Below are 72089 nucleotides of genomic sequence, written 5' to 3' on the forward strand. Positions count from 1 at the left end.
CCTCCATACAAGTCACTGTGAATGAGCTGTTACTATAGAAACGAGCGTGGTAATATAAACCTGTGATTTGCCTTTCAGCCGACACTACAATCAGATTTCAACAGCTCTGTGGTGTAAGGTTAAGTTATTGATGCCAGTGCCTTACCCAGTGGCAATTTGGGTCCTGCTCCTGGCAACATTCACGAGTTTAATTTAGCACGCAGGTTATGCAGGCAGTCGAGAGTTCAGCAGAAGCAGCGATCCTCAAGTAGATTTGTTTTTTTACCACTAGATTATGTTCCACCCCAAGGAAATCTAACAATCAGATCTGCAATCCTCTTCCAGGATTTACTTCAGACCCTAATCCATTGCTGCACCGCTGAGTATTTTCGCGAGCTGAGAGAAGGAGTGACATAAAAGACTGCAGCTTGTAGAGCACTCCATGACCAGGAACGTCATAATGACCAGAAAGTTGCTCATCTTTTCTTTATCATCAGAATTGATTCATCCAGATGTCTGGTGTGCTTCTGTTTTACATCTTTAACAATAACCAACTGCTGCTAAGGAGAATTCCTGAAAAACAAATGGGATGAGATTTCCAGACATATGCCTGTTATGTCCATGGATCTCCAAAGTATCCGTGAAGCATAGCCACAGGGTCCGTGACTGTTTTTATTTTCGTTACAGTGTTGAATTTTTTCTATTTTTAAATTTATTTTTGCTGTCAGTGGAAAGTTAAAAAATAAAAACTCAAATACAGAGCCAATACATAGCCAAAACATTATTGTAGAATTAATGAATCTGTACTGAGGTGGTGCTTTGAATTGTTTTATACAGTTTAAGGGGTCCCTGGCTGCAAAAGGGTTGACAATCCATGTGTTTAGCAATGTTACCAAAGGACATCTGTAGTAATTATGATCAAATCACATAGCATAAGTGATCTCTGTGTAAATCGCAGGGATGGGCGTGTCTTCATGTCTTCATGCATGGTCATAACTCCATACATACTATGTACAAATCACTTTAAAGTAAACTGATTGTTTTGACGTTTAGTAAATGCACTTGTAGGGCTTGTGGCTGTGCAAGTTGCATGGCTCATTAGTAGGTCACATGGCCATAACATTTATGTAGGCTGTACCTGTGCTAGGAACTGAAGTCAGCTTAGCTAATACCCCCGGAAGTGTTGCTTCTCTGACACGTCGCTTTAAACGTTGACTATATACACTATACACCTGACCATCACACTCATATGTGGTTCTTCCAAAAACTGTTGCCACAAAGTTGAAAGCACACAATTGTATAGAATGTCTTTGTGTGCTGTAGCATTACATTTTCCCTTCACTGGAACTAAGAGGCCCAAACCTGTTCCAGCATGACAATGCCCCTGTGCACAAAGCGAGCTCCATGAAGACATGGTGTGTGAAGGTTGGAGTGGAAGAACTCGAGTGTCCTGCACAGAGCCCTGACCTCAACCCCACTGAACACCTTTGGGATGAACTGGAACACCGACTGAACCCCAGACCTCCTCGACATCCCAACATCAGCGCCTGACCTCACTAATGCTCTTGTAGCTGAATGAACACAAATCCCCACAGCCACGCTCCAACATCTAGTGGAAAGCCTTCCCAGAAGAGTGGAACTTATTATAACAGCAAAGAGGGAATAAATCTGGAATGGGATGTTCAACAAGCACATTTGGCTGCGATGGTCAGGGGTGCACAAACTTTTGGCCATATAGGGCATTTAAAATTTTCTGAATTTTGAACGGTTTCATTTTGATTTTGGCAGCAGACGATAGAAAAGAGTGAATGCTTCCTGGAGTGTCTTTAGACTGAAGAAAAAGTGCAAAACATCTTTTCCAACAGAAATCTTTACTAACATGTCTGTCTGTAATAAATGAGTGACATTACGGATTCAGCCAGGACTAATACTCCAGGAATAATTACACTTATCTAATCTGAATACAGCTTTCCACCCCAACACACACACACTAACACACACACACACACACACGTACAAGTTAATAGTCTAATTAACATACCATCACCTAACATGACATCTGTATTTGTGTGAATTCAGACCTCAGAGTGTTTGCTAGTGCTAGAGTTCTGTATGATCTGTCAGTCAAGTACCGTTTTGTGTGTGTGTGTGTGTGTGTGTGTGTGTGTGTGTGTGTGTCTTTGTTTACGTGTCAGTGTGCAATAGGACTTCATGACCTAAATGCATACGTACATCAATTTCCATTTATTTATGCAATTCCATTTATCCCTTTTGATCCTCTTCACGGGTATGTTCCTCATCACAACCTGCTCATTTAGGAGTGTGTGTGTGTATGTGTGTGTGGGTGTGTGTGTATACATATCTACACTCATGTTTGTTTTCCTTGATCATGCATCCCAGCATCATTTGCAAGTTAAAGGGCATCTACCCGAGAGAGAGAGAGAGAGAGAGAGAGAGAGAGAGAGAGAGAGAGATTTCTGTTCTTTGAATGAACGATGGCACGTGCACTTGCATTAATTCTTTAGAATACATTTCCTGTTATTTTGCATAATACATGAAATGATCTGTTAGTACAACACACTGCAAGTAATGCATGTGTATTGAAGAGCGTTTTTAATTTATTTCTTGTCCCAGATTTTCAGCAGATGGGTGATGGATGATTCTGAAATGAATGATTCACATTGCCTGATTCTTTTCTGTGTATTGATTGACTCAAATGTTGTTCTCTTTTTCCATATGCAAGCTAATAGAAATGCAGTTTTCCTGCTATGCTTTCCATCTGTTGTTTAGGCTGTGTGTATACTAATGTCTGACTCTTAACATTTCCAATATATCCACAGAATCAAAACGCTTGATTGACTCAAATCAGTAATTAATCATTAGTTTTGAGTGAATGAACTGAATGAATCCAACATTTTTTCTTCCTTTTTCCACACTTACTATGTTTTCCATCTGTTTTTTAGGCTGTGTGTATCTAAACTTTTGCCTTCTAGCATTTTCAGTGAATGAAAATAATGACACATGGATATTAACCATTCACTTTTAAAGATTTGTTTCAATGAACTGTGTGACTCGAAGGTACTTTTTTTCTTCTTCTTCTTTTATCCATAAGCTAAAAAAGTGCAAGTTTTCCACTATGCTTTCCATCTTTGTATATCTAAACTTTTGACTCCTAAAATTTCCAAAGAATCAAAAGAATTATAAAGTTTGATTCACTCAAATGGTTAGTTCAAAAGAGTCAAATCATTAAAGTGAATCATAATGCCCATCTCTACAACAGATTGTAGCCGTATTTATTTGTGACTTCGTAGAGTGGTAATTAATTCATATTAATTCACATTAAGTGACTTTTTTCAGTGTATTGAGTGAATCAAAAGTTTGTTTTCATCTACATACAAACAGAAGTGCAGATTTTCTGCTAGGCTTTCCATCTGCTCTTTAGGCTGAGTATATTTAAACACATGACTCTGAACATTTCCAGTGAATAAAAAGAATTTCAAATTTTGATTTATTCAAATGGGTAATGTCAATTAATCATTTCTTCTTTAAGTGACTCTTTCCAATGAATGAATCAAATTTGTTTTTTTTTTTTAAATGTAATTTCATTTAATTTCCAATAAATCAAAATAAAGTTTTATTCACTCAGATTGGTCGTTTAAAAGAAACAAATCACTAAATTGAGTCCTAATGCCAAGCATCTTTTTCCTTTCATACAGAACAGAAGTGTATATTTCCCCCTATGCTTGAAAAGAATCAATCACTAAAGTGAGTCTTAACGCCAATCCTGACTGCAGATTATGGATATATTTCTTTGCAGAGTAGCAGACTGCTAATTGGTGATTTGTAAATGAATCATTCACTTTGAGTGATTCATCATTTATTTGGAACGACTTATCATTCATTTCTAACAAATCAAAACAATCAGAAAGTTTGAATCACTCAAATGGGTAGCTCAAATGAATCAAATATCTGAAGTGAGTCTTAAAGCCCATCATTACAGCAGACTGTAGCTATATTTCTTTATTGGTAACTGGTGATCTGTAAATGAATCATTCATTTAGAGTGATTCATCAGTTGTTTTGAGCGCCTCCTAGCATTTCCGACAAAAATTAAAAAAATAATAAATAATAAAAAGTTCGATTCACTCAAAAGAATCAAATCCTTTAAAGTGAAGAGGCTGGATATCATCACAACCTCTGAATTCCATTTATCTATGCTAAGAAATTTGCAAGTGTTTGTGGGTAAACAAACATCACACGCAGAACACGAGCGATGACAGATGACATGCTGAAGCTGAATCGTAGATTAATGAGGTTCATTTATGTTTCAGATGATGCTCATTGAGGACGAATAAACACGTACCGTGATAATGTTGAAAATATTAGCAGCTGTCATAATATGAAAATGTAAATTTGACTGTAATTGACGTGAAAAAAGATTTCTTATAAAACTTTCTAAAACTTTATAGTATATACATCAGCCATCACCTACATGGGAAACATTTGGCCTCCTTTTACAGAGATGGTCCTTTGTGTCCTGCTGTTGTTCCTTGATTAGGATTTGCATATCTTCCTGATGAAAGTGTGAATGTGTGGTTGGATGTGTCAATGTTTCTCGGTGACACTTGGGGCAATTTATCAGCCTTACATCAAGGATGTGAAATTCCTCAAAGTAAATAAATAAAAATGACTAAAGATATAAGAGAAGATGAGTGGGAGGCATTACAGCCGACTGTGAAATATACATTGCAAAATATTTTTCCATTAAACAATTATAGATAAAACATAAACATAATTAAGCAATTAAATAAAGTTCCCGTTAGTAAAGTACGCGTAATACAGAAATGCAGTAAAAAAATAATAATAATAAAAAAAACTTACACTGGATCTGGAGATTCTGTCTACAAGCCAGTCACTAAGGGCTAGCTACATTTTTAATAAGATTTTTGGAATAAAAACAACTCTCCTGTCAATCAGTGCTCTAGGTCTCGTCTGTAGGTCTCATACACACACACACACACACACACACACACACACACATGTACACTTACAAATGAAAGCATTATCCAGGCCCACAGATGACGGGCAATGTGAAGAGACTGGAACTGACTCCAGATAAACCCACGTACCAAACCCACACACACACACACACACACACACACACACACACACACACACAAACACAAACACACACACACACAGACACACACTTCAAAACTGACCAGTGGATACATGCCACATATGGCCATCAAATAAGAAGATGTGAGAACAGACATCTTTTGTGATCTCAGAAAATCCAATTTTCTTTCTTTTTTTTTCAGCCTACTTTGCGAAGAGGAAGGTTCCGGAGCTGCCCTGTTTTCTCTAGATCAAGCAGATCTCTGGCTCTGAGATGCACAAACTCGGTTAAGACGCAGCAGATGATGCAGTTTAAAGATGCAGCCGCTGTTTCTGTTCCATGGGACGCCTAATAAGATCGTCTGACCCATCTGCTGGAAGCCTGGAAATCTGTCTGAGCGGACTTCTGTCACAGATTTAGCACCAAAAGAGCAGACGCGGCTCGTATCTGCTGCAATTTCAGAAATTACAATTGTTCAAAGTGCAAAGATGGAGGCGAATCTGTTGGATTCTTCCACCAGGAAAAAGTTTTGTTAGCGGAATTAGAGTTAGTGGAATAAAATGATTCTTATTCACCATTCTTGTCCACCATGTTGAAAACATGCAGTGTAAAGTTACAGCTTTACCTCTGACTGTTACAAAGCGCTGACACTGGAGACTCCTTCCACAAATGTTAAATAAACATCTCCTTACAGAAAACTTCATCATATCAACGTTTACACACGTTTTTTTAATCCGTTTATGTGGTTTACGTGAATGAGCTGTTACTATAGAAACGCATTGATATTTAATAAATCTGTGATTAGTAGCTGCACTACTGTCAGAGCTGCTGTTATAGAAAATTAATCAACATCTTCTGACCAATCAGAATCAAGATCTCAACAGCGCTGTGGTGAGACACAAATTATGTGGATGCTCCACATAATCTAAAGATAAAAATAAACAGATTTTTTTTTTTGTAAAAAGACACTGAAGGAGTCTCCAGTGTCAGTGTTTCTTAACACTCAGAGGCGAAGCTGAAACTGTTTTCAGAAATCTTCAGGACAGAGCAGTTTATGCTTTGTGGTTTCTCTGTCACATGACAGGGTACAATGTTTTCTCTTATTCACTTCAAGAGAGAAAAAGAAGAGAGGCTTTTAAGGGAACGACTGTTGGATGATGTTCCACAACATTAAATGTAACTATAAATGGATAAAAATTATGATGTGTCCTTCTGTGATAAGTAATAACTTGAAATTGTTGGCAAAGTGCCGTTGTATAAAAGGAACAATACACGTCAGGACGCGCTGTTACTGGAAAAGAATCAACTTCGGGGTTCAATCCTAACAGAACTGTTTTAATCTGTGATACACTGAAGTTCCAACAACATTCGAGAAATAAATAGTTTTTAAGAACAGACTCCAAAGACTCAGAATTAATGACCGGATATGTATACTTGATAAACTGGGAACTGAAGAAGATAAACTGGACAATATAGAAGATTATGTACTTAATAGATAGATAGATAGATAGATAGATAAATAATATCTCTATGATTTCATCCTTAGAAAGTCCTAACTGCGTGTGCAGTCGCGTAGCGGGTGGCAAGTATCTCATCTCCCCAAGGGAAAAAGATCCATCTCTCTATATTAAGGCACTATTAAGGGCACAGCTAAATTCTAAGTTGTAATATTGGAGCTTTCAGATGCAACCTGTCCCATTCTGATGAGTGAAAAAGCCTTAATGTCCTGCTGAGAGACCAGAGCCAGCAGCAGTTTAGATCCAGTTTGGCAGAGTGCAAAGCGGAACATTACTTTCTTTTTTTTTTTTTTTTCTTTTTCTTTTTTTTTTCCCCCGCCCGGAAACCAAGTGCACCAATTTATATTCTTGAATTTCTTCAAGCTTATTTATAGGCCTTACATTCACCCTTTGAAATGGGTTCAAATGCAAACTGTAGATCTTCCCTGGCGTGAACGTAAGTCTGCTAAAATCAGTATATCTCCCTGAGATCTTTGGAGAGCGTCCTGCTGGGAGTAGCACATGGTTAGCATTCGCTATACATTATTGATAATATTCAGCTTGCACATTCCCGACTCTTTTCTTTTTGAAGAAATGAAATCTGTCCAATCTGTAACTCCACAGCACCAAATCATTTATCCTGCATGAAAAACAAATGGAATCGGCTTCCGAGCGTTATACACTGCAGTTACGTTTATGTAATAATAATACTGAATATATTAGAATTCATAATCTAGAGCTTATCATGAGAGTTAAAATGAATAGAATTTATCTCATGGTCATATCAACCTCTTTCCCATCCCTCCATCCAGCTTCTTCTATCAGCCTGCTTCCATTCCCTTCATCCATCCTTCAGCCTGCTCATTATCACTCTTCCAATCTCCGTATTCCTTCTTTCGGCCTGTTCCTCATTGCTTCATCTAACCTTCTCTGCTGACTTGCTCTATCCATCCATCTATCTTTTCCATCAGCTTTCTGTCTACCTCTTTACCCAACCTCCTCTCTCGGTTTACTCCATATCTCTCCATCCAGTTTCCATCCAATCTTCTCTATCAGCCTGTTTCCAATCCCTCCATCCTTCCTTCTTGATCAGCACACTACCTATCCTTCCATCACTTCTCCTCCACTCAGCATTCTCATTATTTCTCCAACACTCTCATTATTTCTCTGTCCAATCAGATCCATCAGCCTTCTCCCTATCCCTCCATCCTTCCTCCTTCTGCGTACTCATTATCTCTCCATCCAAGAAAATCACTCTGTCCCTCCGTCTTTCCTTCTTTATGGACCTTCTCCATGTCTCGTTATCCAACAATAAATAGCAACTTGCCTCCATCCCACTATCAGCCTCCATCCTATCATCTGCATTAACCTGCTCCCTCTCCCTCCATCCTTCCTCCTCTCTCATCTGCATCAACCTGCTCCCTCTCCCTCCATCCTTCCTCCTCTCTCATCTGCATCAACCTGCCCCTTCTCCCTCCATCCTTCCTCCTCTCTCATCTGCATCAACCTGCCCCCTTCTCCCTCCATCCTTCCTCCTCTATCAGCTTTGTCCCTATCCCCCATCCTTTCTTCTCCATCAGCTTGTTCTTTATCCATCCATCCATCCATCCATCCAATCATTTCCTTCAGCCTTCTCCATACCTCCTGATCCAGTCTCCACTTCTTCTTCTTCTTCTTCTTTATTGATTGTATAATAATCTTCTGTATTGTATTTGTGTAATAATCCAATTCAGAAGATCCCAATTCTCAATATTCAAATCAGCATTTGGTCCCAAATCTTGAAATATTCACGAAAAAAACCTGAAACTATCCAGCGCCTCGAGCCTCCTCGCGGAACTGAGAGTGTTAAATGGAGTTTGTGAGTGCCAATGGCTCTCCACAACTTGATTTGAGAAAATCTCTTTTGTTGGAGGAGGTTCATGTTTACACTCCACCGGCATATTAAGATGTGTTCTGGCAGGAAGTCTTTGAAATTTCTGTTTCTGGAGGGGGGACGCCCTCGACGTACCCATCAATCCCTGCGTTTTGGCATGTGGGGTGTCAGCACTAGGGGCAGCTGAGCCACTTCACGCCACTAACACTTAGTGTTTAGTGCTTATTTATGAGGTTGAGGTGTCGTATTATAGTGTATAGTTTAGGCTCATACACCCTTATTCACACAACCAAATGATGCCCGAGGGTGAGTTAAATAAACACTTTAAAAGTGCAACATCATTTAGAATTTAATTGATTTTTTTTTTCCTGGAGGAACCTGGACATTCGTTAAGCGCTGGAACACTTTCACTGACTAAAATGGAGATTATGGAGAAAAAAAATCATACACTTTTGTGACAATTATATGAAATAAACAATGTAAAATAATAAGGTTTTCTTTTCACCTTCATAAAAGCAGGATGAAAAATAAATAAAATGTACATAAAATCAATCCAACGAAGTACAGCATTGAATCAGTGATTAACCAATAACTGTATCACTCCTTTATCTAATGGAACGGAAAAACAAATGAGCATGTATTATGTGAGGAATAAAACACTCTGTGTTGTGCTGTGATAGGAAAATAATCAACGTCAAGATGGTGTGGTGAAGCAGAGTTACTGTTACCACCCTAAAGTTGATGATTTTCCTATGACAGCACATCCTGAAGTGTTTTATTCCTCTTACACCACAGCTATTTCCAACGATTACAATTTTCATTTATTAAGGAACGACACATCATACTTTTTATCCAGTTATAGTTACATTTAATACTGTGGTTCCTGTTATCACTTAGCTATAAACAGTTGTTTCTTCACCAGCCTTACTTTTCCTCTCTCTTGAAGTTAATAAGACAAAAAAAAGCAGCTTGTCATGTTAGCGAGAAAGCACAAACTCCTCTGACACTGGAGACTCCTTCCATAGATGCTACATAAACATGTCGATAGTGTACTGTAGTAGTACTAGAATGAGCGCATGATTGACAGAGCTGCTGTTATAGGAAATGAATTAACACCTTCTGACCAATCAGAGTGCAGACTTCAGGGCTCTATAAAGCAGTGCTCAAAAACAGACCGAATATAGGAGCAATGTGTGTACATTATGTTTAGCATGAAAAAATGGCATTATGAAACACAAACTTAATTCAAAATTAAACAAATAAAGCACTGCTGTTTATCCCGGTCCCGATCCGACAACATTCCGATCATCCATAATAACACAGAGGTGAAATTTCAGTCAGATAACTCGAGATATCTTCTGACTTGCAGCTTTGCTTCTGAAAGTAGCAGGAACAGCGCTGGAACAAGCTCGTATCAGCTGCAGGAGATGAGTTTAAAGTGAACAGCGCGTAATGATGATGTATGATGATTATTCTCTGAAATAAAAGTGGAGTCTTAAAACTTTGTAATCGTCAGAGTTGTCGTTTAGTTCCAAGTCATGCTAGGAGCGCTGGATTTATACTGAAATCTCAGCTCTGGTTTGGAAGAGAGAGAGAGAGAGAGAGAGAGAGAGAGAGAGAGAGAGAGAGAGAAACCAACCATCGTGTTTATGTTTGGAACAGAAAGGTTAATGCAGCAGGATCTTAATGATGATCTTAATATCATGACCTGAGCATTCTATTAAAAAACGATAATAATAATAATAATAATAATAATAATAATAATAATTTCTCCTCTGCCCCAGAGGACAGATCGATGGTGCAGATGTCAGTGCACTGTACCTGCGATAAAAGGAAATGTAAGCGAGTACAAATGAGCAGGATGATTGGGATTCAGCTCCAGTCTGAAGAGCTGCACCATGATGAGTGGAAAAGCAGAGCTGATTTCTGACAGCAGGAGGCGCAGGAGGCACGTGGAGGGAGAGAGAGAGAGAGAGAGAGAGAGAGAGAGAGAGAGAGAGAGAGAGAGAGAGGGGAACACAAAACCATAGGCAGGGAGGGGGAAACGAAGAAGGAAAAAAAAACCTTTGAATTTAAGGAACTAATAATAATAATAATAATAATAATAATAATAATAATAATAATAATAATAACTGCAAAAGGATAATAACTCCATGTTGTATTAAGGTTTTAAATAATTTCCTACATAAAATAAAAGAAATCAAATAAAATAAAAGTCAGCTTCAGAGGTCAAGAAGAAGAAGAAGCATTGCAAGAGACTTAAGTGGATAATAATAACATTTTTTTTATTAAAAAAAGATAAAGAATCAAGGGTCAGGTAGATGAAAATAAGAATGAAATATCCATTTTATTTATTTATTTATTTATTTATTTATTTAATTATTTGAACCTTTAAGTATTTTTAGAAAGAAACTGAATCCTTGGATTGATGCATAGATCATCTTTTGTTATTTCTTTCTCTTTTTTTTTTATCATATATATGTATACATTCATATTTATATTTGTATATATTTGTATTTTTTATTTATTTAAGAGACATGGATTTCTAGTAAAGTCTGTGACGTAGGCACTGAATAAAAATAAATGAAAATAAAATGATTAAAGGTGTAAAAAAAAAAAAAAAAAAAAAGTGATAGGTGTTTAGGGTTTTCTCTCTCCAGTTGATCAGCGGCTCTGAGCATCGCGGTGGGCGGGGCTTGACACTTTCTCGCCGCTTGTGGGCGGGGCTTTGACTGGAGTGGCGTCGCGCGCGTCTAACGGCAGCTCGCGCTCCATTCGCGTCGAGAGTTCTGATTGGCTCTTGAGAGCGGGAGCGCGGACAAAACCCCGGACAACCGAGCGCTCGAGCTTCAGTAGCGCCGCGAGCTCTGAGTCAACGGAGAACAGAGCAGCGGCCAAAATAAGCGGACTAACATCTTCATCATCATCTTCATCATCATCTTCATCATCAGATAGAAAGCCCTGGATTTCTTTCTTTCACTCTGTGGATTATGATTTTTTTTATTCTTATCTCAACCTAATTCTTTTTTTTTTTTTTTTTTTTTTGAACTGTTTGTCATCATAGGAATGTGCGCTCGTGCAAGATCAAAACATCCCCGTCGAGTGTGAAGCCAAAGCTCAGTCATCTGTTCAGTATTTTTATTTATTTTCTTCTTCTTGTTTGTGATGTGAGACGTTTGCACCGGAACAACGGACAACATGATTTTCAGGCTCTGAAGGAAAAAAAAAAAAAAAAAAAAAAAAAAAAACCAGAACAGGGACATCACTCCGGTTTGTTCCGTGATGATGACTGCTGCTGTGTTGCGCGCGACTCTGCGGGGGTAATTTTTTTTATCCCCCATCCCCCCGCCCCCTACAACTTCTCCATATTTTTATTTTCTACATTTATATTTGTATATATATATATTTTTTATTTATCCCTGAGGATAGATTAAGTAGACATGGAGATGCTCTTGCTTTGGCTCGCGCTGTGTCTGGCGCACAGGGTCGCCTCACAGATTCGTTACTCGGTACCGGAGGAAACGGAACGTGGCACGTTCGTGGGCAACATCGCCGAGGACCTGGGGCTGGACCTGACCAAACTGGCCTCCCGCCGCTTCCAGACGGCACCGGGCTCACGCGGGAGCCCGTACCTGGACGTGAACGTGGAGAGCGGCGCGCTGCTGGTGCGAGAGCGCATCGACCGGGAGCGCGTGTGTAAGCAGAGCGCGTCCTGCGTGCTGCACCTGGAGGTGTTCTTGGAGGATCCGCTTGAGCTCTTCCGAGTGGAAGTCGAGGTGACGGACGTGAACGACAACGCACCCAGCTTCCCGGAGAGCGACGTCACGGTGGAGATCAGCGAGAGCGCCACGCCCGGGACGCGTTTCCCGCTGGAAGCAGCCTTCGACCCGGACGTGGGCAGCAACGGGCTGAGGACGTACGAGATCACGGCAAACGGTCACTTCGCGCTGGACGTGCAGACGCAAACGGACGGAAACAAGTTCGCAGAGCTGGTGCTGGAAAAGCCTCTGGACAGAGAGCAGCAGGCGGTGCACCGCTACGTGCTCACGGCGGTGGACGGAGGGCAACCGGCGCGCACAGGCACAGCGCTCTTGGTGGTGCGCGTTCTCGACTCCAACGACAACGTGCCAACGTTTGACCGGGCCGTGTACTCGGCGAGCCTGGCCGAGAACGCGCCCCAGGGCACGCTGGTGATCCAGCTCAACGCCACCGACTCGGACGAGGGCTCAAACGGCGAGGTGGTTTACTCATTCGGCAGTCACGTGTCGAGCCGCGCGCGCGAGCTGTTTGACGTGGACGCGCGCACGGGCCGCATCGAAGTGCGCGGCGAGGTGGACTTTGAGGAAAGCAGCCTCTATCAGCTCTACGTGCAGGCCAAGGACATGGGGCCGAACGCCGTGCCCGCGCACTGCAAGGTGCTGGTGAAAGTCACCGATGTCAACGATAACGCGCCGGAGATCGCCTTCAGCACCGTGACGGAGTCTGTGAGCGAGAGCGCGGCACCGGGCACCGTGATCGCGCTGCTCAGCGTCACCGACAAGGACTCTGGAGATAACGGGCGAACGCGCGTAGAAATCCTCGGCGACGTGCCGTTCAGGCTCAAATCAGAGTTTGGGAACTACTACACTGTGGTCACGGATGGCCCGCTGGACCGCGAGGTCGCCGAGGCGTACACGGTGACGGTGACGGCGCGGGATGGGGGCGCGCCGCCGCTCTCCTCGAGCAAGTCCGTGGAGGTGCGTGTCTCGGACGAGAACGACAATGCGCCCACGTTCTCGCAGCCCGTTTACGACGTGCACGTCACGGAGAACAACGTGCCCGGGGCTTACATTTACGCAGTGAGCGCACGGGATCCAGACGCCGGCGATAATTCGAGGGTGACCTATTCCGTCTTGGATCGCGACATCCAGGGCATGTCCGTGCTCACGTACGTGTCCGTGAACCCAGAAAACGGCTACCTGTACGCGCTGCGCTCATTCGACTACGAGCAGCTCAAGGAGTTCAGCTTCACCGTGGAGGCGCGGGACGCAGGAAGCCCCGAGCTGCACTCAAACGCCACCGTGCACGTGGTCGTAGTGGATCAAAATGACAACGCACCGACTGTGATCGCGCCTCTGGGCAAAAACGGGACAGCCAGAGAGCCTTTGCCGCGCTCAGCCGAACCGGGCTACCTGGTCACACGCATAGTCGCCACGGACGCAGATGACGGTGAGAACGCGCGTCTTTCCTACAGCATCCAGCGCGGGAACGAGGACGGATTGTTCCGCATGGATTGGCGCACGGGGGAGTTGCGCACGGCTCGTAGGGTGTCTGCAGCCAAACGGGACGCGCAGCAGCACCAACAGAGGCGCCTTTACGAGCTGCTCGTGGAAGTGCGTGATCACGGCCAGCCGCCGCTCTCGTGCAGCGCCGTAGTTCAGGTCGCGTTGGTGGACGGACTTCCGGCGGCGGCCTCAGCTGAGGGACGCGGAGGAGGAGGAGAGCGTGAGCGCGGTGGCGCGGCCCGAGCCAAAGACGCGAGCCTTGACCTCACTCTCATCCTGATCGTTGCTCTCGGCTCGGTGTCGTTCATCTTTCTGCTCGCCATGATCGCCCTCGCCGTGCGCTGCCGCAAAGACAAGAAGCTGAACGTGTACGCAGGCTGCAACGCGTCCTGCTGCTTCTGCTGCGGGCGACAGGCGCGATCATCCCGCGGTGTCAGCAGCGGCAACGGCGCCAGCAAGAAGAAGCAGAAGAAGCAGAAGAAACTCAGCAAGTCGGACATCATGCTGGTGCAGAGCGCGAACTCGGCAGATGTGAGCGCGCACGCTGGAGTTGGCTGTGGAGTCGGGAGCGCGCAGGTGCCCGTTGAGGAGTCCGGAAGCTTCGGTTCGCTGAGACGCGGTCAGAATTATTGCTACCAGGTCTGCCTCACTCCCGAGTCCGCCAACACCGACCTGCTCTTCCTGAAGGCGTGCGGAGCGGGAGCGAGCCGCGCGGCCACGGACACCGAGCACAGCCCACGAGGGGGGATTCACACCACATACACGGAGCAACAGCAACCGGACATCATCTCCAACGGGAGCCTTCTGTCCAGCGAGGTAATCATACTAAACATTATCATCATTAATTATAGAGCACTTTTCCTACTTCTCAACCTTAATAACGCCTATATTTAAGATTCAAAAGTAAAAATGATCCGAAGAACTTCTACTGCAGTGATCATTCTGATCCTGATCATTCTGTAGGCCGAATAAAGCTGCACAGCAAATGACCTGAGCACAGATGAAGACTGTAGATATCTGATTAACACCATAAAAGTTAAACTGAAGTGTTAATTCAGCACTGTAAAAGCTAATGCAGCTCTGTAGGTGGTAAATGAACACTTTCTGAATGTATTCCACAGTAGTTTAGTAAAAGTTCCTCCAAGAGTTGAGTCACTTAAGTACTTTTACTCTAATCAACACTAAAACCTAATTTAGGTGGTGTTTTTTTTATTTTTGTGGCCCTAAATCGTGTATAAATCATATTATTTTGCAAGTAGACAGGATTAATCCATACTGTTTGTCGAAAAGAAATGTTTTAGAAAGGAACCTCAGATGCAGCTTTTGCTATTTCCTACAATAATCGGACTTTCACAAAATAGTAAGAATCAGCCATTTTGTTTGTTATATGACTTCCTTATTAGTTAGATTTGACCAACAATATTAATAGTCATATATCTGACCTGGATTTTTGGCCTGTTATTTATTTAAAAATAGCTCCCAAAATGTATGAAAACGATGAACTTGAATGGAAAAAGAGGGCTGCATGTTCGTTTTCTGTGTATTCTATCAAATATAAAAGTTGTGTGAGTGAGAAATGAGAGTCAAGATGGTTTCCTGGCACAACATCCACGACGTTAATGTAAGTTCCGATATGTAACATATTTATTTTAATTGTAAAATAATATGAAGAACATTATGAAGTCATGCTATATGTTTATTATTATTATTATTATTATTATGTCAAGGTTTGAATTAATCCGGTTAATGAACTGCGGTTCAACAGCTAATGGCCTTGGATATGGGTTTAATGAAAGAAAAGAAAAAAAAAAAAAGCTTTTACATCCACCAACAGAAATTGCAAACACGGTGGTCTGCAGAAACAACACAGATGTATAAAAGCCATTTGTTCCGCTAGGAGTCTGTTCCCCGTGTATGTCAGTGCGTAAGGACTTCCTTACACACTTAATAACATCTCTCTCTCTCTCACACACACACACACACACACACACACACACGCAGAGCTATATTATCGATGCCAGTCACGGTGCTGCGGAGGTTCACAGGAACAAAGATGTGTCTATAAGGGAGCTGCTGTGAATAGGTGCAAGACAAATTCCTGGAGCTCAGGGGAGCTGGGAATCTAATCCATGCGTGTTATAATCATTATGATTATCATTATTATTAAATATTTTTGTAATTCTAGAGATCATAGTCCTCACTGTAGTGGTGAATTACCTGATACAGTGTTGCATAAACAATCTCTGTGAGGACCACACAGACAACATAATGTCTCCATCCACCATCTGCAGCATGTTTTTCATTAACAGAGATCTTGTTCTCTTCCAGACGAAGCACCAGCGTGCCGAGCTCAGTTACCTGGTGGACAGACCGAGGCGTGTGAACAGGTAAGGCTCACCGTCGCACCTGAAATCACCAAAATGGCGTCTGATCATCCTTTTACATTCTAGTTCTAATTCTAATTCATTTTCAACCAAATGGAAATACTCATCTTCAGTAAGCACGTTATTCCATGTGAATCCAGAATGTATCCCGGGAATACTGGGTGTGAGGTGGGAATATATCCTATATGGGACACCAGTCCATCACATACATTCACACACAGGGAATATTTAGCTTAGCTAATGCACTTGGCATGTTTTTGGGAAACGGAAGGAAACCTGAGAACCGGGAGGAAACCCACACGGACACAGGAAGAACACACGGAATTTCACACATCTTAGCTGTGAGGCGAAAACTGTCCCTGCTGCACCGCCCATTGTTAACATTTTTAGCAAAATGTATTGGAATTGATATTGTTTCTGTGTCACATTTTATGAATCACATTACTGACAAAATGGCTCATTGAAGAAATGTGTTAAATCCTGACCATGATAATGATGAGTCAAAAGAAGAATCTTCAAAAATAAAACATAAAAATGATTCAAAGTTGAAAATATGAAGAAAAGAAAATATCATTGCTATCTATACACTTGAAGTTTCTTGAAATTGGAATGCACATGATCAGAAAATGAAACTGACACATGATGACACATGAACACATGATCAGAAACTGAAACTATTTCCATGTGTTTGTGTCTCATGCACTGATTTGTGTTTTTTGAGGAAAATGACAAAAGTTAAACTTGTATATAGGGTAAAACACTTTTTTTTTCTTTTCTTTTCCTTTCTTTTCTTTTCTTTTCTTTTCTTTGCTTTTCTTTTCTTTTCCTTTAATCTTGGACTAATTTCCAGTTGAAAAAGTTTTCTGGTGATAAACATTTCATGCTCCAAGAGTCACACAGCACTGAACATCTCCTCCTTCCTCTTCTTCCAGTTCGGCCTTCCAGGAGGCGGACATTGTGAGCTCCAAAGACAGTGGACATGGAGACAGCGAGCAGGGAGACAGCGATCATGACGCCACGCATCGCGGGCACTCCTCCGGTCAGTCCTCACGAGTTTCTCTCAGTTTAACGCTGGTTTATTTCACAGCACTGTGTTGTGTTGCTAACGCTGGTGTTAACATCTGACAGGCTACTAGCGTACTTCATATTAATCTGTATTATTAAAGGTGCTATTTTTATGCTGTGGCTAATTATCACAGTTAGAAACAGGATGCTGCTGTATGTGAGACAGGACACTTCGTGTGTGTGTGTGTGTGTGTGTGTGTGTGTGTGTGTTAAAGCTGAACAAGGAAGTGTTTGATGTAAAGAGTCAGTTTCTCTACTCCCGACTACACAGGGCATGAAATAACTGCTTGTGCTCTTGTACTACATCTTTAATGTGAGATTGGATTTTTGATTGGATGTAAGGTGGTTGAATGTGGGAGGTATTTCTTGTAGAGGGGTATATATGCAGGGGGGTATTTTGATGATATTTGGATGGTTTTTTTTTTGCTTTTGCTTTTGGGAGGTTTTCAGATGTAGAAATTGTTTGTTTTGGGTGTAATTTGAATTTGAGGAATATTCTGGTGTGTTTTGGGGTGTGACTTTTGGGATGGTATTTGGATGTAGGGTTTTGTTTTTTTGCTTTTGGGTGGAATTTGGATTTGGGTGGTATCCTGATGTGTTTGGATAAGTTGTTTTTGAGTGGGATTTTGATATAGGAAGTCTTTTGGGTGTTGAATATAAGTGTTTGTTTGGGGTGGTATTTGGTTGTAGGAGGTATTTGTTTGGGGTGGTATTTTGTTGTAGGAGGTGTTTGTTTGGGGTGGTATTTGGTTGTAGAAGGTGTTTGTTTGGGGTGGTATTTGTTTGTAGAAGGTGTTTGTTTGGGGTGGTATTTGGTTGTAGAAGGTGTTTGTTTGGGGTGGTATTTGTTTGTAGAAGGTGTTTGTTTGGGGTGGTATTTGGTTGTAGAAGGTGATTGGGGTGGTATTTGGTTGTAGTGAAGTGTTTATTTGGGGTGGTATTTGGTTGTAGGAGGTGTTTGTTTGGGGTGGTATTTGGTTGTAGGGGATGTTTGTTTTGGGTGGTATTTGGTTGTAGGGGATGTTTGGTTTTTGGATGGTTTTTGGATTTGGAGAGTAATTTAGTGTGTTTGTAGGGGTTTATTTTGGGTGGTATTTTGGTGTAGGAGTGTTTGTTTTCTGGTAGTGTTTGAATATAGGTGGGGTTTGCTTTGGAGTGTTGTTTGGATGTAAGAGGTGTTAGTTTTTGGGTGGTATTTGGATGTACAGAGTGGTTGTTCGGAGTTATTTGGATGTATTCTCCAAGAAAAGGAAGCCTTCTCCCTTTGCAGGAACGCTTAAAAGATCTATAAACCCTAGAACCTTCCAACAGATGATTTTTGTTTTTCAGAAACCGATTACAAGTAGAGCACATGTAGGAAGTTAGAACTCTTGACCATTCCATGAACCCTTGAGAAGACCTTTTCTTTATGACTATAAGGTGTTGTTTGCTGTGTTTGCGTGATATTTGTATGTAGGTAAATGGGTGTAGATATAGTCCAGTGTTGAGCATATAACAGTTGCTGTTGTTTATGGGTGTTTGAATATGTGGTGTTTAGATGTACACTGTAAATGGAAGCATGCACGTGTGTATTGGAGATATTTGTATATAGGGTGTTTGTTGTTGGAGTAATTGGGTGTTGGAGGTATTTCTGATGAGGTGTTTGTTGTTAGAGTATTTGGGTACAGGTGGTGTTGGGATGTACAGTTTAAATGGATGCATAATTTGGATGTTGGAAGTATTTGTTCAAGGGGTGTTTGTTGTTGGAGTATTTGGGTGTAGAATGGATGGAAGCTTGGATGCTTAGGAGGTGTTTAGATATAGAAAGGTGTACATTGGGGTATTTGAATATGAAGTGTCTGGATATTTGGTGGAAATGGTTGTATCTGGGTGTTTGTTGTTGGAGATATGTGTGTAGAAATTGTTTGGATGTATGGTGGAAACAGATGCATGTGTGTGGGTGTTGTAGGGATGTAGAGAGTGTTTAGATGCAGAAAACTATATACTGAGGTATTTGTATTTGAGGTGTTTGAAAGTACAATGGAAATGGATGGATGTGGTTGCTGGAGGTATTTGTATATAGGGTGTTTGTTGGTGCAGTGTTTAGGTGTAAAAGGTGTTTGCATGTTCACTGTAAATGTGTGTATGTTGGTGTCTGTGGTATTTGTATAAGAGGTGTTTGTTTTTGGAGTATTTGGTGTGTAAAAGGTGTTTGGATTTATTGTATAAATGGGTTTGTGTGGGTGTTATAGGGATGTAGGGGGTGTTTAGATGTAGAAACCTGTATATTTGGGTATTTGGATATGAAGTGTTTGGATATACAGTGTATACTGGAGGAATTTGTAAATGGGGAGTTTGTTGTTGGAGTATTTGAGTGTAGAACATTGGAACATATTAGGACCATTTAAACGTGCGTGAAACAACCACTGGACAGGGAGTTCTATATGTAAAATACAGATGCGTCAAAAACAATAATAAAAACAACAACAACAACAACAACATAGAGTGTGTTAGTGAGGTGTTTAGGCCACCACGAGTTGCCAGAGCAGCTTCATTGTCTTCAATTCTACACATCTGTGGAAGTGTACTGGAGCTACAAACAGCGTTTTTCCAGAAGGTATTCCTTCAGCTGGTGTTTTGATGGTGGTGGTGGTGGAGAACGCTAACATGTTGGTCCAAAGTAAACAGATACAGATACAGATACAGATGGGGGTATTTGTACTACACGTTGATTGGTTAAGAGCAGTTTTTGAGGAATGGTCCTGAAAAGCCGGGATATTTAACGCTCGTCAGCATCTTCGCTCGCCAACATTCCAAGCTAATGCAGATGCTATCTGTCGTCTCCTCGTGCTCGTGGGAAACTTTGTTCTGGAACAATAGCCCCTAATCCTGCAGTATGTAATCCTGTTGTTTGTAAATACTTCTCTATAATGAAGTTCTGCTGTAGCGTGACCTTCATTCGTTCACTGGCCACTCGAGAGACGCGAGGGAATTTAGATCAGGCCGGCGGTCTGCCATGCACTGTGTGGGAACACGACCAAATAGGCTGCGCAGCAAACAAACGAGCAATTCATTGACTACTCACTCCCCTCATCCCCTCCTCCCCTCGCCCACATTCTGCTGTCCTGCGCTTTTCACGCTGAATCCCAAATGGCTGCTTGCTTCCTACTTATATGCACTATATAGGTTGTGATATAACAGCCTGTATAGTGTCCATTAGGGTGACGTCTGGGATTTAGCTCTAAATTTACAGCCTAGGGGGTGAATTAATGGATTTTGCACCCTACGTAGTGCACCATATGTCCAGTATAGACGTGCACTACAACACAGGTAGTGCACTACATTTGTAGCAAATCGGCATTCAGCTCTCTTCTTATATACTGTAAGTGCACTACAAAGGGTCTAATGTAGTACATTAATATTTTGTTATAGTGATATAGTGGCTCTTCCACCCTATATAGTGCACTATATGGTATATAGGGTATGTAATAACACTGTTTTTACCCGGTTTAGTGCACTTCACGTCTATTAACCAGGCATTTGGGACTTCTTTCTCTACAAGCGTACAATATGTGATATAAATTAAGCAATAATATTTTTTCCACACTACTGAGTGCACTAAATATCCATTTGAGACCCAGCTATCTTTTTTGCAATAAAGGTCTGCCACATGAGGCATGAAATAATAACGTTTTTTTATCCTATTTAGGGCACTTCATGTCGAACAGGGGGTCTTTTGGGATTTACCTCCCCATTTCCTTTGTAAGTGCATGATATATGTGAAATAATATCTTTTACACCCTGCAAAGTGTACTATGTCTCTAATAAAGGAGCTAGTGCACTATGTAGAGTGTAATATAGCAGTCTTTTCACCCTATGTAATATATATCGTGTCAAACAAGGCCCCATTTTGGGATTCAGCTCTCCGTTCTCTATGTACATAAGTGTACAATATGTATATTATGTATAATATTATGGATTGTCTAATATGGACCTTAGACCCTATATAAGATTCTGCTATAACTGAGCTAACTAGAGTTAAATAATAAGGACTAAAACACTTCATATCATGCTGTTACAGGAAAATAATCAACAAAAGGATGGTGTGATGAAGTGGAGTTACTGTTACCACTGTGACGTTGATTACTTTCCTATAACATTCACATCCTTGAAGTGTTTTATTCCTCTTATGCTACAGCAATTTGCCAAAGATTACAATGTTTTTATTTCATTTTCAAAGAAGGACAAATTGTACTTTTTATCCATTTATGGTTACTTGTGACAACTTAGTTACTCTTAGCCGCTACACAGTCATTCCCCCCCGGCCTCTCTTTTTTTTTTTTTTCTTTCTTGTGAAGATGAGACAAAAACAAAAACAAAAAAAAAAAAAAAAAAAAAAACCTTGCAGCCTGTCAGGTTGTTGAAAAAAAAACAAAAGGTTACAGCTTCTTTACCTTTGAGTGTTACAAAACGTTGACACTGGAGACTCCTTCCATAAATGCTCCATAAATAAACGTCTCCTTAGAGAAAAGATCATCATATCAATGTTTATATGGGTTTTGTTATCCGTTTAAGTCCATGTGTAAGTTGTTGCTATAGAAACGGTTTCAGATTTGAAGCTGCTGGTATGGAAAATAAATCAACACCACACCTTCTGACCAATCACATTAGAGATTTCAACAGTGCTGTGGTATCAAAGTGCACACTATATTTATAACCGAAGGCAATTTGCGATTCAGGACTGAACTCGCTTTAAATAATGGCGTTATATCACTGCGCTGCATATGGAAATGAAGTAATATAACGATTTCCGTATCTAATTTAGAGCCGTTTGGGATTCAGCTGAGCTCTGCCTCGCTCTCATCAGTGTTTATTCTGTTATCATGGCGAGCAGAGAAGGCAGTTTTGCTGTCGGGTGACAGTCACACAGCAAGCACTGCGAAGTGAGTGTAATCTCATGTAGGCTCATTATGACATAGCTGTGTACAAATAAATGCAACCAAATAGATGCGTCTGATTACCATCAGTTTGTCTTTTGGCTGAGCGCTTGCCCTCTTGTCGTTATCCTGGTGCACATATACCACTGACTCTGATTTAGCCCAGAATATATATATATTTTTTTTATTTCCTGGAAAACTTAAACACGTAGAGCTATATTTGATTGAGACGTAGAGTTCCATCTGGACGGTGCATCGTATTTACATTTTCATCTCTTGCATAACATAAAGCATCTCCTTCCTCATTTGTAAGCTTGTTTCTCTCCCTCTCTATCTCTCTATCTCTTTCCCTCTAATTAATTGCTGTGCTGCAAAGTTATCTTGTTTAATTAAGATAATTGAAAACACACTGACTTGTCAGGGAATCTTTAAGCATGCCAGCTTTGTTCATTTTAATGAGAGCTCGCAAGATTTCTTTTTTCTTTTTTAAAAAAAAAATTGATCTCGAGACCCGAGTCTGTACGATGCACTTCATACGGTCTGACTCCTCTTTAATTTGTGCTCTTCTTGTAAAAAATGCTTTAGGGATTTTTTTTTTTTTTCATTCAGGCAAACAGCAAACAGCATTGCATTGCAGATTAATTTAATGTTTTTTTTTTTGTTTTATTTAACGTGCAGGATATACATCAGTGATTTATTCCCTCTCTCCCTGTCTCTATCACTCTCTCTCTCTCTCTCTCTCACTCTCTCTCTCTCCATCTGACATTTCCTTTGTGGCCCAAATCCCTCATTTGGATTGCGCTTCACGGCAGCACCTAGAAACAGCTCAGTGATCAGTAATTTCTTTCTAGACCCGTGCATACCAATTAGCAAATGAAGGTTATTATCCCGGCCGGGCCACGCATAGCTTCCGAGCCGGAGAGTGCAACAGAGCAAACCGGGCACGACGGAGACACTAAAACGGGTCATTTCTTCATCAGCGTGCACATCGGGTTCTCTTTCTGCCTCCAAATACACCCACACTCATATACACACACACACACAAGCTAATTCATTGTTTATGTGTTGCATATGCGAAGCTGTGTAAAACAATTCCCTTACTATAGGGAGATCTGCATCTCAAACTTTCTTGTAAACTAATTATATAATTACTTTTCCAATTTTCTGTGAGGACAAAAAAATAAAAAGACAGCTGAATATTACATGAAGCGTTTAATTTTCTGAAAATGTCAGGGAAATTTCAAGATGTCTCACTGTGATTGCACCAGCATGGAAGATTTCCTTGGCCTTTCACTGCCTTATCTTGTTCTTTCTAAATATCAAACTCTCAGTTCGTCACTCGCGCCTTGGCCTCTCACCTGTCTTTCCCTCTATAATACACCAAAAGGACGAATAATTACGTCGCCACGGCGTCTAAACGGGGTTGTGTTAATGAGGACACCAGCGTTTGCGACAGTCACGTGTAAACAGACATCGAAATTGGACCGACGTCGAAAACAGATTTGTTTGCGCTTCGTTTTTTTTGCTTGCTGAACGACTCTAATCCTCTTTTAGAGCAGAAACGCAAAGACTCTATGTGCTGACCAGTCTGTCTGAGGATTACCACACACACACACACACACACACACACACACACACACACACACACACACACACACACATTTGTCTTCCTATCCTTGCGAGGACCTTCCCCTGACATAATTATTAATGCAGCTAATTAATGCTATGCTACAGCATATTCTTCACCCCAGTAACCAGTTGGCTTTTTTTTTAGTTAATTAAAAGCCAAATTTTTTTTCTTTTAAATAATTAATTGGCTAAAAAATGTTAAAAAGTAGTTTTCAGTTTTCATTTCATTTTAGTCAACACTATCAGATATTTCTTTCCTTGTGGGGACATTTGGTCTCTACCAAGATAGAAAAACATGCCCCCTGAAACCCACACACACACACACACACACACACACACACACACGTTCCTCTAGCGTGTTACTTTAAAAAGGTTCGGCATTAACACAGTCCTAATTACTCGTTGTCTATGATATAGAGTAGTAGGATAAGGAGGATTTGGAAGTGTTCACTTTTCTCACACACACACACACACACACACACACACACACACACACACACACACTTGAACAGCTTACACCTGGTGGGCTGATAACTGGATTCGTGCTTTGGTTTCTCTGCTTTCTGATTATTTGCTTATTCTGCTTATTAAAGCACCGGCTCGCTCAGCGTCTCTGATTTCTCTGCTAAGCAAAAAAATCTTGAAAAAAAAAATAATAAAACAACAACAACAACAAAAAAAAGCTTCCTTTCGTTGTGCCTGAGTGATGTGCTGAGGCGTGACAGGCGGTTGGTTGATTCTGCTTTGCGTCAGGGACATGAGCTTGCCGTATTTGTTCAGTCTGCGAGGTGAAGGCGTGTCGGGAGTCGGAGCAGAACAGGGTGGAGGAGACACACGCAGACAGAGACAGGGTTTTATCTGCGGGGTTTTACTGACGTCCTAGCTTTTCTACCTAGCTTTGATCTCAAACAGAGAGAATAAAAATCGCTCGGCTCAGTGTATGTCTCCTCGCACGCTTTGATCAAGGTAATTCGACATATTAAGTCAGTGCAGAAAAGGAAACGGAGCAGAAGTCAACCCTGCCGTTCCTCCTCAGAGCCCGCAGCGCAGAAGCAATTTCATGCTCGCGGCTTTAAATACGCTCAAATTGAATGACTGGTATTACATTTCATCAGGTTTCTAATTCTCGAATGAAAAAGTGTGGGAATGTTGGCGATGACGAGTCCTGACGTGCCGCCCGTATCCGAGTCAATACGGATTCAAATGAAATCTCTTCACGCTTTGATTATAAGCTGCTGTGAAGAAAAAAAAAAAAAAAAGTTTTGTCATATTATATATAAAATTCACACAACACACAATGTGATGTCTCTGCAGGAAGCTGATGAATATCATGGCTGCACATGAAATTCACAGATAAACAAAGTGACAATTTGTTATAAAAATGTGAAATATGTTTGTTGGAAACATGTTGGTTTCTGGTTCTTGCTTTTGTTACGTGATTTGGATTGTTTACTGTCTATACAAGTGCACAAAGACTTGCAGTGCTTTATTCATCACTAACACACAATATTAATGTAGACATAAATCTATTAATATAGACTCCATCTGTTTACTGAGTGGGTTTAGCAAAAGCAGATAATCAAACATTGAATTTTAGTTTCAAATATCAGTTATAACAAGATAAATTAACCAAACCAAATGATTCGATTGCCCAAACTTGTTCACTCTCACAACTCTAGTTTCCAATTTCATCTCATTCCTGTGGACTTTTCACAGCCCTGAGCTCCGATTACAGGAAGAAGGAAAAAGAAAATTACAGATACCATTTCCAGTGCGGAGTAAATGTTTTCTCACCAAACATAAACCTAACAAAGGGGAAAAAATACACTCTGTGATGTTCTGTAGTAGGAAAATAATCAACAACAGTGTGGTGTGATGAAGCGAGTCACTGTTACCACCGTGAACAGTATTAATTTCCTATAACAGCATGCTCTGAGCGTTTTATTCCTCTTACACCACAGCTATTTTATTTATTATGGAACGACACGTTTAAAGTTACGTTTAAATGTTATGGAAACAGGAACCATGGAACCATGAAACAGGTTAGGTCATGTTGTCACTGACGTTAGAGCAGCTATAAACAATCGTTCCCTCATTTTTTCAAGTTAATAAGACATAAATAAATAAATAAATAAATAAATAAATAAATAAATGCAGCTTGTCACTTGTTACTGAGAAATCTCAAAGAAGAATAAACTCTTCTGTCCTGGAGATGTCTGAAACCTTAACGTTACAGCTTTATCTTTGACTGTTACAAAGCGCTGACACTGGAGACTCCTTCCATACATTGCTAATATTACACAGTAGCATAATTACTTCAGCCACAACTGTGTCTAAATTTGGGGGATTAATAATATTTATATAACACAAAATGTAAAGGCTGTTCTCACTTTACCCAAAACTTAGTCGATCATCCACGTTTGGTGCCTGAAGTTTCCTTCTTTAACTTCCGAGCTTCAGAGCTATTGGACGTTTATGTCACTCAAAATGTTTGAATATTAAATAAAATTCAATTTAAACTTAAAATTTAATTGACACTGGGACATGCTGTAATCCAGAAATGTAGATAAAGGCTGAAATGTTAGGATGGCGGCCATCTTGTAAAACAGGAAACATTTTTTCCCCTTCAGCGTAGTTTTTCCCTTTCAGCCTGCTAGGCTCCGCCTCCCGAAGCTCGATGGTGGAATTGTAGCTAAAAGCTGGGTGTTTGTCACACACTCACTCTTATTCTGTGATTTATTTATTAAAAATGAGATCATGACAGTTTTAATAGAAATGTGTGCTGTGAGAGGAGAGTTCAGGAATAAAAGCACTGTTTCTCCAATCAATAGGGAAAATATTATTATTTCTAAAATGAGCCTATTTGAGTAGTTGGATCATGTTCATAAAATAAATCTGGATTAGTGGGAATTTATTTGGCTACATAAAATTGCCTGTGTATTAGCTAGATTAGCCTCGTGGCTAAGGAGTTAAACGTCCAGGTGGATGGATTACATGTGGAGTGGAAAATTGTGCAAATCTCATTTAAACTTTATGCAGCGGTGCTGACTAACCGGACTGTCCATGTGGCATGTTTGCACCTTGGTTTGTTCACTGGATGATTAGTTTTCGTGACCCTTTCCTCTGTGTTCCTGCAGGAGCAGATCTATTTTCGAACTGCACGGAGGAGTGTAAGGCGCTGGGCCACTCGGACCGCTGCTGGATGCCCAGCTTCGTGCCCACCGAGTCTCGGCAGGGCGCAGACTACCGCAGCAACCTGCACGTGCCTGGCATGGACGCCGTGCCCGACTCTGAGGTATTTGAGGGTGACGCGTTCACGGGCGATCAGTCATTCTCCACGTTCGGCAAAGAGCCGCTCCACACATACCAACACCAACAGCACCTCCAAGCCTCCACGCTAGACACCAGAGAGCTCCATGCGCTCCTGTCTAACTCGCGCACGCCTTACAAAGCCAACTATCTGTGTGAGTATCCGAGAACAGGCAGAGCGCAGAGCGCCCACTCGTTCTCTCTCTCTCTCGCTCTCTCTCTCTTCCTCTCTTCCTCTCTTCTTTTCCTTCCCTCTATCTGACCTGCTCAGAGCTAAATTTAGTCCCACGGAGCTCCTCCTGTAACCTCTGGCGTGAAGTGCTGTTCGATTTTCCTTCCTTGCCTGCACTCCCTCCTTCCTTCATCACATCCATCCATCTCCTCATCTCTACAGTAGGCATGTGCTGCTTTTATACCAGATCACGACCATTTCTTCATCATCGCCTTCCTCAAGTGTACCTCAAGCGGTTTCAGTTAATACATTTAAGCTTCGAGATGTAATGGAGTCGTGTCTTGAGAAAACAAACATGGGATCGCCGTCTTCCACAATGATACTTGCGATGTTTATTCAAATTTAGCCAAAACAAGGAAGACAGATTTCCTTACACTGCCTCCTAAATGGGTCAAACCATCTCAGGAACGCAAACACTTCACCAGAACATGCTGGACATTTTGGCCTTTATGTCACATTTCTTCATTTCACAGATGCTTTTATCCAAAATAAACTATAGTTTGGTTATTTATCAATCAATCAATCAATAAATTAATAAATTAATAAAGATCTACTGAAAAATGCATGTAATATTAATACTACTGCACCTTTCTCGAACTAAGCCAAAGGTCACTTTACAGAGAAATTACAAATTATACAGCTTTACAATACAACTAACATATAATAGACTTTACATGATCAATTATTAAATAAAATGAGAAACTGGACTACAAAACTATAAAAACATAGGCGCTGAGATGGAAAGTACATCTTCTTTAATACTAAAGTCATTTTAGTTTTAACTCAAAATAAATAATAAACTAATGAACTAAAAATGACTTAAAATGAATTTGTCCGTTTATTAACTCTTTCATTATATAAAAAAGTATCATCAATCATGTGCGTTCCTGTGTGTATTATCTTTATTTATTAATTTTAGCATCCAAACAAAAGTCCAACCCCAAACCTAACCCCACCCCTAACCCCACCCCTAACTCCGCCCCTAACTCCACCCCTAACTCCGCCCCTAACTTTAACCTTGGTAACTTTTTATATGAACTGAATCGTATGAAGTGTTGCAAATTTCCAGACCATGATGAAAAAAAAAAGAAAAGAAATATTATTTTAAAATAATTTTGAAATACCTGAGTTGATTTATGCTTGAATGCCTTAAAAAATAATTATATACATTTTATTTTATTTTAATATATATATTTTTTTCATTCTTTTTTCACTACCAAAAATTTGGCTAAATGAAATTTCATTAAATTGAGTATAATTTTGACCCACTACCCGAATTTTTCCCCGTGACTTTTAATGAATTATTATTGTTCTGCACTTTTTCCACCCTGATCTAAATGATAGTTTGTAACTTCCAGGATATGTCAGTGGGTTATTCTCATAACTACACACACTTTATGAATTTCACTGCAGTTACTGAATACATTCATACTACTTACTGAAAAATATGGTTTATGATGCATAATTGAATAATAAGCTAGGAGTTTTAAGAAGTGAATGTCTACAAAATTTAATTATTTAACCAGGAAAAAAAAAACAAAAATGCAAAAAAAATATATCTATAATGTATATATATCATATAACACATAATCCATGCAGCTTATAAATATGAAATGCAGGGATATTATTCATCTATTAAAGTGTCTCTGATACATATATTGTTTTATATCGCATTATTTTGCATAAACGATAATTGGCACATGCCTACTTTCCACTTCCCTCCATCTTTTTCCATCCCTGATTAATGTTAAATATATCTCCTTATTTAAATTCACGGATTCAGATGAACGTTCTAGTTTAGCAAAAGCATTTATAATCCATGTCATGCTAGCATATGTATAATATATAAATAAATTATTAATGATTTTTTTTTAACACTAAAACCTCAGCTCAACCTCTTTTTTATTGTTTTAAATTATATATTTTTTTTCCTGTTCTGATTCTGAGAGTAGTTTTGCATGTTTTAGACCCTGGGAAGATGTTCGGGGGCAGATTATTATTATTTTGTGTGTGTGTGTGTGTGTGTGTGTGTGTGTGTGTGTAATGCATTATATTTCGCTTTAGGAATGCGTCTCTTTGAAGAGCGAAAGCATAAAAGATGGTTTCTCTTCCTCTTTTGAAAGAAGAAGCCAGAGAAAGATCATCCTTTTATCCGTAGATAGTGGAGAGAGCGAGCGCAGACACACTCAAGATGGACTATTCCCAAAATAACTAAGAAATGAAATAAAACAAAACAAAATGAGACACAGAGACACGGAGTTCGTGTCTCTACAATTGTCTCACGCACGGATCGTGTCAACAATCGGTGCATGTATGTGACTTGTGCAAAGCTGCCCTACCTGATCGCCCGGGGCTTTGTGGTGTTTTATCTTGTTCGTTTTACAAAAGAGCGTAAACAGATTCATGTGGGGGGAAAAAAGCTGAAGACAAAGAGCTTGTATGTACATGAGATACATTGTGTAATGAGGCTGATATCAAAGAGGTTGTGTTTATACATGAAGCACATGACATATCTTAATTTCATAAAAAAACATTAAACATAGCACTGTATCGAGGCTGATATCAACGACGTTGTGTTTATGTGTAAAGAATATAACATACTGCAGTTTATAAAATAATTAACGTCAGTGTATCGAGGCTGATATCAACGACGTTGTGTTTATGTGTAAAGAATATAACCTACTGCAGTTTATAAAATAATTAACGTCAGTGTATCGAGGCTGATATCAACGACGTTGTGTTTATGTGTAAAGAATATAACATACTGCAGTTTATAAAATAATTAACGTCAGTGTATCGAGGCTGATATCAGACATTGTATTTATATGTAAAGAATATAACATACTGCAGTTTATAAAATAATTAACGTCAGTGTATCGAGGCTGATATCAGACATTGTGTTTATATGTAAAGAATATAACGTACCTCAGTTTATAAAATAATGAAAGGCAGTGTATCGAGGCTGATATCAGACACTGTGTTTATATGTAAAGAATATAACATACCGCAGTTTATAAAATAATTAACGTCAGTGTATCGAGGCTGATATCAGACATTGTGTTTATGTGTAAAGAATATAACGTACTGCAGTTTATAAAATAATGAAAGGCAGTGTATCGAGGCTGATATCAGACATTGTGTTTATATGTAAAGAATATAACGTACCGCAGTTTATAAAATAATGAAAGGCAGTGTATCGAGGCTGATATCAGACATTGTGTTTATGTGTAAAGAATATAACGTACCTCAGTTTATAAAATAATTAACGTCAGTGTATCGAGGCTGATATCAGACATTGTGTTTATATGTAAAGAATATAACGTACCTCAGTTTATAAAATAATGAAAGGCAGTGTATCGAGGCTGATATCAGACATTGTGTTTATATGTAAAGAATATAACATACCTCAGTTTATAAAATAATTAACGTCAGTGTATCGAGGCTGATATCAGACATTGTGTTTATGTGTAAAGAATATAACGTACCGCAGTTTATAAAATAATTAACGTCAGTGTATCGAGGCTGATATCAAAGACGTTGTGTTTATAAGTGAAGGACATAGCTCAGTCTTATTAAAAAATAAACACGTTGTGTATTAAAACAGAGAATTCCTTAAGGCAAATGTTCGAAGAAGTTTTCTGAACTGAAATGACTTTAATGATGTAAACATATTCAAACCAGGAGCAAATTTCCTCAACGTCTTCACAGCATCGCCGCGTCTCAACTCTCTAAGCGTGACGTTGTGTTTCAGGAGATATTGTGCTAACTAATGAGCACCCTGTTCGGATCATTTCTTTCTCTCGTCAAACTACAGTGCAGATTTTTAACCAGTCCTTCCCTCTTTTTTTCCCCCTCTTCCTTACAGTTAATAAGACAAAAACGTTTGTTGTGTTACCGACACAACACTCCTGTGGTGGAAAACTTACTGATCGTTACACAGAACTGACACTGGAGACTCCTTCCATAATTGTTAATAAATCTCCATATCAACGACACACGTTTTAAGTGGAGCGTCTGCCGTCCCTCTGAATGAGCTGTTACTATAGAAACGATAACGTATTAGAACGTGTGCGTTAATATAAATCTGTGATTTGAATTAAACATTCAAAACATTCAAACCAGAGTCCAGAATTCAATACCGCTGTGGTATAAAGCGTTTTAAAGTCTGCTTACCTCCATAAGAGAAAACAGAGCTTTAATATGTAATAAATAAAATATAAAATATTATAAATAGAAAACAAGAAAACAAGTAATGACATCACATGATTGCAAGCATCATCCACGCTAATCTCTCTAGCCTTATCTCTTGACGTAAATCTGAGTCGCGACTCGACTGATCTCAGTTCATGCTGAAATAATCGCTGAGTCTTTCAGTGAGTTGGGTTTTATGTGCTAAATTTCCTATTTTTCAAAATTAGCATTCAAACCTTTGCTACTTTTCCTGCTGAATCTCTACACTATCAGCAACAGCACAGGAGCATCATGGATACGTTGACCGCTGGTATTTATTTACAAAACAAAGAAAAAAAATGAATATGCTTATGTCTGTTTCACGTAACCGATAAATTGTTTTGAATTAAACATTCATTAAAATGTAACGTTAAAACATTAAAACATTAAAACGTAACATTTATTGTGCACGGAAATCACAGCTAGCTAGCAGTTAAATCTTCTTTAGGCAGGCTGCCTGTTTTTACAGACGCGTTTGTTAAATGGACTCGTTATTTATGTAAATAGAAAACACTTCTGGAACAAAAATCTGTATTTATGATTTCTTTAATGGTGCTTTTACATTTATTCATCTGAATCTGAGCGAATTTGATACCTTTGGTTCATTTGGTTTGGTTTCCAGATAATTAAATGAACAAAAGGTGCGTTTAGAGATTTAAATAAATAAATAAATAAATAAATAAATCTTCATTTATTGGTCAGAAATACGACGGCAGAAAAAAGTGGACAATCCTTTACCAAATGTGTGTAGAAATCATAAAAATCACCCGAGCATTGAGAACATGGACTAAACACTTTACTAGATAATTACAGAAATGTTTAGTTTGTGGATCCATCCAGCGTTTATTTTGTCTTTTGGTTTATCAGGCCAAATTTCCAGAACATTTTCACAGCTTCATTCTGTGGCTCAGTTTAGCAGCTCATATCTACAAAATAAATAAATAAATAAATAAAACCACACACACAACATCTTTGGTTCACTTCCTGTATTTGGGTCAATTTTTTTTTTATTTTGATTGTTTGCCAGCGACATCGGACAGGTTTTCCCAGACCACCTCGCATGCAGATCAGTTCTAATCCACGCTATAGACCGGTTTTCAAATCCTTTGTCTCTTTAATCACACCACAGACCAAATGTTTTTTCTTCAGCTATACCCAGGACGTCGCATAACCCTTTGTAGCAGTCAGTTTTTATTTAAGAGGTTACGCTTTGCGGTTTCTCTGTAACACGAAAAGCTGAGTCTTTTTGTCTTATTAACTTCGAAAGAGAAAAAAGAGAGGCTGGTCAGGTGAGGGATCAACTGTTTTATGTTCGTTCCACAACCTTAAACGTAACGGTAAATGTTAAAATGTGTGACGTGGTGTTGTTTAATGAATTTAAAAAAAATTGTCAATAAATTGTGAATGTAAAAATATGGGAAAAACCAGCTTTGGAGTGTAACAGTAAGAGTAACAGTAGTTATTGTTCTATAATGGCAGATCATGTAGTAAAATCTTGGCCTGAGAATCAGATCCTGAAATCAGCTGTTGATGTGAGCTAGCGCTGTAGGACTGAACTAGCCGAGTAGCTGTGTAAAATGGCAGGAAAGCATGGGAGGCGTCTTTAATTTGCATATTCATGCATATTCATTATGGCTTTATATTTTATAATATTTTATGTTCCTAGTCTTTTTTTTTAGTTTCTTAAGTTATTTTAATGATTTTAAATGACATGTGTAAGATATCATTTAAAACTTTCACATATTTTTATGCATTTTGTGTCCTAATCTGCATATGTCCTCTCGTTTCACAGCGCGGAAAAGGATTTGTTAGCTCGTTCCGTGTGGACATCCCAGAGACGGCGTGATTTTTGCACAATCGGTCCAACTGACGGAGAAAAAGAGCATCATGTTTCGAGCATCGAGTCAGACTCTATTTCCTGAAGTGTGTATACAGAGGGCAGCCGCAGCCCCCAGGCCCAAAAGAGACAGAGAGGGAAACCGAATTTCCGGAGACAAGCCCGGACGCAAAGACTACACACTTCTCAGCGGGACTGAGACGGATTTAAAAGATTCACACACATGAGGACCGGAGGATGAGGACAATGACAATGATGATGGACAATCGCTTCTCTTGGATCCTGCGTGTGCCTGTTTACAGCACTACTGTACAAACGAGAAAAAACAACAATGGAGATATTCAACGAGCCCTTTAGATGTTTGTACACACACACACACACACACACACACCACCGGGAAGCCAACTGTACAGGAAACTTTGTGCATTACAAATGCAATATTACTCTTTTAGACATGACTGTTTTTTCTATTTCGTACGTGGGCGTGCGTGTGTGCGTGTGCGGTCAGGTGTTTTTCCCTAAATCTGTACAATTATATTTTTTCGGAAAGCAGCGTACCGAGCGGAGCTGTCCTCCATTTTTTTTGTTTGTTTGTTTGTTTTTGTATGTTTGTTTTTGCTTTTTTTTTTTTTTTTTTTTAGGAGAGCAGTGGCCTAAATCGTACTCTTTCAGACATTGCGTAGGTTATATCACATGTGAGAAGTCTCAATTGTACTCTTTTAAGCTTCAAAAATAAATATAAATCTATATCTATAAATCTATATATACAATTATCCTTTTTTTTGGAAAGTGTGCTCTCCATATGCGGTTTAGTGTCCCGGGAATTCGTCCGTCCTGGGAAGTCGACGTTTGACGACGGAAAGCCTTATCTCCACTCTTCACACACCCATCCTTTTACACTTTTGGATATTCATCTGATATTCATGTAAAAAAAAAAAAAAAAAAAGGAAAAAAAGTAATAATCTAGATTGGAATACATGGTATTTCTGTGTTATTGTAGCCAAAAAAAGAGTCTGTTTTAAAGTGAGAGGCCAAATATGGAAGGTGCACCAAGTGCAAAACACACACACACACACCCCCGCCCCACACACACACACACACACACACACACACACACCTTACTGCCGAAGGTGACCAATAAACTGACAAGTGTATACTGTAATCTTTAACAGACTCCTGTGTGATTTATTTTATTTTATTATTTTTTTTTATTCATGAAATATGGTGTAAAATACATAGTAATTAATATTCATTAATAATTAATGACTAAATTAAATATACTGTATTTATTCAAATGTTATAAACATTTTTTAAACTGTTAATAAATTTTAAAATCATGAACTAGAGGTTTAAACATTCTGAAGGTGTGAACATTCTTATTTCATTTCTGGTGATGGAGGCGTGGCCTTTCGTGCGTCTCAGTCACAGTGAAGGAGGCGTGGCCTGCGTGTGTCTCAGTCACAGTGAAGGAAGCGTGGCCTGTGTGAGTCTCAGTCACAGTGAAGGAGGCGTGGCCTGTGTGCGTCTCAGTCACAGTGAAGGAGGCGTGGCCTGTGTGCGTCTCAGTCACAGTGAAGGAGGCGTGGCCTGTGTGCGTCTCAGTCACAGTGAAGGAGGCGTGGCCTTTCGTGTCTCAGTCACAGTGAAGGAGGCGTGGCCTTTCGTGTCTCAGTCACAGTGAAGGAGGCGTGGCCTGTGTGCGTCTCAGTCGCAGTGAAGGAGGCGTGGCCTGTGTGCGTCTCAGTCACAGTGAAGGAGGCGTGGTCTGTGTGCGTCTCAGTCACAGTGAAGGAGGCGTGGCCTGTGTGCGTCTCAGTCACAGTGAAGGTGTGGTCTGCATGTCGCAGTCATAGTGAAAGGAGGTGTGGTCTATGTACCTGTCATTCTCAATTTAGAAGGTGTGGTCTTTGTACCTATTAGTCCCAACGAAGGCCAAATAGCTTTTGTGTATCAATCCAATTAAAGGAGGCGTGGCCTGTGTGCATGTGAGTCCCATTAAAGGAGGCGTGGCCTGTGTGCATGTGAGTCCCATTAAAGGAGGCGTGGCCTGTGTGCATGTGAGTCCCATTAAAGGAGGCGTGGCCTGTGTGCATGTGAGTCCCATTAAAGGAGGCGTGGCCTGTGTGCTAGTTAAGAACATGCATTACATTGAAACAGCTTTAAATCCTGTTTCAGTCTTCTTTAACTGTACATTTCAGGTCAGATCTTATTAAAATTCAGTGTCTCGTCTCAGAATGTTGGACACGTGCCTCTAATTAAAACTGCTGAAGGAGGAAAAAAGCACAAAACGTTTTCCAGCGCATTAAAAAGGTTCAATTGGACTCCATTCTCGCAGAACTGAACTTAATGCAGCGAGGCAGAGATGAGCGCGGCCACGGATTCATATCTCATTTCCACTAAAATGAAATCCATTATATCTGACCTCGACTCACATTAATCTCTCTCAGCAAGTGGGAATTTTAATTGCGGCCTGTAGGAGTGGACACGTGGCTCTGACACGTGAAGCTCGTCAGGGTTTAATTAACACAATTCGAGGAATAAAGTAGATGAAGTAACACGTGACACACGGTGACTTTAAACACAGGCGAGTTGCTTTAGAGTTCGGTTTAAATGGAGAATCTGGATTTAAGGAAACGTACACGGGGTTAAAGTGTTTTTTATATGAAATCTTATCTGCGGAAACACACCACGGAGTCTGTTCTGGAATGTTCTGTACCTGCCGAGACAGAAGCGAGAGAAGAACTGAGGTGCTTCTCCATAACGCCACACCAAATACTGATTTATTTTATTTAACTTTTAGTATCTTTTAAGGTTTTATGTGTAAGTACATCAAAAACATTTGTGTCTTTTTTTGTTATTTTTTTTGGAAACAGCGGAGACCTTGTTTGCTTTGTTTGGAAACATCATATATTCTTTCTTTCTTTCTTTCTTTCTTTCTTGTTTTTTGTTCTTTTTTTCTTTGTTCAATCACTAATAGGGTCACAGACAAAGCAAAAAGGTCCACAATGACAATGAAATTAGCCAAAATATTTAAAAATATTCTCAAACCTGTGTACATAAATCTCTAAAGTGTCGAGGCTAAAACATTTCAACATGTAAATAAAATTTATAGACAGAGCATGTATCTTTCTCAAGTGTTTGATAAGAATTTGTGACTTTTTATTTAATTTAATGTTAATTTCTAGTGTATTTATTATATATTTTATTGTATTTGTTACAGTAATAATAATTGAATGATTTGTTATAGAATTGTATTTAGTATATATGTACAGTGAGGCCCTACGTCTGAGAGCAGAAGTGAACGTGCTTCTGTTTGGCTTCTTTCGCAATTTAACACAAAAGTTTCATTACAAATAAGATTATCAGCAATAACTTATGAAAAGTAGAAAAATCTTACAAATAGAATCTAAATCTTACAAAAAGAATTTAAGAGTTTGTTAGTACTTGGTTCGTCCCCTTTTTGCTTTAATGACAGAGTGCTCTTGAGCTGACACGGACTCCATGTTTGTGTAAAACCTGATGATCCATTTTAGAACAAATCCATCAGCGTGTCATCTGAACCGCCTATTAATCATTTTCTGTGAACTGAACAGTATTAACATGCAAAAAACAAACAAAAAAAACCCTTAAGAAAATTAAAAATAATAATAATAATTTCCACAAAACAACAAAAATAAAATAAAATAAAACAATCCAGATCTGGGCATTATAGTGTTCCTAAAAAATAAAATTCACAAATATTTGAGTGTTTACAGTAATTATAATGATAATTATCATGAGTTAATGATCATTTTTTTTGTTGGATTTTAAAATGTGGATGTTAACAACCTTCTAGAAAGTTCTCTCTGTGGAAAAGAATCTCAGCTGCTGCCTCGGATAAAGAAAGAAAAAAGAAAGCGATTAAAAAAAGAAAGACAGACAGGGAGATAAAAGCTGATTCGGTCTGCCGTCTGTTCTCACCTCAGAATGTTTCTCAGTGTGCGTGTGTGTGTGTGTGTGTGTGTGTGTGTGTGTGAGAGAGAGAGATCTCAGTGAGACACATGTGTTTGAGACTCATCAGGCCCCTGAGACAAGGCGCTGAAAAACGTTAAGTGGAGCGGGACAGGAATGTCGGAGTGAAGAGAGAGAAAGAGAGAGAGAGAGAGAGAGAGACGAGGATGAGATTCCCAGGTGCACTCTGAGGGGGGAGGTGGGAAAAGGAAAAGCAGATAAAATGACAAAAGAAAGGAGAGATAGAAAAGGACAGGGAGAGAGAGTGTGTGTGTGCGTGTGTGAGAGAGAGAGAAACTTTACTGACATTTAGGTCTGTCAGAGCTGTTAGCGATGCTGTAACACACACACACACACACACACACACACACACACACACTCCTGAAGTTAGGAGACATCCCACTGAACAGCTTAAATAATTAACATGTGATCAACAACAACATCCAGGTTTCATTTATTTTATGATAAAAAATCAGAGTTTAAGTTTTAAACTTTATAGCTTGTTTTTCCAACCGCCGTACTCGGAAAAAAATAAAGAATTCCTACTGGGAAAAGTCTCCTCAATTCCTCTCTGAGTTCAGTGTGTAAATCCTTTGGTTTTTTTTTAAATTTACCAAAACAATTTCTTTCTTTTTTAAAAATTTTTTTTTATATATTTTTTGTAATGATCAAAACAGTGTCTACCTACTTGGAAATTCTCCTCAACTCTGAGTTCAGAGTATGACGTCAAATCGGAATGGCCGCTCGTGGTGTCAAGAGTAAATAAAAACTCTTTAGATCAGTAAACACAGACACGTTAGTGGGTTAAATCTTTAACACTGAGCGTACACTTTTGAGAAAATAAATACATCATGATCACTAATGTTAGCTAGCTAGCAAGTTGCTAACAAAACACATGCTTTCATAGAGGCGTCCATGTTGTTTCTCGCTGTTTTTCTCAAAAATTTCCGATTCCACGTTCCCACATCCGAGTTACGTCGAGCGCAGCGTTAGCCATCGCTTCATCTCTACCTAAACAGAGCGATGCGGCAGCACTTTAGTACTTTAATGTCTGACTGTCATGCTTACTAGCGGCTCTGAGTCTCAGGTTGTGTCGTATTGCAGCATTGCATTCTGGGACTTTGAGTCCAGAGTTTGCAGTGATGGATGAAGCTGTTTTGTTTGCTAAGAGTGAAATCTGATCGTTATCACGTATGCTTGAGATTGTTGACATTTTTTTCTCCTATTAACTAGCGATGCTAGCAACACACTGCTAACTTCTGACAGGAACAGCACAGGAACAGAAAAGACAAATTAGCCCCAGGATCATGAAACACATCACACGTATTGTGACGTGGAGTGCAGTTTTCCGTGAACTGCTCTGGTTCTGTGTGAGATCGGGGGAGGAAAGTAGGACGTTAGGTGAGCGTGTAGCTCCGATGTGACATTTCTCATCCTCGTACAGGGAATTAGCTCCACATCCTCAGGGACGTTCCTACCTTTGATTGGATTTGTCCTGAATACATTTATAGAATGTCATTATTCACACGAAGAGTGATTTTTAATCTGTGAAAGTCTCTCTCACGCTGACGGAAAGGTTGCGTGTCATTTTTCGCTGTAGCCGCTAACACTGAACTCGTACACAAAGTTTCGGCGCCAGAAAAGTGAAGTTCAGCTTTTTTTAGTTCAGTACCAAAGTTTCCAGCTCAGGGGCTGCGCTTCGATCCCGAACTCGCCGAGTGTCTGTGTGGAGTTTCACGTGTTTCACGCTTTTCACGTGTTTCATACGCGTGATGTCACACGTCGTGTCCAAAACATTTACACTCAGGGTTTGGAGTAGGATATAATCCATCTGGCTGCAGGGCCATGGATCAAAAAATGCTGAAATAAATAATGACATAAATGTTAAAATACCTAAATGACCAAATAAATTAATACATCTCTATATAATTTGCTAATAAATAAATAAATATATAAATAAATAAATGTTAATCATTCTCTGTAGCAGAGATTTTATTCTCGAAATAAAATACAGGAAAAAGCAAAAAAAAAAAAAGTTAAACAATGAAGCAAAAATTCAAATACATAAATAAATTAACAAACAAACAAACAAATAAATGCTTGTCATTGTTATGCTGGAAAAAGAAACAAGAAAAAAGCAAAAATACAATAATCTAATGAAAAAAGTACAAACAAACAAACAAATAAATAAATCCTTACTAATCCCTATAGCGGAGGAAACTAAAAGTTATTAGTTAAATAAATAAATAAATAAATAAATATCCAGGTCTTGTATCTCGTATCTGGAAGGCAGTGATCAGTTCTCGAGTGAGAGACGACTGTTAAACACGACTGTGCAGAGATCAGCGCTGTGTGTTATTTTAGATTAGTTTATTTTAGTTTATTTTAGTTTAGTTTAGTTTAGTTTAGTTTAGATTAGTTTAGTTCATTTAAACACACTTTCACACCTTTATTCTGGGTTTTAGTTTTCAGAACCACATGGTGCTGACTTTATCACTTGCACTGGTATTTATGGATAAGTGGTGTGTGTTTAAGTCTGTGTGTTATCAGGTTGTTATCAATGTATAGACACACGGGGAGACACACACACACACACACACACACACACACACACGGAGACGTCTTTGTTGGTGAGGAGCCAGTGTTGAGGGTTGGAGTGGGGGATGAGACAACCTGCTAACCCCCTCACCTCCCTTACACCACAGTACAGATAGAGAGAGAGAGAGAGAGAGAGAGAGAACAAGAAAGAGCAAAAAAAATAGAGAAGGACAATGTGAGGGGAAAGAATGGAGAAAAAGCAACAGAAAAAGAGGAAAGGATGGAGAGACAAATTCCATGTGATAGAGAAAGACAGAGAGAGACAAAAAGAAAGAAAGAAAGAAAGAAAGAAAGAAAAGAAAAGAAAAGAAAAGAAGTCCAACATCACAACAATCTCCTTCAAGACTCTCACCATCCTCACTGTGAAATTCATTTGTTAACCAAAACTCATTAAAACTCCAGAGCTTTAGGGAAATGACTCCGAGTCTCAGAGGCAGTCGAGGCTTTCTTAAACGCTCTCAAAGCCTCACACTCACACCCACATCTCCCCCCTTTATTTATTTATTTATTTATTTGCTTATTTGCTTACATCATGGCCATAGTGCAGTTATTACTATATTCATATAACACAGATATATAATAGATTCAGTCATTAATAAACTGGTGGCTCGCTGTAATGTTCACACTGTTAGATATGAATTTTGGAAATGTAATATTAAATCTTGCTAAGTTTGCCAAACAAACAAACTGCCAGCATTAAATAATAATAATAATAATAAAAATAATAATAATAATAATAATAATAATAATAATAAAGAGCAGGGATTTTCGAAGTTTAATTTTCACCAGTTTATACAAAGAGAGATGTAGTAATTAAATATAATGTAATTACAGTTGTATAATTCTTACATTTTTAAGATTATGTAACATTTTACTGTAATAGAATTAACTATAATATTTTATTATTTTGTTTTTTTCACTAACTCAGCGATGGAATGGAAACAGCAGTTATGTTACAGAAGGTAGAAAAGTAAAAAAAAAAAAAACTGAAGGAATAATAATAATAATAAGTGGTTAGGACGTTGGACTAGTGGTCAGAAGGTTATGAGTTCAAATCCCAGGGCTGCCAGTGCTGGGCCCTTGAGCAAGGCCCCTTAACTCTCAACTGCTCACTTGTATAAAGGAGATAAAATGTAAGCCGCTCTGGATAAGTGTGTGTCCCATATGCAGTAAAATGGAAATGTATACGCAAACACTAGCTCAGATTCTTTTCTGTCAGAAGGTTGATGTTCTTCTTTATACTTTACTTTCAGCAGAAGAAGAAAGAAACATGACTCAGGGGGTTTGAGCGACATTTTCTATATTGCCTCTCTGTCTCTCTGTCTCTCTCTCTCTCTCCGCAAACAGTTGTATGAAAATTGTTCATTTTTCTTTCTTCTCTTTCATACAGATACACACACACACACACACACACACAGGTGAATCACACAGAATACCACGCTTCTCTGTGGGTCTATACAAGAGAATCCCTATACAAACAAACTTGCATGGCTAATAGGTCATTCTTTGGCCACACACACACACACACACACACACACACACATGCTCGCACTCGCTCGCACACACCCATTCATACACTTCAAAGCACTCGCGAGTTGTTGAGAAAAAGAGTGATTACATTTAAACACTTAACATTTCAATCAACACAAGTTCAAACAGCCAAATGGGATTTTTTACCTGCTTAATAGCGACAGAAACAGAGAGGTGCTAACGCTAATTAACCTCCTGCCGCTTGGTTTATTTGTCTGTCTTAAGTGAGAGAGTGGTGGAAATCACTTCTGTGTGTGTGTGTGTGTGTGTGTGTGTGTGTGTGTGCGAACCCATGTGGGTCAAGACGAAATGCCACCTGGGTACTAATGAGTGAGTAATTAGAGTCTGGCACATGCACAGACAGCTACACCTCAGTCCTAAGGACCCCAGCCACCATATGCTGCAGCAGTTGGAAGAGCGGCTTGCCAAAAAGTGGAGAAGAAAATACAAAAAGTACCTGAGAGAAAAAAGCTCAACTTCTTCAATGGGAAGTTTGCTCGCAGACTAACATGCGCACACACAGCATTTATGTAAAAAATCACACACACTTCACACATGATGACCCATGACCTTGTTTCTCAAACTGGATAGGAACGGAACGAACCACATGCACTAACTACTTGTGAAAAATCTGTGAAACATGCGACTTTTCTTTAAGGGAAATACACAACGGGACACACATGATATATGGAGCCAAACTCGCCCTTTCGTGACCTTGAATTCAAAACACAGACATAAAATGTGAGTAATACGGCTAAGTGCGATGGAGCTAAACGGTGTAATTTGTTAAGTGCCAGATCTATTCAGTCCTGTGTAACGTGATCCCTCAGGAATCCAGAGCCTCCACAAAGAGACAAGGGTGTGTTTGAAAAGATCCAGGTAACACGAGAGGACGAAGCCGCTTGAGTTTGCCTTTTTTCCGACTGGATTGTCCTCACACGCTTCACTGTTTTTTTTTGTTTTGTTTTTTTCGCCTACAAAACGAAGCTCTCGTAGCCCTTGGGGTTATGAATTAAAAAAAAAAACAAAAACAAAAAACATCAACACCATACGTTCCTATTTGTGCTTTCAGCAATTGTTGCTTGGTGAGCAAATAAGCAGATGCTAGATGAAGACACCAAATGTTAGAGAATATTCAAGAGGATTTGTGTGTCAGTGTGTTAAATGCTGCAAAAAAAGGAAAAAAAAAAAAAAGGACTACAGAGGGTTGGCTTTCATGAACTCTGTGTGAGTCAGACTTCAATTCTGGGTGACCTTTGCACCATTTGTAGGAGATAGAAGAGTGTAAACCAAACAAACAGGCACTCAGACATGCATACACACACACACACATACACACACACACACACACGCGGCCATCTGGTCCTTGTTCTGCTTGTCAGGGTGATGCGTGACCACAAACAAACAGTCAGCACCGAGAGGAGGGTGGATTAGCCCCGACCGCCATTTGGCTCCTTGATTTTTAGATTTTTACTCCTCGCTAACACACAGTGCAAGCAGGAAATGAGCGTGAAGTGTTTCAGATTACTCTGTAAAAAATCAAAAGTGGTGTTTCAAAGCTTTTTTTTCTCGTCTTTTAGTGTTATGGACACCAAAACAACATTATATGCAGAAAAACTATTTTGGTGATTCTTATTTTCATTGATATTTGATCATTTATGGGAAAATTATTACATTTTTTGTGCTAGTTTTGCATTTGTCCAATTAAATGCCCTATATAATGTATGTGCCCTGCCCCCCAGGGGGTGTGTCTTGCTCTAAAGTAGCGACTCGTTAGCAGTAAACATGGTTCATTGACTTGCTTTTTGGCTGTGCGTCTTTCCGCAACACTATTCCCTTTTCCAGCCATCTCTTTTCCAATTAAGTAAATGATGTGAATCTTCAGAAGAATGTTTTAAACAAATTGGGGTTTGGTCAGTTCCAGGAATGTCGCTACCTCAGACTGGCATAGACTGAGATTCCGTGTCCAGTTTCAGCATTTGTGCAAGGACTACACTGAAACGGAAATCAGTCAATCATTTCAACATGCCATCACTCTGACTTCCTGTTTCAAAAGGAAATACATCAGAATCAAATCTCGAGCCAGTTCATGCGGATTTTAACCGTGTATCGACACACTTGTTCAGGACCGTTATGCTGATCACAGTGTTTCCTTTCTTTGACGTAAGCTTTATTCCCGGAGCAGGATTCCTGTCCCGCTCTAAAGCAGGTAAAGGACAACGGTACTTTCTCCAGAGACGACCGGATCGATGTTATCGGCCACGGCGTTTTGCGAAGCTCTGCCAGCTGTGTCGTGGTCATTAGCCACAGTGATTTGTGCAACACATTAAAAGTTGTAGCCGAGACTCCTATTGACATCTCCTCATGTCGCTTTATGCAGTGATCTCCAGAGGGAAAGCCATTTATTACCAAAGCACGCCGTGGCTAAAGTAGGGCCATATTTCTCCCAGTGTGCAGTGGAGAAAAAAAACAGAATCATGCATTTATTTTGCTCTGTGCAGCAATAAGGGCTTCGGTGAGAGATTTAAGTGTCATCACTTGCAAAACGGCAAATCTCGGATCAACTTTACGACATCGGAATGGCATCTTAGGGATAATATTGTGAATGCGCTGCTAAAAAGTTTATTACTGTCTTAGCACCTCTGTCTTTAATATTCAGGAAGGTGACACATGTCCCAGTTCCACATATTTTAATAACTTTTATTTACGTCACAGCGCTGTTGAATTCTTTATTCTGATTGGTCAGAAAGAAGATGTTGATTAGTTTTCTAGTGCAGCTACAAATCACAGGTTTATATTAATTCGCTCATTCTGATACATTATCGTTTCTATAGTAACAGCTGATTCACAGCGACTTGTACGCTCCACATGAATGGATTTTTAAAAAAGCGTAATCACGCTTTTTATATGGTGAAATTTTCTGGAAGCCAAAGTTTGTTTATCATTTCTGTAAGGAGTCTCCAGTGTCAGCGCTTTGTAACAGTCCGAGCTAAAGCTGTAAGTTTATGTTTTCAGGAGTTTAGGCGTTGTGATTTCTCTACAACATGACAAGTTGCTTTATTTTCATCTTATTAACTTAAAAAGAGAGAAAAAAGAGAGGCTGGTGAGGGAACAGCTGTTTATAGCTGCTATAACGTAAGTGACAACAGGAACCAACTTGTTTTATGTACATTCTACAACATTACACGTAACTATAAATGGATAAAAAGAAGAATGATGTTTATTTGATATATATATATATATATATATATATATATATATATATATATATATATATATGCACATATATTACTGTGCAAATTGCTGTGGTATAAGAGAAATAAACCTCGGGATGTGCTGTTGTAGGAAAATAAAACCTTCAGGGTGTTTACAGTAAGTCCGCTTCATCACACCACGCTGTTGTTGATTATTTTCCTATAAAAGCATGATACAGAGTGGTTTATTTCATTAGGCTTATGTTTGGTCAGAAAACGTTTACTCTGGACTTGAAATGGAGCTGAAATGGCATCTTAATGTTCTCTTTCACTTTCCTGTAATCTGAGCTGAGTGCTGTTGAAAGTACCTGATAAAGTGATAAAGTAACTATAAATGGATAAAAAAAATGATGTGTCCTTGTTTATTAAATAAAAAAATGTAATAGTTGGCAAATTGCTGTGATATAAGAGGAAAAAAAGGAAATTCAAGGTTGTAATGGAAACTCAGCTTCATCACGCCGCCCTGTTGTTGGTTACGTATCAATGGTTACGTTTTTTTTTTTTTTTTTTTTTTCTCAAGCTTCTCTCTGGCACTGCTGCGATATGAAATCACAAACTTCTGGTCTGTTCCCTGTACATACAGAATAATAGATCACTTGGTGAAGATAAAATCTATGGGTATTAAACATTGATATGTTTTGCAGTTCACTTCTGCCTGCTGCTTTTGTGCTTTTGTGTTGTGTTTTGTGTTGTGTTTTGTGTTGTCAGTGTAACGGGGAGATGGAATTTCGTGAACCAATCAGGAGGACGGCAGAGTCCTTATCCTAGAGATAACAGTAACAGCCACGACTTCTGAGATGCTAATCGAAATGGAAATAAGCACAGATAAGAGGGAAGAAGGAGCCATGCAGCCAGACGCATTTTATGAAGTGTGTGTGTGTGTGTATGTGTGTGTGTGGGCATGTTTTTATAACATGGTGGGGACCAAGGATAGGAATATCTGACAGTTTTGACCTTGTGAGGATATCTGGCAGATCGCCACGAGGAAGAACTGCTTAAAAAATCACAAATCACTCACAATAACTCACAAGGATAGTCTGACAAAGTGTGTGTGTGTGTGTGTGTGTGTGTAGCTGCCAAATGTCTCCATTATGATAGAAAGTTTTGTTTTTAGCTGTAGCGTAGCCTTAATTAGCTGCATTAATAAGTATGTCAATGGACAATGGAAGGTCCTCACAAGGATAGTCTGTCAAATGTGTGTGTGTGTGTGTGTGTGTGTGTTGGTGAGGAGCTGCCAAATGTCTCCACAGTGATGGGAATATCTGACAGTTTTGACCTTGTGGGGACATTTAGCAGGTCCCTGCACGGAAAACTGCTTTTTTTCCACAAAATCTGCAACTATTATTTTCTTATTTAAATATTTAGTAGAATTTTATTTTACTTTGGGTTACTGGGGTTAAGGTTTGGGTTAGATTGTGGTGAAGCATAACATTTATTAGCTGTGTTAATAATTATGTTAACGGACAACGGAAGGTCCTCACGAAGATTATCTGACAGTATGTGTGTGTATGTGTGTGTGTGTGTGTGTGTGTGTGTGTGTGTGAGAGAGAGAGAGAGAGAGAGAGAGAAAGAGTGAGTGTGTGAGTGTGTGTACCCTAAAAATTCCTCCCTCCAGCACACACCACCCGTCAGATCATATCAGTTTGGAGAGACGGCTCAGTTTTCAATAGATTAATAGATTCTCAGTGGCATTCCTCAGGGATCAATTTGAGGACCTGTGCTGTTTTTAGCGAGTATCACTGCAGGACCTAGAGGGAGATTTCAGCACATTGGTTTTTTTTTTTTTTTAGTTTTCTGCAACATAATCCACATCTCAACGAGTGCTGATGAAGAAATCAAGCTGCCAGAGCTGTAAGCAAGTCTCGGAGACACTTCGGCTCTGAAGTCAGATGAAACGGATACGTTGGGGTTTTTTGGGAATAAAACCCCTTTGGACAGCGATTCCCTTCAGCTTTGCTGCTTAATCTGGTTGATTCTCCCACTAAGGCTCAGATTTGTGATTGTACACCAATCAACAAGAGCTGCTGCAGTGAAATTGTTTGATAGCTTTCTCATAACTAGGTCTCGAGGGACATACTGTGGTATTCGGTGTTGGTGGATTGGAAAAGTGCAAAATTAAATCACAGCTTCCAGACAGAATGTTTACTGTGCAGGACTTTAATCAAATCAGTAAGAAAGATCTGAAGAAGATCTGCAGAAGCACATATACATACCGTGCTATGTAGCGCTTCAAACTCTTACCTATTAAAAAAACACCTCAGGCAACAATCTCTCATTTTTTACAAGGCTTCATCGCTGCATTTTGCTCTTAAATGAGTTGAAAGTAGCGTTTTTAACCATAGAATTAGCAAATATACAAAATGCTGTTAACTAGCATCGATGCTAATGGAATGAGGACTTTAAGGACATTCTAATGATTTACTTATAATATTTTTTTTATTACATGTTTACTTTCAATCTATAACTTGTGTAACACTTTGTGTGTAGTTTCAGAACGACCTCGCCAGTCAATATCACAACATCATAAATAGAGAAAAAAAAAAAAAAACAATGAGAGAACATACTTTTCTTCTTCACACGATCATCAGGAAATTTGGATGATGCAACTTCCTGTTGAACATGTGACTCCTGTGACTCGTGTCATGGGGTGAATGTGTAAAGGTTGAGCGAATGAACGAATTTTTCATAACCAATAATGGACGACTCGTGGAAAAGCATGTTTCAAGCATAAGATGTTAAATGGATTCATACATTAATAGAAAAAGATTACGATTTCTGCAGTATTTTAATGATTAATGATTATATTTCACTGTGAAGTGTAGTTATAGTGGTCTGGGTCAGACAAAGTGCTGTAGATTAACTTTATACACACATCTGTAAATGTAACATAAAGACTAAAAGTGTAAAAAGAGCAGGGGCATTAGATTACACGGCTGCTCTATCTCAGAGATACGTGGCAGTTTAAAATAATCACAGTCTAATATTCATGCCACATCCTTTATTAAGACGTGTATGCACTCGCACACAAAAAGGTCTGATGGTCAGATTAATCCACTTCAGGAGAAACCATTATTGCAAGAACAATTGGTGTGTCTATCCGTGTGGAGTGGTCATCCATCACTGTCACAGGAACTTATTAAGTCAACCCTACAAGGGCTTCTCATTTAGGCTTCAACCAAACTCTGATAGGCATTCTCACATTTTGCATGTGATATTTTTATCTTTTTTTTTTTTCCCATGCCCACGTCCTGTTGTTCATGGCCTATCACAAAAGCCATAACAATAGACAAAAGAAATCAATTTATGCATCACGTTGATGCAACCCTGTGCAAGCCGGGTACCCATTTCTTCTCTCATCGATCATGTGTTTCGGAAATACCAGAGCTTATCCAAGTCTTTTGGAAGCATTAGTGTTTAGCACTCTGTGACTTGATGCATCGATTCTGATACTGGTACCCATGCAAATGCTAAAAACGTACTCTTTAGTTAAAATGCTATGTTATGATATCAGCATCTGATACCATGCGATACATGTGATGTAAGCTGAGATGAAACAATATGACAGCGATCTGGATGTATTTCATGGATTGATATATTTGGTAATCAAATCAAAGCAGGCTGCAAAGTGTGTGAAAATATCAAGAGGTGGAACTACAACAGCGTCCTACAATACAGTGACCTGATAAAACATCGTAAACAGAAAACTCAACACGAGGAGGTCATCGCTAGCAGCAACAAAGCGAGGTGAGGAAAAATGTCTACAGATGATGCTAGGTCAGTGACAATAATGGATGATCTTGACAAATACCTGCTATCGGTCATTGATAATAAAAAAAAAAGTAGTTTACGTGGAGCTGTACAGATGTGAAACAAAACACTGCAACCCTGCTAGATCCAAAGTAGCTAATGTAGCTAGCTAATGCATTTCATTTAAATTCAACTCGCTAATGTTATAAGGAACGAGCCTAGTAGCGTCACCTAGTAAGTGTGCGCTTGTGATGGCCGCTGTTAAAAGCAGGGAAACATAAAAAGAGCTAAATAACGTGATCCGTGACGTTCCTGATTGATTAATATTGAGATGCTTACTCATTTCAGTATCGGTGTCGAAAACTGGTATCCTATTTGTGACATTTTTGAAATGTTCATATGATCATCTAAGCTTTTTTTTTGCTTTCACAAGCCACATGCCAGCCTTCATCAAGTGGTAATTAGTGGCATCAGTTTCTGCCTACGTGCTAAGTGACCGTCTGTAAGTGAGTCAGAGCGACAGTGAGAAGAACTCAGAGTTCCCCACATGGCCAGTCTTCAGGCAATCAACTCACAACAATCCCAAATGCAATTTTTAAAGGTCAGGGATGGGGGCAGGGTTAACTTTTGTGAGTCTTTAGTGGTTAATGAACATTAAATAAAATTCACCATTTTGAATCCCTTTAATGAGTACAGAGTGTGAAGGAAACGTGGGATCACGATAGCAAATGTATAAGAACTAGCACAAGTTAAGAGGGAAGTTACAAGTTGGTTAAACTTTTGGGTGTTCGAAGGACCTTTTAGTTTCCACATTAATTATTTTAGTTTCCGCAATAATTATGGAATGTGGGATACTTATAATGAGAGGGGCAGAGTTAGCACTCGTATCTTTTCTTACACGATGGTTTCATCCTCGGGAGGCAGTGGTAACTCAGAGCTTAAGGTATTTAGGATACTGATCAGAAAGTCGTGAGTTCAAATGCCGCATTCCAATACCTCAGAAGTGGAAAGCCAGCACTTGGAATTATGTAATTTTCGATCTCCGTGTATTCAAACTACAAAGTGGAAAAAAAAACAAAAAAAAAAAAACATGGACGCCTCCTGCTTGAGTCTGCATAAGTGGTAAGTAGTCGTAGCAGTATTCACAGCAGATTGTGGAAGAATGTCAAAAATAAATAATTGTAGGTACACAAGTATAAATGTAAGTGTAGTATAAAGTATTAACCAGAATGATATTTCAGAATGATTTAATTTCACTTGACACACTCTGAGGAACTCGGAGTTGAGGATACCATCCCGAGTTCCCAAGTAGGAATTCCCAAGTAGTAGTGTTGAGAGGGAATTTTTTTTTTCTCCGTCAGCGGTCATGAATTATGAGTTATGATCTCAAGTCAAATGCAGCAAAATATCAGCATCTTCAATCTGCCACCTTTGGGTCTTTGACCCTTAACCCTTAACTGCTCAGCTGTTTACTGTTGCAATTGTAAGTCACTTTGGATAAAAACATCAGCCAAATGATGAAAATGTAAATGATTTTTAAGTGAAAATGAATGAAAACTGAAGATCTAAGAATTCTTAGGAATTTCTCATGAAATGATGTTGGTAAACTAATAACTGAATTTTTTCCCTCACTTCCTGGTTTTCACCCATTAGCTAGACAGCTCCCAACAGTGGACAGTGCAGGCATTAACTCTCCACTGAACCCTTAAAGAAGTGTGTGTGTATTAACTGGGTAAATGTGTGGTACAAACTCTAAATTATTGGTCCTTCTTAATACCTAGAACCTGACATGTGTTTAACATTTAGCTTCTTGTTACTCGGTACACTTGGTAGAAAAAAAGGTTCTTTGAAAGGTTCTTTAAGGGTTTGTTGGGTAAATAAAGGTTCCTCCTAAAAGCACCTTTCTGACAGGGGAATATACTTTTCTCTATATGGTTCTATATAGCCTTTAAAGGTTTCTCTAGAAGATCAATCTAGGAATGCTTAAAGGTTAGAAGTTTTCTAAGAGTGTTGTGCTAATGGTTTTTCTATATAAATAAGCTAGCAGAGATCGGTGAGTGTCTGACTGACGGAAGAGAGGAAGGTCATCTCAGTTACACATCTTTTGGGCATGGGTTGAGATCGGCAGCCTTTGAATGCATAACGTGACATTCTCACATTAACAGGGGAAGATTTTAGGATGATACCAAACACACGAGATGGCAACGAAAACGCTAGTGGTGATGGCAAAACAAACAAAACATGCGAACGGACGGATAAAACTCCTTGTTACCTCAAGCTCACTTTGAATAACATTTGTGATTTCTGGATAATGTCAGTTGACAACGTAAGCAGAACATAATACATTTCTTTAATGTTTAATCACAGGTCTATCGTTAGAAGATCTTCATTGTATAATCTGACAGTCTGGTATAGAATTTGGATGGGATTTTATCAGGATTTTGTACAGTGTGACTAACTAATAATCTTAAAAGACGCATCAGGCTATGCAGACGATACTACTACTGTTGGGCCACTCCAGTAAAACATAAATAAATAAATGAATAAGTAAATAAATAAAATAAATAGACGAATATGTAGCATTCTAGCTAACCAATTTTAAGCTGAATGAAACTGCATTTCAAATCCGGAGCAAATCGATCCAATGCTACAAAGCTTACCCGTTAATAAAATTTAATTCTAAACACTACGACAAGATCTCAAGTACATGGAGCAAGAAAAAAAAAACTTGCTGTGGTTTGCAATAGCAAATGTAAATCAGTAGCGCCGGCGTTATCAAGGCCGCTCTCAGAGGTTGAGATTAGAGCTTGAATAAACACCTGCATAAAAACACCATTCCTTGAAACCTCCAGAAGCAAATCGAGGTACAGTCTCCTTGTGAATGCAGTGCAGTTTCGCAGGCATTTTTTTTTCAATCTAATTATATTCAAGGTGACTCCAGAGAGCTTAGCTCGCCCAAGTATTAGTCCCTGTTAATCTTTTATAAGCTGCACATTGATTCGACCCTGATGTTGCGTTAGCGGTTATATCGGGATGTACACGTGTACGCTCCTGTCGAGTGTTTATGTTGGAAATAAGCTGATAATGAGATGGGTTTGTTATTGTCGTGTATGAGTGCATATGAGAATGTGCAGGCAGGCATTCATCTCTTTCAGTCTAAGAAGCAGTTTGTGAATTAAAGCTGCAGCCATTATGATGATCTATTAGCATTACCAAGCATTAGAGTATTGAAAACATGTTTACACCGCAAGCTATTTTAATCCTACATAAGCAACGAAATTAAGGATCTGCTTTCTAGGTTTTGAGTAATGAAACGGAGAATACGAGAGAGCAGGAGGTCGATAGCGGCGCTGCCTCGCTAATCCCATTCTCCTCTTTCTCCTTTGCGCTTTTTTTTTTATGAAGCGACTTCCTGCTGTAGCCGGGGTTGGAGTCGGTGCGTATGATGAAGAGCGTGAGCAGGGGGCTTGGCACATCTACAGGCCACACACAGCGCTGTCTCCTGGGCATGGAGAGAGAGAGAGACACGGCTGCCCCGGAGACAGCTCATCCATTTATCTTTCCTTCCACTTGCTACAGCTACAGCCCTGGTTTTGTGATTATAACCCAAACTCAAAAATAAGGCAGGTGAAGAGGATAGCATTGCCGCCTCACAGCTCCAGGATTCCCGGTTCAATTCCGAGCTCGGGGTTTCACATTTTTCTCCATCTCCAAGTTAGGTTCTTCTAGGTTCTCTGGTTTCCTCAAACTTTACAAAAACATGGAAACAGGTGTGAATGAGTGTAATGTCTTATCCAGACTATATTCCCGTCTCACGTCCAGTGATCCCGGCACGGTCTCCAAATACAGCGTTCCCAGTTTCATCCTGAGGACTAGTTATTGTCTGTCTGTCCTCCAGTTTCCTCCCTCCTTTCCAAAAACATGGAAACTGGTATGAATGAATATGTAAATGTGTGTGGCATCTTATCCAGACTGTCTTCCCACTTTACACCCAGTGTTCCCGGGATATTCTCCAGATCCAGAGTTCCTGGGTTCAATCCTGAGCTTCGATTGGATTATTGTCTGTGCAGTTTTTCATATTTTCCTCTTACCCATGTTGGCTTCCTCCAGGTTCTACCGTTTCCTCCCACCTTTTCATAAACAAGGAAACAGGTGTGAATGAGTGTGTGCATGTGTGTGACATCTTACACTGGATGTATTCCCATCTCACACCTGGTGTTCCCAGGATAGCCTCTAGATAGTTCATGATTCAATCCTGATCTCGGGTTGCTGTCTGTGCCGTGTTTCATGTTTTCCTTGTATCCCTATTTTTTTCCCTTTGGGTGCTACAGTTTCTTCCTACCTTTCCAAAAACATGGAATCAGGTATGAATGTGGATTTCCTAAAGTTCTCCGGTTTCCTCCCACCTTTCAAAAACATGGAACCTGGTATCAGTGAGTGTGTGAATGTGTGTGGTGTCTTATCCAGACTGTATTCCCGTCTCATGTCCAGTGTTCCCGAGATAGGGATAAGCTCCGGATCCACCGCAACCCTGACAGGGATAAAGTGGTTTCTGAAGATCAATAGTTCTCAAAGTGGGGTCCGGGCATCCGTGATATTCATTCCTTCATTCATTTATCCTGGTAAAAAAATTCTTTCTTCGGGGAGAAAAAAAAAGGAATTTAAATGTTTGCTTCAATAAACAGCCAAAAAATTATTGTAGATGTTTAAAGAACGAGCTTAATAATCGAATAGTTGGATTATGTTTATAAAATAAATCTGAAGATGTCCGTGGATTTTTTTTTTAAGTGAAAAGTTTAAAACCCCTGCTATAGATGAATGAATGAAAGAAAGAAAGAATAATTGAATTAATAAATATCCTAAATGTTTTATTTCCATTCAGTAAAAATGTTTTATTTCAGTAACTTTGCTGTAGTTTTTTTTTAGTCACTAATCCAAGGCTAAACAAAATAAATAATTAGTAATTTATAACTAAAGCTATAAAACGATGAAAGATGAAATTAGCAAATTAGCAACATTTGTTGGAAAATATTACTAGGAGGCAAATTTTGAGACAAACCTCTCCAGTGCAGGTTCGTTTCTTTTTGAGCTAAAAGTAACAAACAGACGAGAATGAGGGAAAAAGTGCTTATGTTTAACTGAATCAGGAATACGCAGGTGTTATGCGAGCACCTGCATGAAAAGAAACATCTTCTTGGCTCATCTCTGTCTTGTCTTTCATTCCTCCACACCTCCACACCTCCTTTTAGCCCTGACTGTTTTTTTTTTTTTTTTTTTTACAAAAATGCCACCCTCATCTTTTTTGATCACTGACTCCATCTCCTCTCCTGGTGTCTGGACGCGAAGGTGCGCTGATGGATATCGGGCTCATCCGCATCGAGCACGCTCATCCATCCTCACCCATCCTGTATAACGTTCTCTCCTTCTTATCACAGGAGGCAGGTGAGAGCGCTGGCCAAACAGCACGCATCATTACCTGCGTGAGTAACGTCTCCCAGTGCTGGCGCCTTCAACCACAAACGAATCATAATAACAAATAATAAACGCTCACAGAGTCTCGCAGCCAGCTAACGGCGCTCCACACAGATTGCTCACATAAGGGAGATGTTACGGCGTGGAAACACTTCGCCTCGGGCAGGACACGTACCTGAAAAAAGAGGATAATTAGTGAGTTAGAGTCGAATCCGTTGGGCCGAAAACCTAGAAGCAGAAGGTGTTTTTGCACAATGATGTTAATGATAATATAATAATAATAATAACAACATAATAACACACTAATTAATTTTATTTACAGAGAACTTTTCATATACATGGTGTCTCAAAGTGCTGTAAAGTCAAGTGACAGAAAATAAATAATGAAAAATAATAAAAGTAATGCAATGTAATGCACAAGTATGAAATAAAAAAGTGCAAAAATAAATGTGAAGATTATTTTGATTATGTATAAAATATTATATATTTATAACAAAATGTCTCTAATTTATGCAGAATTTATATAGCTAATAAAATAAAATAAATATAGACTATTGTATATATATATATATATATATATATATATATATATATATATAAAATAAAGACTAAGTAAATTTTACTTATGAAGCACTTTTAAAACAATGTGCTATATATATAAAAAATATAATAAACAAAAATAAAAATATTAAAAAAGAAACTTAGAAATAAAATGTAAAAAATAGTTGGAAATGATATGTTCTGTGAGGCTAATGTTGCTAAAAGTTGATGAACTCGGAGCTAGCAGTTTACCGGTTGTAATGCTTAAAACATGATACGCTTGTTTGGTTTAGCAAAACTATTCATCTATAACCCTTTACATAAAACTGTAACATGACTGTATTAAATAAAAAAAATGCTAAACTGCTAGCTATAATCTTCCTTTGCTTGTTAGCTACATTAGCTTCCTAAAGTCCTGCTAACTTCTAGCTAGCTTCCTACATTAGCTAACATTTCGCTTGAGTACATGTGGTAAAACCGTTGTGTAAACGCTGTGTAACCTTTAAAAGTTAACTTTTTAAAAATAATTTTTTAACATAGTATCCAAGAAAACATGCATTTATCCGTTTAAAATGTGTGAACTAACAATCTCATTTTTTTTAATGAGTAACAGAGTTGAGGTTTTAGCATAGCATGAACAAATACACAAAATATTGTTAACTATTGTTGATGATATTAGCAAGAGAACATTAAGGTTGATTAATTTACTTAAAATATATATTATTTAAATGAATAATTTATTTCCAATCGATAAATTGCGTAAAGTTTTTGTACTTTCAAAGTTACTGAAAATTCAAGAAGAAAAGAATAAGAGACTTTTCTTCTTCTCGTGATCAGGAAATTTGTTTGATGCAACTTCCTGTTGAACACGTGACTTAATATTGGAAGATTCCAATGATTTCACGGGGGTGAATGTGTTCGGTTATTAAATGTGTTCAGGAACTAAAATGGATGAATTGTGGGAACAAGTGGATGTTTTAAAGCCTGACATGTTAACAGATCAATTTAAAAATAAAATCACTTTTAAGATTTTAATGATTATATTTTAAGGTAAAGTGTAGTTACAGTATGTTGGGCTGTTGTATTAATATTTTTATAAGAAGTTATTTATCTGAAACATGCTCATAGTTTGTTGTGAAGTGTGTTTTAAGATGTCTTTTAGCTTTACTTTACTTACATATTTGTACATTTAGTACGAGTTAGACACAAATGACCCCTTAATCGTAAAACCACAAATCCTGTGATCCGTGTTTGTGTTGTTTTCGTAATAATAAAGAAAATGCTTTGATACCCGCATAAACACTCAGGCAGCAGAATTACAGGGTACGGCTCTGGTTCGGGTTTCATATATCAAGGGCTGGGAGTGACGTGACGTGACATGACGTGAGCGCGTGATTTTGGAGCACATTTGTCACTCGTGGAAGGGGAAACAGCACATTTTGGTCTGAAATGCCAGTAACTCAATCATGCACAAAAACACAGGGACAGGCGCGATTACAGCACTCCGACGCCGACCTGCCGGTAATTACAGAGTGCCGAGCGGCTACGCAGCTGCGGCCTACGCGCAGTGTGATGCTCAGCTCTGCCGTTTGTGCCGTTCAGGACACAAACACACACACACACACACAAATTCTCTGTTTGCTGTGACAGAAATGAGGAAACGCAAGACATTCAGGTGCAGATGGGCTGCTAGCATTCACTCCAACCTGTCAATGCTCAGGAAACCACTCAAATCTCTCTCTCTCACACACACACACACACACACACACACACAAATCACTAACACCCTGGTGTCTATCTATTCCTACACTTACTGTGTTAGTGCTAAGAGCTAATTATTTTATTCCTTTAGAGAACGAATACAACACTGAGTGTACCTAATCATTCACTGCCTAGTGCACTATGTTGTTGTAAGTGCACTATTTTTTACTCGCTAGGCTCTCCAGGGCATCTGGTGGTTTCGAACACATCCACTGTTAATGGTGAGAAGTTTATGATTTTGGCCTCATGTGGGACACGTCCACAGTGGACTGATGATGGAAAGACATTTCTAATTGGACCACACAGTAAAAAGGGAGTGTGGTTTAGGACACATCCAGAGTGAACTGATGACACTGAGGCTTTTTCTGGTGGTGTTTAAGGGGTGTGGTTTGGAACATGACATAAGGGTACGTAAGGGAGGGGCCGTAGTGGACGGATAAAGATAAGAAGCTTGTGATGGTGTTATTGTGGCCTATAGTATGCACATGATGTGGTTTGGGACACATCCACAGTGGACTGATTGTATGATGGTGTCTGTGGCTTAAATAGTTAATACAGGATGGTGTTTTTTGGCCCAAATAGTAAATAGTGGCCTATAGAGTAAACAGGTTGTGTGGATTGGGACACATCCACAGTGGACTGATGATGGAAAGATACATCTGATGGTGTTTATATGGACTACATAGTGAAGTGGGAGTGTGGTTTAGGACACATCCCCAGTGAAATGAGGTATTTCTCATGGTGTTTATGTGGCCTATATAGGGAATAAGGTGCATGGTGTAGGGCCCATAGTGTACAGTAGTTGTGATCATGTTTATGTGGCTTAGATAGTGAACAGGATGTGGTTTGGGACACTTTCACAGTGAAATCATGACTTTGAGGTGTTTGTGATGGTGTTTTGTGGCCTATAAAGTATAGAGTGTGTAGTTTGGGTTATGTGAACTGATGATTAGTGGCCTATACAGTGAAGAAGGTGTGGTTTGGGACCCATCCAAAAAAGACAGATAAAAGATATTGTCATATCAGATGTATGATTCTCAGTCATGTGACTTTGTGAATGTTTAAATTAACAGTAACTCCAGAGTTCACGGGCCTTGCAGGGAGACGGTGAGCTTGAAGCGAGCTGGTCAGCAGTGAGAGATTGAGCATCAGTCAACAGGAAGAAGAAAGTTCAGCATGGAGAGATGCGTAAAGCGAGGATGACTTCACTCTCAGCTTGGTCTTGTGGGGCGGTTTTAATTGCCTGACAGGTTGCCGGATCTGTCTGTAACCTTTCACGAGTCTAATTAGTCAACAGGTTTGCTCTGAGCCATGCTGTAATCGCACCGAAGACTGACCACTGCTTCATCGCCATGATGTAAGAGCGAGCAAGTACACAGTTAAACAAATGCAAACACACACTGAGCTGCTGGTTTATTCTTTACTCGACTCGGTGTGCCAACAAACTGTTTACAGCGCTATTATTATGAATTTCAGCATTCGAGAAAGAGTCCAATGCTCATAATTTTCGCATATTTGAAGGCACTAATCCACAACTGAATGTTTGAGATAACATATAATACTTTTAATATATTTTCATTTAAAAATACATTAAAACATTACCAAGAATTTTGGCTGAATGACCTATTTGTTCTATTTTTTAGAATATTTTCCTATAACTGCATATCCCAAAGTGTTTGATTCCTATTGTACGTAAGTACGTAGTTAATAATGCACATACTGTAAGCAGTTAGTAATTTCCAACATAGACACTCTTTTACTGTGGCTGAATCACAAATAGTATTCTACTGAGAACACTACAGTGAGTATACTAGAGTATAGTAGAGTATAGTATAGTGCACAATGTAGGTTATAGTAGGTTAGAGTAGAGTATAAGGCACGACGTAGGATCTACAGTGCCATTATGTTATTCTCTATGTAGTAAGCATATATAGTGAATAGGGAACCATTTTAGATTCAGTCTGTGTTGAAGATGGAGGATGTTCCCATGGAGTCACGTAAGGGCTGATTTAAATTTCTGCATGCGTGTCACTCTTCACGCATGGACATTCACGCAGGGTGACGTATTCATACTTGCATGTAACATGAGTGTGTCCTCTAGGAGGCGCTGTCGCAGGAACTGGACAGGGAAGGAGGGCCAAAATAATGCACATTACATGTTTCACTGTAGGAATAATAAATAAAAGATAAGGTGGACATAATGTTGCTTTGAAAAGTGTTGGGGAAAAAGGAAACCTCATGTGATTAATTTTAAACCGAGTGAAATCTCACTGAAAGCGTTTCGGAAGTGTTTTAACTCGTCTGTATTCAGCTGTATGAGCAGCTTTCGCATCAAAGCACTTCAGTCTAACTAGTGTTTAAATCCACAATTCTATCAATCACTGGAATACGGACACTTTAGATTTGATTTTTTATTTACTCGCTGTGGTTTCTATCACCTCCACCATGTGTTTAGAAGAAAGAGAAAGTAAAAAGTGTGATCCTACAGGATTAAACTGATGATTATAATGAACTACAGCTGTTCTGTAGTCTCACACTTTATATACTCTATTTATATTAGCACAGAATCATGATTGCAGTTTACCGTTAATAAAGCCACTATACAGTAATGAGTTCAGATCGCATTACATATTGTCATATTGGAGCAGTGGTGAGTCAGTGGTTAAGGCTCTGGGTTACTGACCAGACGGTCAGGGATTCAACCCCCAGCACCGCCGAGCTGCCTCTGTTGGGCCCTCGAGCAAGGCCCTTAACCCTCTCTGCTCCAGGGGTGCTGTATCATGGCCCTGCGCTCTGACCCCAGCTTCCTAGCAAGCTGGGATATGCTAAAAAAAGAATTTCACTGCGTTGTAATATATTTGTGACAAATAAAGGCTTCTCCTTCTTCTAATATCGCCGGGTGTGAAGCAAACATAATCACAGGGGAAAACTCGCTCGTGTTCATTTATACTCGCTGTTCAGTGTGAGAGTTTTATAATAGAGGAGAAGTGTTTATTAAAGACACGGGTGTGAGAAACGAACAGAGAGAATCTGTTTAAACTTTTTTTTAACAGAAATTTTTACAGAGCGTATTTCATCCGTTTCTGTCATGAGTTGTTTTTAACAAACGAAACTTTCCGTGCTTTCAGAAAGGAGCTCGAGCTCGTCTACAGAAGACGGAAAGTACTGGATATGACGAGGGAAAATTGCATCGTTTACACTATATTGTTTATCATTTTATTGTTTACACTTCAGATGCATTTTGTACAGTAGTACTCTGATTTAAACAATATGAATTAGAATTTGATTAAACTCCCGTTACAAATCTCACAACGTCTCATCAAACGGTTTCCGTCTTCATAACCAACATAACTCTCTGCCAAATAATCAGTGTTCGCCTGACGCACAGCCCCGAAGAGACGCACAACGCATAGTTAGCTTGAGAGAAGACTGCGCACTAGACAGCCACATTTACCCACGATCCCCCTCTCTGTGTTGCAATGAAAAGACTCATTAATGCAGAATCATAAATCAAACTTAATAAATCAAGCTAATTATCAGCAGTGTTAAAATATCACTGTTGGTTAATCAATAAAAACGTTAATAAAAATACAACAAAATATAAACAAAAATGTCTGAAACATTAAAATTTTCTAAATAAAAAATATAATTTTGTTTCCCCGAAATTTACTTTGCTTTTCAATTTGTATGGGTTATATGATATGAACACATAGTGTAGTGCCAAAAATCTTCAAATAATAATATTTCAATTTATATTTACATTTTAACTACTACTACTACTACTACTACTAATAATAATAATAATAATAATAATACTAGTAATAATAAAACAATTTGAAAGTTTTTAAAGGAATTTAAAGTCCTAGTATTCATACAATCATCCACATTCACACATGCCCAAAAACACATTTGCTAATTTTTACTCCAACACTCTCTCATTGTAACACTCCTCTATTCTCTCTCATTCATGCACACATTTTCTTCACCCACCTAACACCTCTGAAATCCCTCTCACTCTTCTCATCCAGCCTCTCTCTGAGTGTGGGCTTGTGTGTGTGTGTGTGTGTGTGTGTGTGTGAAACTCACTCCATATGAACACCATATGCATGTCCTAGTCACAGGTTTCTGAGAAAACATTTACATGCCAAATTGTCTAGCCGTGTGTTTGTGTATATGAGGTTAACACTTGCAGTTTGTTGCATCAGTGTGTGTATGTCAATTGTGCAGGTATCAGCTGGCATCACAGACATTAGTGGTTATGGTGGGGCGGGACCGGGAAGAGAGGCTTTCCCTCAGGGCATCATTACCCTGATGCTAACTCAGCCAACAGGAATCACCCATCTAGCCTCCAGCGACCAGAAAGCCTTCAGCAGACCTCCAGAAAACCTCCAGAAAACTTCTGGCAAACCTTCAGCAAACATATAGCAAACATGTAGCAAACATATACCAACATTGAGAAACTTCAATCTACTCTGTTTCAGTTACACAAATCACAAACTTAAAAACAAACAAACAAAAAATCTATAAACCTCCAATAAACATTTCCCATCTTCCAGGCACATCACTTTCAGCCTCCAACAAGCCTCAAGAAACATGGCGAAATCTTTTTGAAACCTCTGTCAGCCTTTACTAACAACCTTGGACCTGTGTCAAACCTTCACCCACTGCCAGAAACCCCAACTATCTCCAGGAAACCATTAGTAAATTTCAGCCAACCTCCAGAAACTGGGAGAAAACCATTACATAACCTCCAGCAAATTTAACAGTCACTGTGGAACTTCAGCAAACCCTCACACACTTCCAGAAAGCCCCAACTATCTCTAGCAGTCTTTTAGTTCCCATCAGCAAACCTTCAGATACTTTGGGGAAAAAAGCAATTTTTAACAGTTACATTGGCTCTCCAGTAAACTCCCACCAGATCCAGATCATCCTCTACTATTCATCCTGATGCCTCTACTATTTTCTGGAAACCACCAGTGATTCAACAGAGAACCTGCATCTAGCCGCCAGAAACCAGCAAACCTCCAGAAACTTTAAGAAAACATTTACGTAACCTCTATGAAACTTTTTCACTTCATGAAACCTTGACCCACTTCCTGAAAACCCTCACTATCTCCATCAAACTTTTACCTGACCTCCAGCAACCTCTACTGATCATTGTAGAGCAGTAGAGGTTTTCTCCAACCAACACCCCAACTATCTCCAGCAAGACTTTGGTAACTTTCAGAAACTTTTATAAAACATTTTATGTAACCTGCAGAAACCTTTCACAGCCAGTATGGAATTCTTCTACCTCTATACCTCAATCTATATCTATAAAACATCTACATAACCTCTAGCACTCTTTACCAGTCACTATGAACCTTTAGCAACCCTCACCGATATATTACTTCTAGTAAACCTCTAGAGAAACTCCGGAGAACCTCCATCCAACCTCAATAAACTGCAGCCAGGCTCTAGTGAACTTCCAGCACAGCACGACAGGGTGCTCTGACGCACATGTACGTGTGTTAAGACGTGATAGATCACTGCCTTGTTCCGTGATCCGTGTCGTTAAATTTCAGTGACTCAAAGGCAGATGCCTGATGTCCATCACTGCCTCCTACTCACAGATCTCAAGCATAAATCACCAACAACTCGTGAGGATCATGACAAGATGATCAGATGTCTTTAACAACCTGTATTATTTGTGTGGAATGTGAGTTAGATGCACGGTTGGAGGCTCGCAAAGTGGATGTGAAGTCAGAGAAAAAACACACACATTTTCAGGTTCTTGACCAGACCATAAGATGCTGCTGCCTGACAATTTCTCACTTAATAGCTGCTAGATTTCAGAAATACTGCCGGTGTGGAATGTTGGGTTGCTAAAGACTACAGACCAGACATTTCAAATGTTTAAATTGCATTACCTAAATCAAATCAATATGCTTCCATGGATGCCTCTGTTCAACATCTGAGCTGCTCGCTTGCTCGTGAGTGTGTATAGTGAGATGTGTGTTTGGCTCTCAGCTGTTTGTATGAAGCAGCGTAACAGAGAGGCGATTAGTTACCAGGATGAATGGAAATTAATTTTCTTAATGAAGCAGACACAGCAGCACAATAACATTAATGCAGGGATGTTTATTGTGTTTGTCAATGCACAACATGTAGTGCCTTGCTCATTTAGCAATTATTTTAATTAATTTTCATAAAATGCAGTGCAGAGTGATGTTATTTTGTTCATTTTGTTAAAGTAGAGTACGATTCCGTGAAAACAGTTTTGGCTATAGTTAGGCTGAAATTCATACTGTCTTTTAGAAAGAAAACAAAATTGAGAGCCAAAGAGAGTCGACTCATATTGGTGAGCCGAGTCAAATGATTTGACTCACTGAAACGAGCCAGAATTCCATATCGAGTTGTAACGCAAGAGTCATGTATTAATATTTTGTTTTTATGTTTTCTTTTTGTGGTCACTGCAAATTCCCACCCACAAGCCAGCTCTCCCGCTTTCATACGATGACAGCTACCAACCAGGGAGGGTGAAGGCTAACACGTGCTTCGTCTGAGACACGTGAAGCCAACCACATGCAACTTGCTGCTCGTGCTGCATCACAGGGCGACGTAACACACTCAGAGGAAAGCGCTATCTGCCCTCTTCCGCATACATGACCTCACAGATGGCCACGATTGGCTAGTGTTTCTGTGATTGACAGGTGAGTGACATCATGCCCCTCCCACAGAAAGTACAGCTAATTTTGCTCCGTTATGGCTGTGCAATCTTACCCTATCCTACCCTCTCCTGATGATAGCGTTTTCCGCTGCGCCACTCGGGACTCAGTAGTATGTATCTGTTACCTAGAAAGGTGCATGTAGCGAACCTTTAAAGGTTTACTGTAAAAGGTAAAATCATAGCTTAAATCATTTTTAAATGTACACTATATCGCTGTATATATACAATTTATTATTTTTTCTGAGAACGCGTATCAGCTGCGTACCCAAATGTGCTTTGCTATAGCTTTTCCCTTGTTTATGACTGCTTTCCTGCTGCTAATTTCAGAAAACAGGTGTGCAGTTAAACAACATTTGCTCTCACTGTAGTGAATAAGTAATTATATTGAGTGACCTACACTTAATTACACTTAACTTCCCCTGACGAGTGTGCAGCACGAAAACGCACAGGTACATGCTAGCCTTGCCTCGCTCTGTTCTGGTGTGTGCTTTGGTGTGTAGGCGTACGTTTGGACTCGCTCTGTTCCTCTGTTGGCAGCTTCAGCGCACACCTGAGAATCAAAATGGCTGCACAGTCACAACAATAACAGTGTGAGAGTGTTATTGTAGCTGTAGGTCTGTTTGGCATCTGTTACAGCAAATTACATCAGCAATACGGCACCATTACCTGAGCTCCTACCACCCATAACAACAGCCAGCAGGGACGTGTGGTGTGTGTGTGTTTGTGTGTGTGTGTGTGTGTGTCATCCCCAGACACTTGCCATTCTGGCTCACAGCTCTTTACAGTCCCACGCAGCAGAACAAGAGGAGGCATTTGCAGTGTGTAGGGGAGTGTTATGTTGCGCTGCACGCCCAAACACGCCACATCAACTGTGAAAGGCTTTACATAAGTGTTTAGACATTAGCATTTTGCTGACATGTTATTACCACAGTAGCGCACGACTATATAACATAAGGGCTTTATTTTCAGAAAATTTATCACGAGTCAGATGATCGACTGCCCTTCTGTCCTCTATAACACATGCTTTAAAGTACACATGCTAATTAACGTACACATTATTAGGAACACTTGTACACCTGCATAATCATGCAATTTTCCAATCAGCTAATCGTGCATGTAGCAGCAGCAGCGCAATTAATACAACCATGCAGGTACAGGTCAAGAGCTTCAGTTCACAGGAAACATCAGAATGGGGAAAAATGTGATCTCAGTGACTTTGAGCGTGACATGGTGGTTGATCTCTTGGGATTTTCACACACAGCAGTCTCTACCAGTGGCGGCTGGTGGGCTTTATAGTAGGGGAAGAACAGCACAGGTGGCTGTTATTGCACTACATATCTGTGTATGTTCTGTTTTATCCATTTCATATGTTGGTCTGGTCTCCTGTTTAATTCTCAGTCTCTCCTCATAAGTAAGAGCGTCAGAAGGCTCCAAAATCAGCTTGACAAAATTTGTAGGGTCTGCCAGCTGCTGCTAAAGCAGTTGCCTCTGGTCTCTAGACAGAGTGGTGTGAAAAACATGAAACATCCAGTGAGTGGCAGTTCTATGCCTTGTTGATGAGAGAGATGGCCAGACTCGTTCATGCTAACAGGAAGGTTAAGTAACTCAAGTAACCACTCTTTACAACCGTGGTGAGCAGAAAAGCATCTCAGAACACGTGACATGTCGAACCCTGTCAGCACACATAATAGTCTCCCTGTTTGCTTTAGATGCTTTCTTTCTATTATTTAACATTGCATGTGATATGAATTTGGACTTTTTCTAAATATCAGTTATATTAAAAAGCAAATGCACTGTCCATCTGCATGGAAAAAAATAGCATTCAGGCCCAAGATATTTAATTCTGATCAACAAATTTACAGAAAATATCATTTTTGAACAAAATAAAGCAGTATTCTTGGCATGTACAAATTGTACGCAGTTTAGACAACTGTTGCATAATCTAGCTGATTTTAGAGCTTAAAGAATAAGTATCTTCAATTAATAAAAAAAAGCCCCTAGTTTTTAAAAGGCATTCATTGGAGTCTGGCTTTTTTAAAATTTTATTTGTGATTTTTTTGTAATTAAATAAATAAATAAATAAATAAAAGCTTTTAAAGATTATGAGAGACATTGAGAAATCAGAAAAAAATGTTTAGGTTAAATTACAGCAATGGTCTCAAATGATTTAGAGGTGATTTCTTATATTATGTTATATTTTCTTTTGTCTTATATTTCCCTAAAAACAGCCTAAAACTGACTATCCATAAGTGTGGACAGTGGGCATAAAAAGGTTATGTATAAAATATAAATACCAATGTACAGTATGCTGCATTAACATTATCTGTGGTCATACACTTCAGAAACCTTTTCATTTTAAAGCAAAAAGTTACGAAGGTGAAATCTGCAGGATGTAACTTTTTTGAATTCTTCCCTCTCTGGTGGAAGAAAGCTCTTGCAAGCTGCCTATAGAAAGAGCATGTAAGACCATTCCACAAAATAGTGTACACTGGTGGGAATTTACTATAAACTATAAATGCATAAAAATTATGATGTGATGTTCTTTGATTATTAAAAAAAAATTGTTAGCATTGGAAAATTGCTGTGGTGCAAGAAGAAAAAAAAAAACACTGCAGAACATCCTGTTATAGGAAAATAATCAACTCTAGGGTGGTACCTGTAAATTCCTCTTCATCACACAACCCTGTTGTTGATTATTTTCCTATAAAAGCATGACACGGATGTGTTTGATAGCTTACAGAATGCACAAATGGCTCTGTATAAACAAAAAACATGTAGTTCATATGTTACAGCTCAGGTTATCTGCTGGTTTATTAGACGTACAGTGACTATTAAACCTGCGACTCGGCTGTAAATCTGACATTTTTATATGAATTTGAAAATGCAAGCGACACATTGTTATGATCACATAAATCGTAACGTGACGAGAGTGTAAGGTACTGCATATACCGTAGGTGGGTAATTTTCTGAGAGACAGACAGAGAGATTGCAGGGTGAGAATCTGTAATGCACTGAATAATTGACTCCTCTTTTTTTCTCTCCCTCTTATAGTCATGTTTAAACATCACAGTATAGACATTAGCATTTTGCTGACGTATACAGTAAGTACCACTGCGTCACATGACGGGCGTAAGATTTCTGCAGCAAGGGAAGGATTTATTATGCATCAAATCACCAACTCCTACTCTTCATAGTCTTTATTTCATACTGTTTCATATATAAACAGCATGGAGTAAACACACACGCATTAGTGTTATCAACATTTAATCATGCTATAGGAGGTTTATAGGAAAGGAAAAAAATCTAAAAGCATGAAATAAATTGCCCTCTTACACACAGACACACACATTCCCCCTTACATATTTGTTTGTATATAATCAAGTACATAATTTTACTAAATTATCACAACATATTCTGTACATATACACTGAGTTGCAGTTTATGCAATTTATTAGCTTTATTCATATTTTAAGTCATAAACGACAAGCTTAGTGTAATTTATGTTATACATCTGTGGTTAATTGTAAACGACAGAGAGATAGAGAGACTACATGTCATATATTATCTTATAGACAATAAAATACATATAGTTGTGTGAAATGTATACGAAGGTTCTGTTGAATTCTGGACTCTGATTATTCAGAAGGTGTTGATTAATTTTCTATAACAGCAGCTCTGACAGTAGTGCACAGAGCTGCTGTTATGAAGGATGAAGAAGGATGCAAGTGCAGGCTTTTTGTTTGCTAACATGCAAAACAAAACTAAGGAAGACAAACCTAAATTCTTAAAATTCTTAAAATGAATAAAACAAGAACACGGCATTGAGCACACACCAAACAGGCAAAGCTTAGCAATGAAACGGGGAAAGAGCTTAAATAGACACTAATCAAGGAGAAATACAAAACAGGTGAGTGTAATCAGAAGGGCCAAAGCATGTGACATGGACATGTGATCCATCTGTCTGTGAGTCAGCGAGGCTGATGGGAAATGAAGTCCAAGGCAGCCATAGTGCGTGACATAGAATAACAACATACACAGGAACTTGTGTAGCAGATCCAACACATAAATAAATGTTAAAAACAATGCATAATGTATTCTGTAAGATGTTTATTTAACATTTGATGGAAGGAGTCTCCAGTGTCAGCTCTTTGTAACAGTTAGAGGGAAAACTTTAAGTTTTCTGACATCTTCAGGACAGAGGAGTTTATGCTTTTTGCCTTTTCTCTGTAACATGGCAAGCTGCGTTTTTTGAGAGAACAAAAAGAGGCTGGTGAAGGAACAACTGTTTATAGCTGCTATACCACAAGTGAGAACAGGAACTAACTTGTTTCACGGATGTTCCACAACAAGAAATGTAACTATAAATGGATAAAAAGTATGTCGTGTCTTTCTTTAATAAAAGAAAAATTGTAATTGTTGCAGTGTCTCTTCAGGACATGATGTTATAGGAAAACATTCAACTTTGTGGTGGTAGCAGTAACTCCGCTTCATCACACCACACTGTCGTTGATTATTTTCCTATAACAGCACCACACGGAGTGTATTATTACTTAGATATGAGTGTGAAAGATTTAATAATGGAAAATAATCGAATTATTAATTTTTTGCTTTTCATCCTTTATTACTTACTCCATTTTTTTCATTACCTATTGTTCTGACATATTATTACCATAGCATCTCATGATCATGTGATTTACGGGGTTCGTTATGACAGTGTGTGACTTATGAACACACACACACACACACACACACACACAGACACACACAAGTATGCTCTTACCCTTGTTCTTGTTCTACCTCTTCTTCTACAGTATTAAAAAAAAAAAAAAAACCTAATGAAGGAAAAAAAAACTCGGGTGCTTTGCTGCTCGAGTGCCCAGGCGTTCTTGACACCTCAACAAAGTCATGGCACACGACTTCATCAAGCTCCAGTTAAGGCCCCAGACCTCATCAAGACAAAGTGAACGTGAAGAACGTCCTCAGCGTAAAGTCAAAGCAAAGTGAACTTCGAGCAGTTACTAAAGCCAGTGACCTGAATAGAGCAGTCACGCTTTATGCTAAAGCTTTTAAAAAGTGAACCTGGTTTATTATGTACAGCATGTCAAACACTGTGATTTAGAAATAGAGAAAGAAAAAAAAACATGTACCAGGATTTAAAATGTCAGCAGCTAGAAAGAGACAGAGAGAGACAGAGAGTGAGAGAGAGAGACAGAGAGAGAGAGAGAGAGAGAGAGAGAATGAAGCAGTGGGTGTAAAATATAATATAAAGTGATATTTAAATTGACCTTGAATTATCAACAGCTAACAGATGTGGTGCTTTCTTTAGGAGAGACCGGGGTTCGTTGTCACGGTGTTTACACCCTGTTCATCAGGAGGCGCTGTTTAGAAATATTAACACTAAAATGGTGAGCTTTATGTGCAGAGGTCATCTGTGTACGGTTAACATGTGGTGCCTGGTGCGTTACACTATGAGTGAGAAATAATAATAATAAGAAGAAGAAGAAGAAGAAGAAGAAGAGATAAATTCTAAAATGTTTAAATTGTGTGTATGTGTGTGTGTGTGTTTACCATTTAACAGCAGACTCAAAAATAATGCAAAAGCTCATTTATGAATTTCAGTAATCTTAGTTTCATGTTAATCTGTAAGTATCAGTTTGTTAATGCAGTGTGCAGGACATAAATCCTCCAGAATTAAGGCTATTAAAAAGTCGATGTTAATCTCACAGTGAAAATATGACCTAAATCTGACCTTTAACCTTTAATGAAATAAATTTATACTAAGAAAATAGAAAAGAAAATCATCAATAAATAAATAAATAAATAAACCATATGTGTACCAATTATTGGTACTGCTATAAACCTACAATAATTACTGCAAATCATGAAGGATGTACAGAATTTAAAGAGGATAAAACACCCCAAAACCCATGAAACCAGGGTTAGAGTTAGGGTTAGGGTTAGGATAAACAGAAACTATGTATTAAAACTGGATTTAAAAACACCTCCAGTTCTCTAGGCCTTGTGTTTTCTGGAACGTTATTTCAGAGTTTAGAAGCAATATACTGTAAGAAAATCACCTTCCACCAACGGAGCTGAGATGATCCTCAGGACTAACATGAAACCTGCCTCATCAGCTGAGCAAAGTCCTCAGGAAGGGATATACTGCTTCAGGAATTCAGTGAGATATCATGTCATTTAATCTCTAAAGCAACATGTAAAATATGCTCATTTGCTCTTTCTTCTGCTTGATTGTTTTGATTTAATGCATTTCCTTTTGTTTTCCTTTGTTTGTTTAAGCAGGAGGTTTGTGGCTGTGCTGTCAGATATGAAGCTTGTGGGACAAAAGATGATGTTCATTAACATGAACTTGAGTCACTGCATGAGGCATTTATAGCGTTCATTCACTCATCCTTAGTAACTGCCTGGTCAGGGTGATGCTGGGAAACAGAACCAACTAAATTCATTAGAAAATATCGCACACAGGTAGAAACACAAATAAAAGCTTCGTGATTGGGGTTACAATGAATAAATAAAGCCACATATTCCCCCTCAGTGTAAATTTCAGTGTTTTGTGCTTGATTTTTATGTTATGAATTGAGTCTTGTCTCCGCCCCTTTCTTATTATCGGTTACTTTTCCTATTGTGTTGTTTTGTATTAGTTCTTGATTAGTTTGAAGTCTCATGGATTAGTTCTTGATTCCTATGCCTCGTTCCTCCATGGTTCCGCGATAAGAAAGACGTTGGATTTCCTGTTTTCATCTGTGCTCCTGTTTTTGTGTAGGATTATCGATTTTCCCAGTCTGTTTTCAATAAATATCGGAATACTTGAAATAAGTATAACACTGAATTTACGCACTTGCGTACTGTTTCTCATCTACGCTCGTTACACCTGCACAAATCTCTTACGCAGATGAACTGGAGTGATGTAGCTGAGGCTGAGGAACTGTTGGAGAAAGAGTTCACACACAGCACGCTGACACTGCTGACATTTCCAGATGTTTCCTGGGACAGAGTGCCAGGCTTTGTATTTAATTCAAAACAAAATGAAACAAGATGCTATGATTTAGACCACGCCCACTTTGGATTTAACATAATATAGAATATGTACAGAATCCAAATAAACACTGATGCAGATATCTGAAACAATAAACAGATAGAGATACTGATAGTGTTTTTAGCTAAAATCTAAAAAAAATCTAAAGATTAGGAATAAACACAGTATATCTCACTTGGTTTGTCCTTTTTTGATCATGTGACAACAAACCACTGTCTCATTTTCCCTCCATATGCATTTAATATAAATATATATCAAAAAGAACAAAGGTGCAGCAGTGCTTGTGTTAGTTCATGTCATTACACCGCACACATTCTGTACACACTCACACACTCACACACTCGCTTTGTTTCACCTTTTTCACTTGTTTCAGTTCATGTAAAATGTCCAGAAGAGCACGAGTCGTGATGTTTAGCAGACTCGAGTTACAAGCATTTCATCACCAATTAACCTCTGACCTCTCTAATGAGCAGCTGCCAGAGCAAAGGCCAGATGCTGTAATCAACACACACACACACACACACACACACACACTGTTCTGTTCTTCAGAGCTGTACTGTGATTGATCACTGATGTGTGATTATTTAAGTCACGTTTCTGCTGATGAAGAGAGAACAAGGTGCGAGTGTGGCAGATTTTCACACCAGCAAAGCGAATACACTCGAAAATGAGCATTCAGTCGTCTGGAAAAAAATCCACGCAGAACTGTTACTTCTGACACTTTAAATGTATTTGCTTTATATAGAACTATATATGTAATTATTCTTCGCACATAAGCTTCCATTATCATCAACTGATGTTCACTAGAAACATAAAACTTTGGAAAAATGTAATAAAATGTATAATAATTATATAACGGCCAAATATAATGCTGGAAGTAAGGGCATGATGCTTTAGGGTTCAAACTGAAAAGGATGTTAAAAAAAAAAAAAAAAAGCTTAAACAAATGCTGTATTTGCTGTATTTTATTTTATTTTTTTGTTAAATTGCAATAATGAACAATAACTACGTTACAAATCAAATATGTTATTTGCTAAGGGGTGCCCAAACTTTTGCATACAACTGTCCATTGAATGTAATACATGAAGTACAGGAGCTAATATATGATTGGAGGAAGGGGATGACTGGTCACTAATACACACATCTCATCAGAAACATAGTGAGGAGAGAGAGAGACAGAGAGAGTGACAGAGAGAGAGAGAGAGAGAGAGAGAGAGAGAGAGAGAGAAAGAGTAAACTGAAAACTGACACTGAGAGAGAAATTTGAATATAAAATTAAAAAAGGAAGAAGAAGAAGGAAAACTGATACCAAATCAACCTCATTTAAAAAAGAAAGAAACAAAGGAACGATGAAAAAAAAACAGTTAGAAAGACAGAGTGAGAGAAAGAGGGAAAGAGAGAGAGATAGAAAAAAGAGAAAATAAACAGAGCAAGAGACAGAGTAAATGAGAAAAGCGAGAGAAACAAAGAAAGCCAGAGAGAGAGCGGTGCTGAACTGAACTGAATTGAAATAGAGAGAGAGAGAGAGAGAGAGAGAGAGAGGAGAAGGGTGAGTGAGAGAGAGAGAGAGAGAGAGAGAGAGAGAGGAAAAGGGTGAGTGAGAGAGAGAGAGAGAGAGAGAGGAAAAGGGTGAGAGAGAGAGAGAGAGAGAGAGAGTAAAGAGGTGTCTGTGGTTGGAGTTGTTGGAAGAGAGAGAGAGAGAGAGAGGAAAAGGGTGAGTGAGAGAGAGAGAGAGAGAGAGAGTGAGAGAGAGAGAGAGAGAGAGGAAAAGGGTGAGTGAGAGAGAGAGAGAGAGAGAGAGAGAGAGAGAGAGAGGAAAAGGGTGAGTGAGAGAGAGAGAGAGAGAGAGAGGAAAAGGGTGAGAGAGAGAGAGAGAGAGAGAGTAAAGAGGTGTCTGTGGTTGGAGTTGTTGGAAGAGTGAGAGAGAGAGAGAGAGAGGAAAAGGGTGAGTGAGAGAGAGAGAGAGGAAAAGGGTGAGTGAGAGAGAGAGAGTGAGAGAGAGAGAGAGAGAGAGAGAGAGAGTAAAGAGGCGTCTGTGGTTGGAGTTGTCGGAAGAGTGAGAGAGAGAGAGAGAGAGAGAGGAAAAGGGTGAGTGAGAGAGA

At 39.2% G+C, this 72089-nt stretch overlaps 1 protein-coding gene across 2 annotated transcripts; it reads left to right on the forward strand.

The window, feature by feature from the left end:
* Positions 1-11279: 11279 nt before the first annotated feature.
* pcdh10b (protocadherin 10b) lies at positions 11280-34294 on the forward strand. Of its 2 annotated transcripts, none has more exons than XM_026947445.3 (5): positions 11280-14546; positions 16059-16117; positions 17047-17153; positions 26862-27019; positions 33288-34294. In XM_026947445.3, the coding sequence occupies exons 1-5, from the start codon at positions 11907-11909 to the stop codon at positions 33339-33341; spliced, it is 3018 nt and encodes a 1005-aa protein (XP_026803246.1). In that variant the 5' UTR covers positions 11280-11906; the 3' UTR covers positions 33342-34294. The 2 variants fall into 2 exon arrangements, with proteins under 2 accessions (XP_026803246.1, XP_026803245.1); XM_026947444.3 differs by having other exon boundaries at positions 11282-14546; positions 26862-27188.
* Positions 34295-72089: the final 37795 nt, after the last annotated feature.

Source organism: Pangasianodon hypophthalmus, chromosome 7, assembly GCF_027358585.1.
Source record: "Pangasianodon hypophthalmus isolate fPanHyp1 chromosome 7, fPanHyp1.pri, whole genome shotgun sequence".
NCBI classification, from domain to species: domain Eukaryota; kingdom Metazoa; phylum Chordata; class Actinopteri; order Siluriformes; family Pangasiidae; genus Pangasianodon; species Pangasianodon hypophthalmus.

Excerpts from the sequence above, each read along its gene's own strand:
- pcdh10b (XM_026947444.3), top strand. The coding sequence starts at position 11,907 with ATGGAGATGCTCTTGCTTTGGCTCGCGCTGTGTCTGGCGCACAGGGTC. Across the intron at positions 14,547-16,058 it reads GGAGCCTTCTGTCCAGCGAG|ACGAAGCACCAGCGTGCCGA; the intron begins GTAATCATACTA and ends GTTCTCTTCCAG. Across the intron at positions 16,118-17,046 it reads AGACCGAGGCGTGTGAACAG|TTCGGCCTTCCAGGAGGCGG; the intron begins GTAAGGCTCACC and ends CTCTTCTTCCAG.